At 42.1% G+C, this 71,702-nt stretch overlaps 3 protein-coding genes and 1 long non-coding RNA gene across 6 annotated transcripts in view; 2 read left to right on the top strand and 2 right to left on the bottom strand.

The window, feature by feature from the left end:
- LOC138351913 (autophagy-related protein 16-like) overlaps positions 1-9,982 on the bottom strand; it is a 22,920-nt gene extending 12,938 nt beyond the window's left edge. For both annotated transcript variants that reach the window (XM_069304039.1, XM_069304040.1), the window contains exons 1-6: positions 9,792-9,982; positions 7,810-7,967; positions 6,158-6,297; positions 5,715-5,877; positions 5,400-5,488; positions 3,503-3,641 (exon numbers count right to left, since the gene is read on the bottom strand). In XM_069304039.1, coding sequence (XP_069160140.1) covers positions 3,503-3,641; positions 5,400-5,488; positions 5,715-5,877; positions 6,158-6,297; positions 7,810-7,967; positions 9,792-9,900 — 798 coding nt within the window. In that variant the 5' untranslated portion in view covers positions 9,901-9,982. The remainder of the gene's footprint in view (positions 1-3,502; positions 3,642-5,399; positions 5,489-5,714; positions 5,878-6,157; positions 6,298-7,809; positions 7,968-9,791) is intronic.
- Positions 9,983-34,441: 24,459 nt separating this feature from the next.
- LOC123774473 (uncharacterized protein DDB_G0283697) lies at positions 34,442-49,326 on the top strand. 2 transcript variants are annotated; one of them, XM_069304038.1, is made up of 7 exons: positions 34,442-34,643; positions 37,616-37,740; positions 37,903-38,042; positions 40,408-40,592; positions 41,179-44,815; positions 45,818-45,904; positions 49,076-49,326. In XM_069304038.1, exons 1-7 carry the CDS (start codon positions 34,515-34,517, stop codon positions 49,210-49,212), a joined length of 4,440 nt encoding a protein of 1,479 aa, XP_069160139.1. In that variant the 5' UTR covers positions 34,442-34,514; the 3' UTR covers positions 49,213-49,326. The 2 variants fall into 2 exon arrangements, with proteins under 2 accessions (XP_069160139.1, XP_069160137.1); XM_069304036.1 differs by having other exon boundaries at positions 45,815-45,904.
- Positions 49,327-57,260: 7,934 nt separating this feature from the next.
- On the bottom strand, positions 57,261-65,933 carry LOC123774549 (phospholipid phosphatase 5). Its single transcript, XM_045768895.2, has 6 exons — positions 65,574-65,933; positions 62,831-62,936; positions 62,410-62,557; positions 62,121-62,267; positions 59,507-59,674; positions 57,261-58,879 (listed from the first exon to the last, which is right to left on the bottom strand). The coding sequence occupies exons 1-6, from the start codon at positions 65,648-65,650 to the stop codon at positions 58,668-58,670; spliced, it is 858 nt and encodes a 285-aa protein (XP_045624851.1). The 5' UTR covers positions 65,651-65,933; the 3' UTR covers positions 57,261-58,667.
- Positions 65,934-70,353: 4,420 nt separating this feature from the next.
- LOC138351912 (uncharacterized) overlaps positions 70,354-71,702 on the top strand; it is a 146,123-nt gene continuing 144,774 nt past the window's right edge. Inside the window, exon 1 of the long non-coding RNA XR_011222672.1 lies at positions 70,354-70,539. This is a non-coding gene — a long non-coding RNA (uncharacterized lncRNA). The remainder of the gene's footprint in view (positions 70,540-71,702) is intronic.

Here is a 71,702-nt window from a genome sequence, read left to right as displayed (position 1 = left end):
AAACCATAGCTACAATACAGATGAGGCTTCCTAAGTATTTACTAATCTATGTAGTCTTAATATTGTAGTGAATGTCTACCAATTGATAATTTTGATTAATAGACATACTGTATATATATATATTTTATACACACACACACACATATATATATATATATATATTTTGTCACTTGAATCCCCTGCATAGCAGTGGAACTGCCTTTTCCCTTCACCGGAAGTATACATCTACACCAGCCCAGATGACTCATCAGTCCTGCCACCTCTCCATACCCCCCAGGGCCTGGCACGGCCTGGTACGACTCGGAGGCAAGCCGGGCGCCTCTGCTAACCGATAGTTTGCCCCCACAATCAAGCAGTTAGCTGCCTTCAACTGGCAGTGATGCAGCTCAACACAAAGGCACCGCCAGCCACAAACGAGCAGTTTGCTAGTTGACCAGATGTCCACCTTGCGTAGACACCGGATGAGTCATCACCGCCGGACTATATAAAGGGCGCCGCCTCCCTGGAGAGTACGGGCTCATCATAGCCCGTGTTACCTAGAACTTTTTGTTCCAGGTAGCGAATCTTTAACAACAACAACAGCCCTGGAGAGAGTATACTACGGGCTCACCATAGCCCGTGCTACTTGGGACTTTTTGTTCCAGGTAGTGAATCTTAAACAACAACAACCCAGGAGAGCCAGTCTCTCTCTCAGTGCTCTAGGATCACCGTGGTCTCTCGCCCGTCGTCTCCCTTGAGGCAATGCAGTGTGACTGATGTCATGGTGGTATGGTAGCTGTCTTCATTACACCAGAATATCTTTATGCTTTGTATTAGAGTTAAACTTTCATTTACTTATTTGATTTGTTATATAATAATAGCCAAGTATTCTCGTGTGTGTCATTTTTGTTCATAAATATTTCAGTAAATTGTTTTAATTATTTATTGGATAATTTTCATTTGTTTCCACCTGCGACTTACACACTGCAAGGCCAATAGCAGCATTTTTTTTTTATTTGTGCGAGGGAGAGCCATACCATCTTGGTTCAGTATAGTTGCGTAACCATAACCTGTTACAATAAATATAAATAAATAAATAAAATATTATATACATATATATACATTTACAGTATATATATATATATACACATATATGGTTCCAAGGGGTTGTCATAGCCAGGGGGTGGTAATGGGAGACGAGCTCCCATGACCTATAAAATGCTCCTATACTGCATGCGTCTCCAATAGCTTCTGACAACCAAGTCCAACTCCTGGCCTACACCGGTGGCTTAGTCTTTAAGTCCGGCGGAACTGCTTTTACCGACAGGAGAAGGGGCGAGGGCGTGCCTCTGGCGCCTTAAAACCAGCTGCTCTGGGTAGATGGACTCGATAGCCTGGAAAGGCAGCTCATCTAGGGGAAGGAAAACCCCGATTTTAAACCTCCGCTGCCTTGCAGCCATAACCCTTTTTTGGGAAAGGCTTCAGGAGTCAACCTCGAGAAAAAATCCAGAGTTGGAGCCCCTAAGGCAGTTCGTTGTTGACGTCGACCTCGTTCTGGCAGCTCCTGCGACGTTGCTGGAACCATGTGTATTGGCATTTGCCTTTCTATTGGATAATTTCAGCAACGTGGAGAGGGGGGACCTGCTGCATGGGTAACAGCTTCTCCTCCATATCTACCTACCCAGGCTTTGCGCCCTGTCAGGGCGCAACTCCATAGTCTTCCGAGACTGAAGGATGCCTACTATATAATATATATAGCCCCATATATATATATATATATATATATATATATATATATATATATATATATATATATATATATATATATATATATATATATATATATATATATATATATATATATTATATATATATATATATATATAAATATATATATAATATATATATATTATATACACATACAAAATAACCCCATCCCCCAGCTTGTGTAGGAAACGATTTGTGGGAATAAACTCACACAGTCCACTTTAAACATCATACAGTCCGCTATCGAAATAAATAAACAAATAAATTACTACAAATTAATATAAATTAATAAATCTATATAAATAAAAATGGAAATGTTCGTTTGTGCATAACCGCTAATCTCCGAAAGTTCTTCATCGATTGCTTTAAAATTTTCACACAACATTCCATTCGCATCTGAGCAGGTTTTTATATACATACTATATAGATGTCACATCTGTGACGGTAAAAAACATGCTTTTCTGAAAAACTGTGTTTTTCATGTGAGGGGAAATCTTTGAAACTTCTTTACCGATTGCTTTGAAATTTTGACAACGTTGCATTCGATTAGGCACGTCTTTTTATATATCTACTACAGTATATACATGCCTCACCTGTGACAGGAAAAACATGCTTTTTTTGTAAAACAGAGCCATCTGTTGGACGTAATAGCAACACACACACTGTACTCTCCGAAAGTTCTTCACCGATTGCTTTGAAATTTTGACAACGTTGCATTCGAATAGGCACGTCTTTTTATATACCTACTATATAGATGCCACCCCTGTGACAGGTAAAAACATGCGTTTTTGAAAAACAGCGCCATCTGTTGCACATAATAGCAACATTCACGCTATACTAAATATGTCACAAATTCCATTTCAATGTTTCCGACTGAATTGATAAACTTTATTTTCATAGATTTCGATTTATTTTATTTTTTATTGAATTATTTTGTGTGACATTGTGTTGGAATTGAGCTGTGTTGTTTACCATACTGTTCATTTCATAAGTATAAGTATAGATGCCACACCTGTAACAGGTAAAACTATGCTTTTCTTGAAAAACAGTGCTATCTGTTGCATGTAAGAACAACACACATGCTATATTAAATATATTACAATTCCATTTCAATGTTTCTGATTGCATTGATAAATTGAATTTTCATAGTTTTTATTTATTTTCATTTTTATTTAATTATTTTGTATGAATTGTGTTGGAATTGAGCTGTGTTGTTTACCATACCGTTCATTTTATGTATAGTTTATTTTTTTTATTTTTTCATATTTTCATTTCATTTTTTAACTGTTTTTCTTATATTTCAGTGATGGGAACATCAGATCACTTGATGTTCCCAATTTTCTGATGGGAACATCAGACCATTTGGGAAGGCATCGAACGAGGGAGTGAGGAATTGTGGGGATGACGAGGGGACGGAAGTGAGAAATGGTGGGGAGGATGAGGGGACAAGGGAGAGGATAATGGTGGGGAAGGACGAGGGGATGGAGGAGTTTGGGATGGTGGGGACGAGGGGATGGGAGAATGGAGAATGGTGGGGAGGACTGGGGGACAGGGAAGGTTGCTGTGGCTCAGCAACGCACATGCGTTGCTGAGCCACAGCAACATGTGGCCAGGGTACTGCTAGTTGTAAATAAATCAATAAATCCCACAAGTCACTTTTCCCCACAATCCATGAGAAACTGCACATTTATTTTAATCTTTTATTAAATTCATTTACTTCCATATTGCACCAAATTTCCCCACACAGTTAGCTTACATATTTAAGGTAGGCCTTAGCTGGCAGGACAGCAGATAGACAAATGGGAGGACTACAGGCAAACTTATCATCCATGTTCACTTGCTTGGGCTCACGTGCCGCTTCTTTGAGTTGTTCCTCAAGCACCATCTGTCGCTTTCTAGAAGACACAAGACAATATAATAGTTATGCCATTATAATAACAAATTTAAAGTACTACCTGTAACAATGTAGCTGATTAAAATACAATGATTTAGTCTGTCTTCATCATATTAATACTGTACAATGAAGGATCCAAAATACGAAATCGTCAGGGTCAAGCCCAGTACAAATTTTAGATAGTATTTTTAGATTCTAGATATACATTAACAGTACATCATCTTATTTACAGTACTGTACATCATATTTTGTCCGTTGGGGATTTTGTTATTCGAGAGGACAGGTTAAATAAGAGCTGCCATGCATGGGACAATAGGGGTTCTGCCAATTCCCGCTATTCTTAGGTTCTTAATACGCTGTACAATGTCTAAAGGAACTAAATGTGTTTTATTTGTAGAAATTAAGAGAAGTATCTCCAGGCTATAACATCTCGGGAAACAAGAAATAGAACACTGGATGTGTTATACTGTACATCCCTTTCTGGGTGGTGCTTTGGTAGCTTCCCTGACCTGTGGTTCTGACCACTCCCAGGGTGCTATGATTACATTAGGCACTGGATAACTTTTGTTCCTACCAGAGACAAGGCCCTTGTTAAATTTTCTGTCTTATCTTCAGAATCTCATGGCAATCAGAGATCAGTCACAACCAAGGCAAACTGCAAATTATAATACTAAGAAACATCACAAAACATTCAAGATTCCTCTATACAAGGAATCTTGAGATAAATGCCAAAACCCACCCAGAGCAGGAGGCACAGAAGAAGGGGCTCACCAGAGAGCACTCAAGAGCAAGAATATGGACCCTCCTTGGCAACCAGGACTACCACACTAGAAAACAAAACAAAGATACACAATGAAGCCACAGTCCCATCCTCCTGAACAACAATGGAATATGATGAAGCCCAAAACCACTACCATGAAGGCAGAACTCAAACAGCTGCCGCCACAGGGCACAGTTCAAACTCAGCCCCCCACAAGGACAGAGGCTAGTAAGAGCCAACTGAAGCAGGAAGAGCGGGACCCTGCATCAACAGACAGCAGCAACTGCAAAAATTGGAATCAAATATGTAAATAAACAGGAAAGCCAGAATCTAATAAAGAATGTAAACTTAAAAAAAAACAGGGATGAGGAAAGTCAGCCACCTGCTCAGTCACATAGACAGGCATGCAAGGAACCAGGGCAGTATCTCAGCTAAGTAATCCCGAAGTGTGACTGTAAACACCTATCAGGGAAAGTAATAGGCAGCCACAGAAGAGACCAATATACCACAATGACTCCACTTTCATGCAACTGTATAACATTAATGAGTACCCAGATGGACATTCATTCTATTATGCATCAAAAATGAATAAAATCAATAACAAGGTCTGATGCACCGTGAGAATATAGACAAGCAAAATATTAAAGCAAGGATTGAGTGAAAGAGCACTCACTAAGAGAGATGTCTTAATGTAGGATGTCTAAAATAATATAGTGCCAGAATCATGGCAGATGAAGAGTAATGCAAATTAAAAGATGGCATCTAAGCAATTTATCCATCACTGTACCAATACAGTAGTGTAAAGATGTCATTACAGATAAAATATTGCAACTTAAACAGAAAAAAAGAATTTATTTCAGTGTCCCTTTTCGTATGCTCGTGAAATTCATGTATGCAGCAGCTCTTACCCTGCCACTTTGTCACATATACAGTACACAATTAATAGATTATTGTTTATATCTTCAAAACACTGAAATAGACACACAAACAAGCACTAACCTGAGTGCGGTGTCATTCTCCAGGTTTAGTTTTTCTGCATCTTTAGCCTTCTGTGCCATCCATCTGTCAATTAATTCTCGGTTTTCTTCCTGTTGATCATTAAAAACATAGGTATTACATTCATTTAAATAATTTAGAGAAACATCACCACAATTATATGGCAAAGGACTAGAGTAATTAAGTATCTCTGACCATGGTTTAACAACGAAAATGGTTTCCTTCACTACCCAAACAAGGAATATTAACTTATTACGGTATATGAATTTGTTTTTTCTTACTAATCGTACACAAGAGCTTCAATAAACATTAACACACCTGTGCTCTTCTATATTTTTCTTCCAATGCTGTAAAAGCTAGGTTAAGTGTCTGGTACTCATCTCGTAGCACTTGGTTAACTCCCTGGACATCTATAAGTGTTGCCTCTTTAGCTGCTAAATCCTCTCGTAAAATCAAAAGATCTGACTCATATTCTGCCAATCTGTGTAAAAATAAATATATGCACCTATGTTATTATATACGTACCATGGCATAACTCTCTTACAGCAGCAGAATAATCAAATTATATGTACAGTACAGTATTTTTGTTTTTAAAACCAAATAAATTTGTAAGTTGCTAACACTGAAAGTTGTCAATAACAAAATGTTTTGTGCTGAAAGATGGCTACAGTATCAACATCTTCAAACATAAGACAAAACAAAATAGACATTTATTAGTAAATACACAAAGATTCATTCAATATATAGGCTACTAGACTTACTTGTTGTCTTTTGTTGCCATGATTTTATCACGTTCCTGAAGGCACTGGTTCAATTCGACCAGCTGTTGAGCATTTTCACCTTTTCGTCTATGCAAATCTGTCAGCTCTTCTTGTAGCTTATATAGTTTCTGCTCCAAGGCCTGAAAGGAACAATATATTATGGCTAAAAGCAATATCATGATACAAGTGAGTGGAAAAGTCTAGTGTTGAATGTAATGAGGTACACCCTCTTTCTGATGGGACACTTGGTAGCTCCCTGATGCTGCAACCCGGAAGCAACCTAATCTTGGTGAGCACACCAGGACTCTTTAACACCCACTAACACCTACTGGATGCCAGGACCAGAATCTGGCAAAATTAAAGAAGCAAAGAAGCATAGCCTAGAGATCAGAGATTACCACAGAACCAAACAAAAGACCTACCAAAAAACCAAAAACACTAAAACCAGTTTATATAAAAATTTAACTAACAAAAATCATGGAAATAATTGTTACGAAGGTGTAATTATGTCCGAAATACACTCATCCAGCACCAGATAACAGCCCAGAGAGAAGCTGCTCAGTGTACAATACCGATGCCACCTCCTGGTGGCAGGTGACAACCAGGTGGTCAATTAGCTGTCAGTAATTTGGAGTAGTAGAGCAAGACTTGTGTCTAATATTTCTAGGCGAAGATTTCCGAGTGCAGAGGTATGTCCCTTTTATCAGTCATTCAGGGATGGATGAAGAATTCTCCAGTGTCTCCATTCCTACTGATATGGCTTGCGAGTGTGGTCGGAGGTCAGTTATTTAGGGGAGAACTCCCACTACATTGGAGACGAGACATATTGGCCCAGGCAGGTGTTCACAATATTTCTAATGCTATGTAACTGACTAGGTTGCAGCAGGAACAGACAATGTAGACACTGCTGGTATACTGTATACTGGCACCACCACCAGTGGCATAGTAGCACCACCATGGAAGCCACTAACACACTGTCCGTCTATACTACTTGTATCGGAAGCAGCATCATTGAACCCAGAAAATGATTCATCTATAGCAATCACTTTCTTTGAAAATTGGTAATGACAGAGCTGGTGATAATAATGTGTTATGGTCTGGGAGGCTACAGCATGCTTGGCGCTCACCCTCTATTGGATACGCTTGCTTTATCGTCCTCATTCGTGCTTTATCACTTGTATCCGACACTTGTGTTAGGCCCTTAGTGTGTCTTGCTTCATCAATATCACTACCCTTATCTTCTTCAAACAATAAGATCTGAATTTCCCCGTCAGAAAACAATCTTTCAACATCGCGTCCGACATGGGATTGGGAGCCAGAGGCACGCGTGACACCCATGGTTGCTCACTCAGAACTGAGCCAACCTGCAGCCCCTGGGCATGCTGGGACTTTTTTTTGAGATGGATGCCTCTCACTAGAGGCTTCCATCTCGTACCCAACCTACCGCTCGCACATTTTGAATCTTTCGATATCCTAACATCACTTAAGAGTCGGATGGCGCACCGCCATACCCTGTGTTTTGTTGGGTGGCGCAGTGCAGTGGTTAAAGGACACAACAACTTAAAAAAATATTATATTCACAACAGACATATAACCCAAACAATTTACCATTGTAATAAGCCCATTATAAATAAACTTAGCCACTAACTCACCTGTACAACCAATGATGAGGCACCTCCACCTTCACTGCCGCTGCCACCACCTCCATGACTTTGTAAATGCGTATTCTCTTGGCGAAGCTTCTCATTTTGTAATGTGAGCTGCAGGTTCTCATTTCTTAAGGATTCACTTTGTTCAAAGACACGGTTATCTGAAAAAAAAATCATAGAATGAAAACCAAAAATAAAGCACTGAGTGTAACAAATGCCCCTTTCTAGGAGGTTCCTCAGTAGCTTTTTTTTTAATTAGAATTTTAATTATTTTGTTTAATTAATTTTAATTAATATTAAAAGTAATTAAAATAGAATAACTTAATTGTTAACAATGCATTATTGTTCTGTACTATATTTACTGTATGAAAAATTTATCTTTTTTAATTAAAATTAATTTCCTGAAGAAAAAAACTCTTAGCAACAATGTGCCTGTATCCAATTACAGTAGTGCAATTTTGTGCTTCATTCATCTTCATCATATCCAGAATCCTTAAGTTAGGTAAGGGCTCAACAGTCAGCCAATTCTTCAATTATTCCCAACAGCACTGTGCCTTTTATGCTTTCTGACATACATTCAATTTTCCAGCAATGAACTGAACAAAATCATTTATTACAAGAAAACAACCATTGATTCACAGTTTAACACTTAATCTATTTATAATATTGTACACTGGAATAACCTAATAACATGATAGACATCCAATCACTTGCACAAGGTAAAATATTTATCAACAAAAGCTATCTCATCCTCATAGTTTCCTACATATATATCTTCACCAGTGTAATCACTTCTGTCAATTTATTTTGTAGTTATATGTTAATATAAAATTTTGCTATAATGTACCTTTTCATCTTACCTGATACATTAGACTGAGGATTTGCCCAAAACTCAATGCATGTTAGTTGCTTTGCAAGAATATAAAAATACTAATCTTATGTAATCTTGGGCTGGACGGAAGAGCGGCGATCTTGCTTCATGCAGGTCGATGTTCAATCCCCGACTGTCCAAATTGTTGGGCACCATTCCTTCTCCCCGTCCCACCCCAAATGCTTATCCTGACCCCTTCCAAGTGCTAAATAGTCATAATGGATTGGCACTGCCCCTGACAATTCCCTCCCCCCCTCACAAACTTATCATACCTTCTTGTAAATACAATTATTATTATTATTAGTAGTAGTACCTATTTACTGCCTGATGAATAGGTGCATCAAGTGAAAGAAACTCTGCCAATGTGTTTCTGCCTTGGCCAGGAAATGAACCGAGGCCCTAAGGATTACAACCCCCGAGTGCTGTCCACTTAGCAACGAAGTCCTGAGCTGACTGCACGATGAGGCGAGGCGAGGCATCAAGGAGAGGAGAGTAAAGACGACTTTCTGCTGATGTTGGTCCGAGGTCAAGATACCATTGATTGATTGAAGACTAACCCATCCAAGAGGTGACTCGGGCATGAATAACCCGTAAGTGATCGATTTTTGGAGTGAATGTGATCTTTGGTTGTGAAACATAACCATCAATTAAATCTGTGGCCTATTTATATGATCAGCTGTGTTTATATCCAGTTTGTTTACATTAGCTGTGGCTCAGCTAATGTAAACAAATCTAAGGATGCTTTGGGATTGGTAGGGCCTAGGCCAGTATGAAATGCTGCTTTGCTAGTCCAGCTTGGGTATCGTGGTAGATAAGTGGTGACTTCTAATTGTGATGGTGTGTGGACATTGTTACGTGTGGTAGGTCACATCACACTAAAATTACTCTTCACCCATGCTAAAACAACAACCTTAACCCTGTAAATATCATACATTTCTCGTACTAATCTACTCTATTTCTTCGAGACAAAGACAAAAAGCTGCAATAATTTGGCGTATTCCTTAAAACCAAAACAAGATACATAGAAACAAAAATTATTGCACCACCCACTTTCCATAGGGCAGTGACATTTACATTTCCCTTGCCACAAATTGACCTTAATCTCTATACTTACGTAGCTGAATAAGATCATTGATATTCTCGTACTCTTTCTTGTTTCTCTCCCGTAGCTTACAGTATATAGCATGTCGCCACTCGCCCTCCGAACTTTTACTCCAAGCCATCACCCCTGGAGTGTGTTGGTCGCTTAGTCTGCCATTGTGTCCCTCAGATACAAGCGTCCCGCGCGCCCCGTCACCCTTGGGGACACCTCCACCCCGCGCACTCACACACTTAATAATTATAATAATAATAATAATAATGATAATGATAATGATAACCATAATAATAATAATAAAAATAATAATAATAATAATGCAGGCGATGAGTCACAATAACGTGGCTTAAGTAAGTTGACCAGGGCCGACGACCGGGCCGCGGGGACGCTAAGCCCCGGAAGCACCTCAAGGTAACCTCAAGGTAAGGTCCTTTTATCCGACAATCTGCTGCAAGGTTGATGATGAATAATGAATTCTGTTAATTTGCTAGTTGTGACGTGGATTGTTATGCCCCACATGCAAAGGTCTTGCATTTATCGATATTAAAACGAATTTGCCGTTCTTATGACCATTTGTGGAGTTCATGTAGATCTCTTTGTAAAGTCTCAATCTCATTTTCACTTCCCACTTTACCATAAGTCTTAGTGTCATCTGCAAATTTGATTATGTGGTGAGTAATATTTTCTGTCATTGATGTATAATGACAAAAGTACCCCACTTACCACATTTCTCCAGTCAGATTTATTCTAATTTAGCACGACTCGGGTTTTCATTGTTTTAACCATTGTTTTATTCATTCCAGTATTCTCCCATTTATTGCAAGTGCCTGTAGTTTCTTAGCTTCCTAGTCTTTCATGTGGTACCTTGCCAAAAGTTTCAACAAAGTCCATGTGATTAGTCCATAATCATATACTAATCATTATATGATTACATGTTGTTATTATGATTTTATATTATGCAAAGATAGGGTACCTGGGTGCACCTAGGTTTTTCCTCTCTCTCAACTTTCAAATCCCCCTCTCCTTAACTCTCCACCCTCTTTTCTAATCTCCGTTCTCCACCTTTCTCCCCCTTCCCTCTATTCAAACATTTTTCGCCTCCCCCTCCCCCACTTTCTTTCTCGGAAAATGTAATATTTCGAACCACTGACACTGCTAAATATATCTACGGTAAACACAATCTCTATTTCAGATTTGACTTTATGAAAATTGCAGGGGGGGGGGGGTTAAGGGGCGCTATAGATGCCGATTTGTAGCACTGGGGCCGCCCCCGTCTGGCCTGGGGGGCGACCAGACGGAGGCGGCCCATAACCCCCCGAAAATTTTCTGGCCAGACGGAAAATGCAGCACATGTAAGGTGCTGCATTTTCCATATCAAAAATCATTTGCCAGTCTTCCGACTATTTGAGAAGTTCATGTTCATCTCTTTGTAAAGTCTGGGTATAATTTTCGCTTCTTACTTTATCAGAGATCTTTATCAGATTTCTGGAGATCTTAGTGTCTTGTGCAAATTTGATGGTGTGGATTGCAATATTTCCATATATGTCATTGATGTTTATGACAAAAATGGATTGGCCCCAAGATGGAAGCTTGCGGTACTCCACTCATCAAATTTCTCCAGTCAGATTCATTTCCATTTTGAACGACCATTTAACCTTTGCTTTGTCCATTCTAGTATTCTACCATTTCACAGGATGCAACTCACAACAGTTAACTAACTCCCAAGTACCTGTTTACTGTTAGGTATACAGAAGCATTAGATGAAAGGAAACATGCCGAGTCATTTCTACCCTGCACGAGATTCGAACCCAGGACTCCCGACTGAGTCGAGAAAGAACCCAACTGTACTACAGAGATCCTTTGATTACTGTTGCCCTTTTCTGATGTTGGCACAAGATCCTGAGTAATCTCATACAAGATCCCATACATGCAAGCTTCACTAAAATTGCAATTGCTTGTTGTATTAAAAGCTCCTTTGATGTACTTGTTTGTCATTAGCTAAATAATTATCTATACAGTTGTCAGTGCTATATATCCGTTAACAAATCTATTAAGGGTATTGACTAATAATAATTGATCGTATATTAAAAAAAACATACAAAACATAGTACAGTTGTGGACTTTTACTTTACTTTAACTTTAATTACGTGCAATGGCACGTTACCACGTCAAAGTGGTGACGTGCAATGTCACTACTTTGATGCTGATGGCTTAATAATTATCAGTTTGAGTTTAGCAATACAGGAACAATGTGTGCAAGCCCAGAGAGTACTTGGTCGAGTAAGGGTCCTTTTATTTATATTTATATACAAGAAGGTACATTGGGTTTTTGAGGATACATAGCATGGTAATTACATTCTTGTAAAGCCACTAGTACGCGCAGCATTTTGGGCAGGTCCTTAATCTAACAGATAATTTTAAGTAGGTAAATTCTAGAGGAATTAATAAAATGATAACAGATACACTGCAAGAAAAAAATGAGATGAGAGAGATTAGTAGGTATATTAAAGCACATCGGTAGCTCTGATTGATTGTATTGATAGCTTGATAGTAATTTAACAAAGATTAATAGGCACAAAACAGCATATTGATAGCACATATAAGAAGACAGCAATGATCATAATGGTAAAGTTGTTTGGATTAGGTACATAAAGTAGCACTAGATACAGTGCAATTTTAAGGCACAAGGTAGGAAACTATGAAGATGAAATTAGGTAATTTTTAGTTTTTTTTTTTTTGAATGAGGCAAAAGTTGGACAGCTTTTCAATTCATTAGGGAGTGAGTTCCATAGACCAGGTCCCTTTATTTTTGGGGATTGACTCTGGGGATATCAAAGAGATATTTATTTCTGGTGTGGTGATAAAGGGTCCTATTACATGTGTCCAGGGAGAGTTTCAGAGCAGGGTTTGCATTTAAGAACAGGGTTTTGTAAATATAAGTGACACAAGAGAATGTGTGGAGTGAGTTTGTTTAGCATGTTGAGGGATTTAAACAAGGGGACTGAGTGTTGTCTGAAAGCAGAGTTTGTTATTATTCTGACAGCAGATTTTTGCTGAGTGATGATGGATTTGAGGTGGTTTGCAGTGGTTGAACCCCATGCACAGATACCATAATTAAGATAGATATAGATTAGTGCATAATATAGTGAGATGAGAGCAGAGTTAGGTATATAATATCTGATTTTGGAGAGTATACCAACTGTTTTAGAGACTTTCTTAGTTATGTGTTGTATGTGGGTGCTGAAGTTGAGTCTCTTGTCTAGGAATAGGCCAAGAAACTGACCCTTCTGTTGGGTAATCCTTATTGACAGGCTTCACCTGATTCCAAATTACTTTGGTCGTGAGAATCACTCCAATGCAAGAAATGGGTCCTCACCAAAATTTGTATGGCTGAAGGTTTGAAGGCGTTTGGGCTTGGGGCTGTATGTGCCGAGGGCACTTTAGTTGGGTGGCATTATATAATAAGGTTTTACACAAACACCGTCATAAAACCTAATGTTTATTTACAGAACTTACTTACTAATATATAGGTTGCTTACATTATTCTATGATTGATGTTAGAAAAGCTAATATCACATTAGAGAGACATCGGGATGCCTTAATTGACCGATCACATGGTTCACTTGTGGCCAATCCTGTATTAACACTTTCTTAGACAGTAAATGACAAACGGCTTTCCTAACACTGCTGGTTTCAAGGGAAATACAAGAGTTCCTTCTGAATACTTAGAGAGTCAATATAATGGCATGCACAATCACCACAGTAATGACCTGTCAAGCTGACAGTTAACATAACATATACATATATCTAAATGTGTTGTGTGCATAACACACATTCACTGACAGGATGAACAATCATGAGTTTAGTTAATTTATTATATGCCCCATACCCATCCTGTGGGCAGTAGTGGAAAGGGTTACAGAGGCACATAATAATAATACAGTAATAATAATAATAATAATAATAATAATAATAATAATAATAATCTAAATGCAAGAAGGTACAATGTGTTGGTGAGATTACATAAGATTGGTATTTTTACATTCATGCAAAGCCACTAACACGCATAGTGTTTCGGGCAGATCCTTAATCAGTCCTTTTCGATCCAGGTCCTTATTAGGCAAGATGAAAAAAGGTACATTGTAGCATGGTTATATATATCAACAAATAAGTACAATATAAGTTGACAGCAATGATAACACTGGTAAGGATATGTGTATTAAGTACTAATATTGGGGAAGTGGGTACTGTAGTACAAGATGAAGTTTGAGTTTGAAGCACCCTGCGTGACGGGAGATGTCTCCCGGACCAAGTGGTGACCAAATGGTCTGGTTTGCTATTCTCAAATCGCTTGCTTATATACGGTGACTACACCTCACAATAAGATAGGAGGGCAGAAACCGTTACCTGTAAATAGGGATAGGATTATAGCTTGTGTAGTTAGTGCTAATTAGTTATGCCATTAAGATGATGAGATAATGGAGCAAGTATAAGGCTTACTCGCTACAGTGGTGAAGCCTCACTTTGATTATTGACTCCAAGCATTGAAACCTCATTATCATAAGATACCCCCTCGGTACCCCTACTCAAATCTCTGAATATGTTAGACATTAAGTCACTGCACATTCTCTCATGTGTATTATACATATATAAAACGCTAAACTATAATGCCAATCCTGATCTCAAAAGCTTCATAGAAGGATGTAACAGAACCCATGAGCACCACACCAGAAATAAATACAGTTTTGATATTCCTAGAGTACGACTTAATCAAACTAGAAATGCTCTACAAATCAAGGGGCCCAGAATGTGGAATGACCTTCCCAACCATGTTAAAGACTGTACCTCTCTCAACCAGTTTAAGTTAAAAACGAAGCTATACTTAATAAATTCCCTGTAACCCACCTTACCCTTCTATTGTCAACCAATGTCTGTTTTTTTTTAAAGAGCGCTGTTTGTCGACATAATTGTATTTGTGCGGCTTTTTCATCTATGTTTTCATTTCTTGTTTTCATTCTACTCATTATGCTCAATTAGTATTAAGCTTGTCATTTAAGTTTATCATGCCCGAAACGCTTTGCGTAATAGTGGCTTTAGGCATTGCATGTACTAGCTCTACCTATAAGTCAACCATTCTTTGTAAAAATTTATTGTATGTATGTACCTTACCTAAATAAACATTTTATTTTATTTTATTTTTTTATTTTTTATTTTAAGATATAGTTTCACCGAAGAAAGTTCAACACCGGCCGATATAAATATCCCAGAACTAAGTCAACTCTCATACCAAGAATGGTTAAGGGCCACAGAGCTAACCTTATTTACTTATTTATTTATATACAAGATGGTATAACCACACTGCAAACCACGCATGACAGAGCGGATTTCACCGAAACGTTTAAAACACTGAATAATTTGGAGGATGTTGAACCAGACAACTTCTTCAAGATGTCAGATGCAACACAAACAAGGAACAACGGTTTCAAGCTTAACAAACCTCAATGTAGGTCTGAAAACAGGAGCTGCTTTTTAACCCACAGGGTTATAAACCCATGGAACTACCTACCCGCCGAAGCCGTAAATGTCAAAACACTGTTGAATTTTAAGATCTAGCGTGAAAAAAATCATCAAAATAAATGGGGGGACCTTTGACAGGCCGCCGGCTTCTAACAAGAAACGGCTTCCTGTCTTCGTCGAGGCCACTAGTGTTAGTGAATCATAAGAACATAAGAACAAGGTAACTGCAGAAGACCTATTGGCCCATACGAGGCAGCTCCTATCTATAACCACCCAATCCCACTCATATACATGTCCAACCCGCGCTTGAAACAATCGAGGGACCCCACCTCCACCACGTTACGCGGTAATTGGTTCCACAAATCAACAACCCTGTTACCGAACCAGTATTTACCCAAGTCTTTCCTAAATCTAAACTTATCCAATTTATACCCATTGTTTCGTGTTCTGTCTTGTGTTGATACTTTTTTAGTTAGTTAGTTTAGTTCATTTATTATGCACCCCATACCCATCTTGTGGGTGGTAGTGGAAAGGGCATGTAATGGCTGTTATCCCCTTTGTTATGTCCATTCATCCGCTTGTAAACCTCTATCATGTCACCCCTAACTCTTCGCCTTTCCAGTGAATGCAACTTAAGCTTTGTTAATCTTTCTTCATATGAAAGATTTCTAATTTGGGGAATTAGTCATCCTACGCTGGACACGTTGAAGTGAATTTATATCCATTCTATAATACGGCGACCAAAACTGAACTGCATAATCTAAATGGGACCTAACCAGAGCAAGATATAACTGAAGAACAACACCAGGTGTCTTGTTACTAACGCTTCGATTAATAAATCCCAGTGTCCTATTTGCCTTATTACGAACATTCAGGCATTGATCATTTTGTTTTAAATTCTTACTAATCATATCTCCCAGATCCCTTTCGCAATCCGACTTCGCAATCTCAACACCATCAAGCTCGTATCTTGTAACTCTATCATCATTACCTAGCCTCAGAACTTTACATTTATCAGCATTAAACTGCAGACTCGGGTAAATTCAGGTAAAATAAAAAAGTATATCTAACTCGTTTTCTTTGAAACGGTCTGAATAATTTGATTTCTGCAAATGAAATTTATCTGAGGGGTCACTGACATATATTGGTCTCGACGAAAGAAAGGATTAGTAGAAATTCTAAGAGAATCAAATAGTTTCCGACTTTCATATTATTTCACCTGTCAGCTAATGATATTAGGTGAACATGCTTGTGCTTTAATTTTATTTAGTAGCCCCTCATATATAATATGGTATTAGTAGTAGAAGTAGTACATTGTACTACCTAAGCTTTTAATCAAAACAAAATGCATAAATTAATTCACTACACAATTGAGGTTCTTATTTGCGTCTTATTTCATTGTAAAAGGAGTTAATTTCCAAACAGGGTTGTATAAATAAATCTTATCTTATCTTTGCATTCAATTTTGTACGGTAATTTTTCAAACTTAAAATGTAAATAGCTATATATATATATATACCCCCTCTAAATGAAAAATGGCCTAATTTAACATATGTGCTAAAAATATTAACATAAATAATTCGTTTGTTAGATAACAAGATATTCATAGCAATAAGGTTTCTTGGAATGGCCTATAATGCACGCAAATACTAGTTTACGCACTTTTCGGGTAGTACGCCTGGAATTTCAAAATGGCGTTCAAACGGCGGTTGGTCGTTGAAGGTTCAGCTGCTCAGTATTGTCGATGCCGCCAACGCGACAACATGTACCGCTGATTTCCGACATCAACAACATTGCTCCAGGTAAGAGTGATAATTCTTTTTGACATATTTATATCTTATATATACACAGATATAGAATTATATAATATAATGGGGTTTTGCATATGGAGTTTGCTTCGAACAATGCCTATCAATGTTAGTTTAGTTCGTTTATTATGCACCCCATACCCATGGGGTATGGGCTACCTTAAGGTGCTTCCGGGGCTTAGTGTCCCCGCGGCCCGGTCGTCGACCAGGCCTCCTGGTTGCTGGACTGATCAACCAGGCTGTTGGACGCGGCTGCTCGCAGCCTGACGTATGCGTCACAGCCTGGTTGATCAGGTATCCTTTGGAGGTGGTTATCCAGTTCTCTCTTGAACACTGTGAGGGGTCGGCCAGTTATGCCCCTTATGTGTAGTGGAAGCGTGTTGAACAGTCTCGGGCCTCTGATGTTGATAGTTCTCTCTGAGTACCTGTTGTACCTCTGCTGGGCGGTAGTGGAAAGGGTTACAGAGGCACATAATGGGCTCAGGGACTGAACCCCACAATTCATTTAGCTAAGCAAGTTACAATCTTGATGAGCTAGTTACAAAATTCAATATAAGTCGTCACATCAACAATGGGTTCGAGATCGACCTCAAGTACAGGTTCTAAATTAAGCACCTGACATATGTGGAGAGCTAGTGTCACAATTTATGTTTGTCCTGCACACCGCCCCCCATCCAGTGGGCAGCGGTGGATAGGTTACAATCACTCGGTTACTACCTACAGTTAGCAGACTGGGGATATTTGGCTAAAATTTCTGGTAGCAGATCAGGTCCCCCATTTGTTCCGATTTTTTTCAAATTGGATTTTACAATTCAAGTGTTATGTTATTTACTGCTTTAGCAGATAGGCGGTTCCATGGGTTTATAACCCTGTGGGTGAAAATATAGCTTATGTTTTCAGTCCTACACTGCGGCTTGTTGGACTTGAAACCGTTGTTCCTTGTTTGTGTTCCATCTGACCTTTTGAAGTTGTTCTCTGGATCCATCTTCGAAACTGTTCAATATTTTAATAGGCAGGCGATGAGTCACAATAACGTGGCTGAAGTATGTTGACCAGACCACACACTAGAAGTTGAAGGGACGACGAGTTTCGGTCCGTCCTGGACCATTCTCAAGTCGATTAAGTCGATATTTTAATAGTTTCGGTGAGATCCATCCTGGCATGCCTAGTTTGCAGTGTTGTTAGCCCTGTGACCCTCAACCGTTCATGGTATGAAACTAGACCTCATTCTGCAATTATTTTTGTCGCCTGGTGTTCAATTTTCTCCATGAAAGGTTGGGCGCGGGGTTGGTTCTCTGTCGGGCTCCAAGTGGGTTCTCTGTCGGGCCCCAAGTGGGTTCTCTGTCGGGCCCCAAGTGGGTTCTCTGTCGGGCCCCAAGTGGGTTCTCTGTCGGGCCCCAAGTGGGTTCTCTGTCGGGCCCCAAGTGGGTTCTCTGTCGGGCCCCAAGTGGGTTCTCTGTCGGGCCCCAAGTGGGTTATCTGTCGGGCCCCAAGTGGGTTCTCTGTCGGGCCCCCGGGGTGGGTTGTCGGTCGGGCCCCCGGGGTGGGTTGTCGGTCGGGCCCCCGGGGTGGGTTGTCGGTCGGGCCCCCGGGGTGGGTTGTCGGTCGGGCCCCCGGGGTGGGTTGTCGGTCGGGCCCCCGGGGTGGGTTGTCGGTCGGGCCCCCGGGGTGGGTTGTCGGTCGGGCCCCCGGGGTGGGTTGTCGGTCGGGCCCCCGGGGTGGGTTGTCGGTCGGGCCCCCGGGGTGGGTTGTCGGTCGGGCCCCCGGGGTGGGTTGTCGGTCGGGCCCCCGGGGTGGGTTGTCGGTCGGGCCCCCGGGGTGGGTTGTCGGTCGGGCCCCCGGGGTGGGTTGTCGGTCGGGCCCCCGGGGTGGGTTGTCGGTCGGGCCCCCGGGGTGGGTTGTCGGTCGGGCCCCCGGGGTGGGTTGTCGGTCGGGCCCCCGGGGTGGGTTGTCGGTCGGGCCCCCGGGGTGGGTTGTCGGTCGGGCCCCCGGGGTGGGTTGTCGGTCGGGCCCCCGGGGTGGGTTGTCGGTCGGGCCCCCGGGGTGGGTTGTCGGTCGGGCCCCCGGGGTGGGTTGTCGGTCGGGCCCCCGGGGTGGGTTGTCGGTCGGGGCTCCGGGCAGGCTTTAGGTACTCAACTGGCGGGCTCTGGGTGGGTGACTGTTCGGGCTCCAGGTGGGTGTCTGTCCGGCTTCGGGTGGGTTCTTGGTAGGGCTTGGGGGGTGTGGGTTCTTGGTAGGGCTTGGGGGGGTGTGGGTACTTGGTAGGGCTTGGGGGGGTGTGGGTACTTGGTAGGGCTTGGGGGGGTGTGGGTACTTGGTAGGGCTTGGGGGGGTGTGGGTACTTGGTAGGGCTTGGGGGGGTGTGGGTTCTTGGTAGGGCTTGGAGGGGTGTGGGTTCTTGGTAGGACTTGGGGGGGGTGTGGGTTCTTGGTAGGGCTTGGGGGGGTGTGGGTTCTTGGTAGGGCTTGGGGGGGTGTGGGTTCTTGGCAGGGCTTGGGGGGGTGTGGGTTCTTGGTAGGGCTTGGGGGGGTACTTGGTAGGGCTTGGGGGGGTGTGGGTACTTGGTAGGGCTTGGGGGGGTGTGGGTACTTGGTAGGGTGTGGGTTCTTGGTAGGGCTTGGAGGGGTGTGGGTTCTTGGTAGGACTTGGGGGGGGGGTTCTTGGTAGGACTTGGGGGGGTGTGGGTTCTTGGTAGGGCTTGGGGGGGGGTTCTTGGTAGGGCTTGGGGGGGTGTGGGTTCTTGGCAGGGCTTGGGGGGGTGTGGGTTCTTGGTAGGGCTTGGGGGGGTGTGGGTATTTGGTAGGGCTTGGGGGGGTGTGGGTACTTGGTAGGGCTTGGGGGGGTGTGGGTACTTGGTAGGGCTTGGGGGGGGGTGTGGGTTCTTGGTAGGGCTTGGGGGGTGTGGGTTCTTGGTAGGGCTCGGGGGGGTGTGGGTTCTTGCTAGGGCTCGGGGGGGTGTGGGTTCTTGGTAGGGCTCGGGGGGTGTGGGTTCTTGGTAGGGCTCGGGGGGGGGGTGTGGGTTCTTGGTACGGCTCGGGGGGGTTGGGTTCTTGGTAGGGCTCGGGGTGGGTTCTTGGTAGGGCTCGGGGTGGGTTCTCGGTAGGGCTCGGGGCGGGCTCCAGGTACTCAACTGACGGGTTCCAGTTCACTCAACTGGCGGGCTCCGGTTCACTCAACTGGCGGGCTCCGGTTTATTAAACTGGCGGGCTCCGGATGTTTGACTGGTCGGGCTCCGGGTGGGTGACTGTTCGGGCTGCAGGTGGGTGTCTGTCCGGCTTCGGGTATGTTCTTGGTAGGGCTTCGGGGTGGGTTCTTGGTAGGACTTAGGGTAGGCTCCCGGTCAGGCTCAGGGTGGGCTCTTTTGGGTTCGAGATGGGCTCTCAGGCTTGGGGTACCTCTGTAGGGCTCGGGGTAGGTTCTTGGTCAGGGCCAGGGTGGGTTCTCTGTAGGGCTCAGGGTGTTTTCATGGTAGGACTAGGGGTGGGTTCTCTGTAGGGATCAGGGTGGATTCTCGGTAGGGCTCAGGGTGGGTTCTCGGTAGGGCTCGGGGCAGGCTCCAGGTACTCAACTGACGGGTTCCAGTTCACACAACTGGCGGGCTCCGGTTCACTCAACTGGCGGGCTCCGGTTTACTAAACTGGCGGGCTCCGGGTGTTTGACTGGTCGGGCTCCGGGTGGGTGACTGTTCGGGCTCCAGGTGGGTGTCTGTCCAGCTTCGGGTGGGTTCTTGGTAGGGCTTGGGGTGGGTTCTTGGTAGGTATTAAGGCAGGGTTCTTGGTAGGGCTTGAGGGTGGGTTCTTGGTAGGGCTTGGGGGTGGGTTCTTGGTAGGGCTTGGGGTTGGGTTCTTGGTAGGGCTTGGGGGTGGGTTCTTGGTAGGGCTTGCGGGTAGGTTCTTGGTAGGGTTTGGGGTTGGCTCCCGGTCAGGCTCGGGGTGGGCTCTTTCGGGATCGGGATAGGCTCTGGGGGTTGGGGAACCACTGTAGGGCTCGGGGTAGGTTCTTGGTCGGGCTCAGGGTGGGTTCTCGGTAGGGCTCGGGGCAGGCTCCAGGTACTCAACTGACGGGTTCCAGTTCACTCAACTGGCGGGCTCCGGTTCACTCAACTGGCGGGCTCCGGTTTACTAAACTGGCGGGCTCCGGGTGTTTGACTGGTCGGGCTCCGGGTGGGTGACTGTTCGGGCTCCAGGTGGGTGTCTGTCCGGCTTCGGGTGGGTCCTTGGTAGGGCTTGGGGTGGGTTCTTGGTAGGTATTGGGGCTGGGTTCTCGGTAGGGCTTTGGGCTGGGTTCTCGGTAGGGCTTTGGGCTGGGTTCTCGGTAGGGTTTGGGGGGGTGGGTTCTCGGTAGGGCTTGGGGGAGTGGGTTCTCGGTAGGGCTTGGGGGGGTGGGTTCTCGGTAGGGCTTGGGGGGGTGGGTTCTCGGTAGGGCTTGGGGGGGTGGGTTCTCGGTAGGGCTTGGGGGGGTGGGTTCTCGGTAGGGCTTGGGGTCGGTGGGTTCTCGGTAGGGCTTGGGGGGGGGTTCTCGGTAGGGCTCGGGGGGGGTGTGGGTTCTCGGTAGGGCTCGGGGGGGGTGTGGGTTCTTGGTAGGGCTCGGGGGGGGTGTGGGTTCTTGGTAGGGCTCGGGGGGGGTTGGGCTCTCTGTAGGGCTCGGGGTGGGTTCTTGGTAGGGCTCGGGGTGGGTTCTCGGTAGGGCTCGGGGCGGGCTCCAGGTACTCAACTGACGGGTTCCAGTTCACTCAACTGGCGGGCTCCGGTTCACTCAACTGGCGGGCTCCGGTTTATTAAACTGGCGGGCTCCGGGTGTTTGACTGGTCGGGCTCCGGGTGGGTGACTGTTCGGGCTCCAGGTGGGTGTCTGTCCGGCTTCGGGTATGTTCATGGTAGGGCTTCGGGGTGGGTTCTTGGTAGGACTTAGGGTTGGCTCCCGGTCAGGCTCAGGGTGGGCTCTTTCGGGTTCGGGATGGGCTCTCGGGCTTGGGGTACCTCTGTAGGGCTCGGGGTAGGTTCTTGGTCGGGCCCAGGGTGGGTTCTCTGTAGGGCTCAGGGTGTTTTCATGGTAGGACTAGGGGTGGGTTCTCTGTAGGGATCAGGGTGGATTCTCGGTAGGGCTCAGAGTAAGTTCTCAGTAGGGCTCGGGGCAGGCTCCAGGTACTCAACTGACGGGTTCCAGTTCACACAACTGGCGGGCTCCGGTTCACTCAACTGGCGGGCTCCGGTTTACTAAACTGGCGGGCTCCGGGTGTTTGACTGGTCGGGCTCCGGGTGGGTGACTGTTCGGGCTCCAGGTGGGTGTCTGTCCGGCTTCGGGTGGGTTCTCGGTAGGGCTTGGGGGTGGGTTCTCGGTAGGGCTTGGGGGTGGGTTCTCGGTAGGGCTTGGGGGTGGGTTCTCGGTAGGGCTTGGGGGTGGGTTCTCGGTAGGGCTTGGGGCTGAGTTCTCGGTAGGGCTTGGGGCTGAGTTCTCGGTAGGGCTTGGGGCTGGGTTCTCGGTAGGGCTTGGGGCTGGGTTCTCGGTAGGGCTTGGGGCTGGGTTCTAGGTAGGGCTTGGGGGGTGGGTTCTCGGTAGGGCTTGGGGGGTGGGTTCTCGGTAGGGCTTGGGGGGTGGGTTCTCGGTAGGGCTTGGGGGGTGGGTTCTCGGTAGGGCTTAGGGGGTGGGTTCTCGGTAGGGCTCGGGGTGGGCTCTTTCGGGATCGGGATAGGCTCTCGGGCTTGGGGAACCTCTGTAGGGCTCAGAGTGGGTTCTCGGTAGGGCTCGGGGCGGGCTCCAGGTACTCAACTGACGGGCTCCGGTTCACTCAACTGGCGGGCTCCGGTTCACTCAACTGGCGGGCTCCGGTTTACTAAACTGGCGGGCTCCGGGTGTTTGACTGGTCGGGCTCCGGGTGGGTGACTGTTCGGGCTCCAGGTGGGTGTCTGTCCAGCTTCGGGTGGGTTCTTGGTAGGGCTTGGGGTGGGTTCTTGGTAGGTATTGGGGCTGGGTTCTCGGTAGGGCTTTGGGCTGGGTTCTCGGTAGGGCTTTGGGCTGGGTTCTCGGTAGGGTTTGGGGGGGTGGGTTCTCGGTAGGGCTTGGGGGAGTGGGTTCTCGGTAGGGCTTGGGGGGGTGGGTTCTCGGTAGGGCTTGGGGGGGGTGGGTTCTCGGTAGGGCTTGGGGGGGTGGGTTCTCGGTAGGGCTTGGGGGGTGGATTCTCGGTAGGGCTTGGGGGGGTGTGTTCTCGGTAGGGCTTGGGGGGGTGGGTTCTCGGTAGGGCTTGGGGGGGGTTCTCGGTAGGGCTTGGGGGGGTGGGTTCTCGGTAGGGCTTGGGGAAGTGGGTTCTCGGTAGGGCTTGGGGGGTGGGGGTTCTCGGTAGGGCTCGGGGGGTGTGGGTTCTCGGTAGGGCTCGGGGGGGGGGTGTGGGTTCTTGGTAGGGCTCGGGGGGGGGGGGGTGTGGGTTCTTGGTAGGGCTCGGGGGGGTTGGGCTCTCTGTAGGGCTCGGGGTGGGTTCTTGGCAGGGCTCGGGGTGGGTTCTCGGTAGGGCTTGGGGGGTGGGTTCTCGGTAGGGTTTGGGGGGGTGGGTTCTCGATAGGGCTTGGGGGGGTGGGTTCTCGGTAGGGCTTGGGGGGGTGGGTTCTCGGTAGGGCTTGGGGGGTGGATTCTCGGTAGGGCTTGGGGGGGTGTGTTCTCGGTAGGGCTTGGGGGGGTGGGTTCTCGGTAGGGCTTGGGGGGGGTTCTCGGTAGGGCTTGGGGGGGTGGGTTCTCGGTAGGGCTTGGGGAAGTGGGTTCTCGGTAGGGCTTGGGGGGTGGGTTCTCGGTAGGGCTTGGGGGGTGGTTTCTCGGTAGGGCTTGGGGGGGTGGGTTCTCGGTAGGGCTTGGGGGGTGGGTTCTCGGTAGGGGTCGGGGTGGGCTCTTTCGAGATCGGGATAGGCTCTCGGGCTTGGGGAACCTCGGTAGGGCTCGGGGTAGGTTCTTGGTCGGGCTCAGGGTGGGTTCTCGGTAGGGCTCGGGGCGGGCTCCAGGTACTCAACTGACGGGTTCCAGTTCACACAACTGGCGGGCTCCGGTTCACTCAACTGGCGGGCTCCGGTTTACTAAACTGGCGGGCTCCGGGTGTTTGACTGGTCGGGCTCCGGGTGGGTGACTGTTCGGGCTCCAGGTGGGTGTCTGTCCGGCTTCGGGTGGGTTCTCGGTAGGGCTTGGGGGTGGGTTCACGGTAGGGCTTGGGGTGGGTTCTCGGTAGGGCTTGGGGGTGGGTTCTCGGTAGGGCTTGGGGGTGGGTTCTCGGTAGGGCTTGGGGCTGAGTTCTCGGTAGGGCTTGGGGCTGAGTTCTCGGTAGGGCTTGGGGCTGGGTTCTCGGTAGGGTTTGGGGCTGGGTTCTCGGTAGGGCTTGGGGCTGGGTTCTCGGTAGGGCTTGGGGCTGGGTTCTCGGTAGGGCTTAGGGGGTGGGTTCTCGGTAGGGCTCGGGGTGGGCTCTTTCGGGATCGGAATAGGCTCTCGGGCTTGGGGAACCTCTGTAGGGCTCGGGGTAGGTTCTTGGTCGGGCTCAGGGTGGGTTCTCGGTAGGGCTCGGGGTAGGTTCTTGGTCGGGCTCAGGGTGGGTTCTCGGTAGGGCTCGGGGCGGGCTCCAGGTACTCAACTGACGGGTTCCAGTTCACTCAACTGGCGGGCTCCGGTTCACTCAACTGGCGGGCTCCGGTTTACTAAACTGGCGGGCTCCGGGTGTTTGACTGGTCGGGCTCCGGGTGGGTGACTGTTCGGGCTCCAGGTGGGTGTCTGTCCGGCTTCGGGTGGGTTCTCGGTAGGGCTTGGGGGTGGGTTCACGGTAGGGCTTGGGGTGGGTTCTCGGTAGGGCTTGGGGGTGGGTTCTCGGTAGGGCTTGGGGGTGGGTTCTCGGTAGGGCTTGGGGCTGAGTTCTCGGTAGGGCTTGGGGCTGGGTTCTCGGTAGGGTTTGGGGCTGGGTTCTCGGTAGGGCTTGGGGCTGGGTTCTCGGTAGGGCTTGGGGCTGGGTTCTCGGTAGGGCTTAGGGGGTGGGTTCTCGGTAGGGCTCGGGGTGGGCTCTTTCGGGATCGGAATAGGCTCTCGGGCTTGGGGAACCTCTGTAGGGCTCGGGGTAGGTTCTTGGTCGGGCTCAGGGTGGGTTCTCGGTAGGGCTCGGGGCGGGCTCCAGGTACTCAACTGACGGGTTCCAGTTCACACAACTGGCGGGCTCCGGTTCACTCAACTGGCGGGCTCCGGTTTACTAAACTGGCGGGCTCCGGGTGTTTGACTGGTCGGGCTCCGGGTGGGTGACTGTTCGGGCTCCAGGTGGGTGTCTGTCCGGCTTCGGGTGGGTTCTCGGTAGGGCTTGGGGGTGGGTTCTCGGTAGGGCTTGGGGGTGGGTTCTCGGTAGGGCTTGGGGGTGGGTTCTCGGTAGGGCTTGGGGCTGAGTTCTCGGTAGGGCTTGGGGCCGAGTTCTCGGTAGGGCTTGGGGCTGGGTTCTCGGTAGGGCTTGGGGCTGGGTTCTCGGTAGGGCTTGGGGCTGGGTTCTCGGTAGGGCTTGGGGGGGTGGGTTCTCGGTAGGGCTTGGGGGGTGGGTTCTCGGTAGGGCTTTGGGGGTGGGTTCTCGGTAGGGCTCGGGGTGGGCTCTTTCGGGATCGGGATAGGCTCTCGGGCTTGGGGAACCTCTGTAGGGCTCGGGGTAGGTTCTTGGTCGGGCTCAGGGTGGGTTCTCGGTAGGGCTCGGGGCGGGCTCCAGGTACTCAACTGACGGGTTCCAGTTCACTCAACTGGCGGGCTCCGGTTCACTCAACTGGCGGGCTCCGGTTTACTAAACTGGCGGGCTCCGGGTGTTTGACTGGTCGGGCTCCGGGTGGGTGACTGTTCGGGCTCCAGGTGGGTGTCTGTCCGGCTTCGGGTGGGTCCTTGGTAGGGCTTGGGGTGGGTTCTTGGTAGGTATTGGGGCTGGGTTCTCGGTAGGGCTTTGGGCTGGGTTCTCAGTAGGGCTTTGGGCTGGGTTCTCGGTAGGGTTTGGGGGGGTGGGTTCTCGGTAGGGCTTGGGGGGGGTGGGTTCTCGGTAGGGCTTGGGGGGTGGGTTCTCGGTAGGGCTTGGGGGGGTGGGTTCTCGGTAGGGCTTGGGGGGTGGGTTCTCGGTAGGGCTTGGGGGTGTGTTCTCGGTAGGGCTTGGGGGGGTGGGTTCTCGGTAGGGCTTGGGGGGGGGGGTTCTCGGTAGGGCTTGGGGGGGTGGGTTCTCGGTAGGGCTTGGGGGGGTGGGTTCTCGGTAGGGCTTGGAGGGGTGGGTTCTCGGTAGGGCTTGGGGGGTGGGTTCTCGGTAGGGCTTGGGGGGTGGTTTCTCGGTAGGGCTTGGGGGGGTGGGTTCTCGGTAGGGCTTGGGGGTGGGTTCTCGGTAGGGGTCGGGGTGGGCTCTTTCGAGATCGGGATAGGCTCTCGGGCTTGGGGAACCTCTGTAGGGCTCGGGGTAGGTTCTTGGTCGGGCTCAGGGTGGGTTCTCGGTAGGGCTCGGGGCGGGCTCCAGGTACTCAACTGACGGGTTCCAGTTCACTCAACTGGCGGGCTCCGGTTCACTCAACTGGCGGGCTCCGGTTTACTAAACTGGCGGGCTCCGGGTGTTTGACTGGTCGGGCTCCGGGTGGGTGACTGTTCGGGCTCCAGGTGGGTGTCTGTCAAGCTTCGGGTGGGTTCTTGGTAGGGCTTGGGGTGGGTTCTTGGTAGGTATTAGGGCTGGGTTCTTGGTAGGGCTTGGGGGTGGGTTTTGGTAGGGCTTGGGGTGTGGGTTCTCGGTAGGGCTTGGGGGGTGGGTTCTCGGTAGGGCTTGGGGGTGGGTTCTCGGTAGGGCTTGGGGGGTGGGTTCTCGGTAGGGCTCGGGGTGGGCTCTTTCGGGATAGGCTCTCGGGCTTGGGGAACCTCTGTAGGGCTCGGGGTAGGTTCTTGGTCGGGCTCAGGGTGGGTTCTCGGTAGGGCTCGGGGTAGGTTCTTGGTCGGGCTCAGGGTGGGTTCTCGGTAGGGCTCGGGGCGGGCTCCAGGTACTCAACTGACGGGTTCCAGTTCACACAACTGGCGGGCTCCGGTTTACTAAACTGGCGGGCTCCGGGTGTTTGACTGGTCGGGCTCCGGGTGGGTGACTGTTCGGGCTCCAGGTGGGTGTCTGTCCGGCTTCGGGTGGGTTCTCGGTAGGGCTTGGGGGTGGGTTCACGGTAGGGCTTGGGGTGGGTTCTCGGTAGGGCTTGGGGGTGGGTTCTCGGTAGGGCTTGGGGGTGGGTTCTCGGTATAGGGCTTGGGGCTGAGTTCTCGGTAGGGCTTGGGGCTGAGTTCTCGGTAGGGCATGGGGCTGGGTTCTCGGTAGGGCTTGGGGCTGGGTTCTCGGTAGGGCTTGGGGCTGGGTTCTCGGTAGGGCTTGGGGCTGGGTTCTCGGTAGGGCTTAGGGGGTGGGTTCTCGGTAGGACTCGGGGTGGGCTCTTTCGGGATCGGAATAGGCTCTCGGGCTTGGGGAACCTCTGTAGGGCTCGGGGTAGGTTCTTGGTCGGGCTCAGGGTGGGTTCTCGGTAGGGCTCGGGGCGGGCTCCAGGTACTCAACTGACGGGTTCCAGTTCACACAACTGGCGGGCTCCGGTTCACTCAACTGGCGGGCTCCGGTTTACTAAACTGGCGGGCTCCGGGTGTTTGACTGGTCGGGCTCCGGGTGGGTGACTGTTCGGGCTCCAGTTGGGTGTCTGTCCAGCTTCGGGTGGGTTCTTGGTAGGTATTAAGGCAGGGTTCTTGGTAGGGCTTGGGGGTGGGTTCTTGGTAGGGCTTGGGGAGGTGGGTTCTCGGTAGGGCTTGGGGAGGTGCGTTCTCGGTAGGGCTTGGGGGGGCTGGGTTCTTGGTAGGGCTTGGGGGGGGTAGGTTCTCGGTAGGACTTGGGGGGGTGGGTTCTCGGTAGGACTTGGGGGGGTGGGTTCTCGGTAGGGCTTGGGGGGGGTGGGTTCTCGGTAGGGCTTGGGGGGGTGGGTTCTCGGTAGGGCTTGGGGGGTGGGCTCTTTCGGGATCGGGATAGGCTCTCGGGCTTGGGGAACCTCTGTAGGGCTCGGGGTAGGTTCTTGGTCGGGCTCAGGGTGGGTTCTCGGTAGGGCTCGGGGCGGGCTCCAGGTATTCAACTGACGGGTTCCAGTTCACTCAACTGGCGGGCTCCGGTTCACTCAACTGGCGGGCTCCGGTTTACTAAACTGGCGGGCTCCGGGTGTTTGACTGGTCGGGCTCCGGGTGGGTGACTGTTCGGGCTCCAGGTGGGTGTCTGTCCAGCTTCGGGTGGGTTCTTGGTAGGGCTTGGGGTGGGTTCTTGGTAGGTATTAGGGCTGGGTTCTTGGTAGGGCTTGGGGGTGGGTTTTGGTAGGGCTTGGGGGGTGGGTTCTCGGTAGGGCTTGGGGGGTGGGTTCTCGGTAGGGCTCCGGGTGGGCTCTTTCGGGATCGGGATAGGCTCTCGGGCTTGGGGAACCTCTGTAGAGCTCGGGGTAGGTTCTTGGTCGGGCTCAGGGTGGGTTCTCGGTAGGGCTCGGGGCGGGCTCCAGGTACTCAACTGACGGGTTCCAGTTCACTCAACTGGCGGGCTCCGGTTCACTCAACTGGCGGGCTCCGGTTTACTAAACTGGCGGGCTCCGGGTGTTTGACTGGTCGGGCTCCAGGTGGGTGTCTGTCCGGCTTCGGGTGGGTTCTTGGTAAGGCTTGGGGTGGGTTCTTGGTAGGTATTGGGGCTGGGTTCTAGGTAGGGCTTTGGGCTGGGTTCTCGGTAGGGCTTGGGGCTGGGTTCTCGGTAAGGGCTTGGGGCTGGGTTCTCGGTAGGGCTTGGGGGGTGGGTTCTCGGTAGGGCTTGGGGGGTGGGTTCTCGGTAGAGCTTGGGGGGTGGGTTCTCGGTAGGGCTTGGGGGGTGGGTTCTCGGTAGGGCTTGGGGGGTGGGTTCTCGGTAGGGCTTGGGGGGGTGGGTTCTCGGTAGGGCTTGGGGGGGGTGGGTTCTCGGTAGGGCTTGGGGGGGGGGGGTTCTCGGTAGGGCTTGGGGGGGTGGGTTCTCGGTAGGGCTTGGGGGGGGGGGTTCTCGGTAGGGCTTGGGGGGAGGGGTTCTCGGTAGGGCTTGGGGGGAGGGGTTCCCGGTAGGGCTTGGGGGGGGGGGGGGGGTTCTCGGTAGGGCTTGTGGGGGGTGGGTTCTCGGTAGGGCTTGGGGGGGGGTGGGTTCTCGGTAGGGCTTGGGGGGGGTGGGTTCTCGGTAGGGCTTGGGGGGGTGGGTTCTCGGTAGGGCTTGGGGGGGGGTTCTCGGTAGGGCTTGGGGGGTGGGTTCTCGGTAGGGGTCGGGGTGGGCTCTTTCGGGATCGGGATAGGCTCTCGGGCTTAAGAAACCTCTGTAGGGCTCGGGGTAGGTTCTTGGTCGGGCTCAGGGTGGGTTCTCGGTAGGGTTCGGGGCGGGCTCCAGGTACTCAACTGACGGGTTCCAGTTCACTCAATTGGCGGGCTCCAGTTCACTCAACTGGCGGGCTCCGGTTTACTAAACTGGTGGGCTCCGGGTGTTTGACTGTTCGGGCTCCAGGTGGGTGTCTGTCCGGCTTCGAGTGGGTTCTTGGTAGGGCTTGGGGGTGGGTTCTTGGTAGGTCTTGGGGCTGGGTTCTTGGTAGGTCTTGGGGCTGGGTTCTTGGTAGGGTTTGGGGGTGGGTTCTTGGTAGGGCATAGGGTTGGCTCTCGGTTGTCAAGCTCGGGGTGGGCTCTCGGGCTTGGGGTACCTCTGTAGGGCTCGGGGTAGGTTCTTGGTCGGGCTCAGGGTGGGTTCTCTGTAGGGCTTGGGGTGGGTTCTCTGTAGGGATCGGGGTGGGTTCTCGGTAGGGCTCTGGGTGGGTTCTTGGTCGGGCTCGGGGCAGGCTCCAGGTACTCAACTGATGGGTTCCAGTTCATTCAACTGGCGGGCCCCGGTTCACTCAGCTGGCGGGCTCCGGGTGGGTGACTGTTCGGGCTCCAGGTGGGTGTCTGTCCGGCTTTGGGTGGGTTCTTGGTAGGGCATAGGGTTGGCTGCCAAGACAAGTACAAGGAGAATGTTGTCTACGCTTATGTCGACCGTGCTCTAAGCCACAGCTCAGGATGGAAGCAAGTCGATGAAGAACTCTGTAGGGTAAGGCAGGTCCTAGTCAACAACGGCTTCTCCAATGGTTTCGTTGAAGACATCATAAAAAGGAAGGTGAAACACCATGCATCCTCTGAAGAGTCAACTAACACAACACCTGTACCCCCTATTAGACTATTTTACAGGAACTTCTTTTCCACAGCTCATAAAACGGAGGAAAGGGTCCTGAAAGATATTGTTAATAAGAACGTTATCCCTACAGACAAAAATCAGAAGATACAATTGACAATTTACTATAAAACCAAAAAAACAGCCAACCTACTCATGAAAAACTCTCCTGACACAAAGCAGAACGCCTTAAAGGAGACTAACGTCGTCTATACCTTCGAATGCCCACTTGGGGACTGTAAGCCTCAAAGAACTCAGTATATAGGCAAGACAACAACATCTCTTTCCAGGCGATTAACAATGCATAAGCAACAGGGCTCCATTAAGAAACATATCTCTTCCCACAACCAGGCCATCACCAGAGAAGTCTTAACAAACAACACAGAAATCATCGATAGATACAGCGATAGCAGGCAGCTTGACATCTGTGAGGCACTACACATCAAGAAGTCAACACCAGCAATCAACAGCCAATTGATGCACAACTATATTCTACCCACTTCAAGACTCCGTACCAATATAGAAGCATCAAGAGGAAGTATGGGTCAATAGGCCCTTTGCAGTTACATCCATTCTTCCCTCTCATTTATCCATTTTATACCCATTGTTCTGTGTTCTGCGTTGGTCAAAAGTTTGTTCACCTCTTCCAAAACTGTTGCAACACATCACCTCACCCAAATGCGAGTATATAAGACAAGCTGTTTAATGTTAGCATAAGTAAAACTCTGTTTAGTGTTCTCAGGTTACAGTTGTGTGTGTATAAACTAAAGTCTCTGAAAATGTAACAAGTTATTACGAAACGCGTTCAAGCCTCGCGTCAGACTAGAAATAAAAATGAATTTTGGAGAATTGATTTTTCAATTACCATCCACAGTAAAAAAGAAACATAAGAAATATTGAGAAAATTCGTGGTAGAATTATTAATCTTACCTTTTCGGTTACATTTGTTGTTTACCTACGTAATTCTAAGAGATACTCTGTAGCTGTCCTTGTTGCTCGGAAGATGCGCTGACAATTATTGTATATATTTACTGAATTTACCCTAGGGCCACTAACTATCTAGTGACCTTGAAGAGGACAGAAAGCCGGCGGCTTGTTAAAGGGCCCGCCAATTGTCTTAATGATATTTTTTAGCTGGAATTTGGCATTTACGGCTTCAGCGGGTAGGCGGTTCCATGGGTTTATAGTCCTCTTGGTGGAAAAAAAACATCTGTTTTCAGTCCTACTTGAGAGAACATACTCTCCAACACTATATCTGTGATTGTCCTGTTATCAGTGACTTCATACCAAATGGTATGAGGTATTTTGAGCTCTGTAATTACTTCATACACTCAGGAATATTGGAAGATATTCTTGTGCTGCACCCAGATTTTGCCAGTGGAGGCTAATAGATCAGCATTAAGTATTTTGTTCTCTCCTAATTCCATGTATGACTGGCCATCCTGTGAGATGAGGATGTTGGGTGAGCTTGTAGCTGGTTTTTGATCTACACTGTGTGGTCCTTTAGACAGAATAGCGAAGCAGCACATTGCTGTGTATACCTAAACATGTTTAAAAATACATTGTTGGAGAGGAGTTTTGTAGAAACTGGTAAGAGTAATTATAATATAATGTTTCCATGATTCAGTGCTTACCTCTTGTGAAAATTGCTTAGAGTTGTTTAGTCAGAGTTGATTTGTTTTTTGTATTGAGGCTGGTATTTTCTAAATTGATTCCATGTACAGTATGTCTAACCATCTTGTGAGATGGGAGTATTAGATAAACTTATAGCTAGTTTTTTATCTACACTGTGTAATATTCCATATAGAATAGGGTAGCAGCACATTGCTGTGTATACCTAGTCTTCTTAATAAAAAAAATCAGTAATAAAGATTTTAAATTATAGTTTGTATTATTACAAATACAGTACTGTATTATCCTTATTAAATCATGTTGACCATGGATCATTAAGATCTCATGTTGATATGTAATAGAAGTCATATTTCTTTTCAACTGCTAATCCATGCTAATCATTCATTAAATTGTGCATTATATCTCAATTTTTCACTTCCTTGGATATACTGTACAGTACAAAAAGATAGGATAAAAATAAACCAGTAATATTTCTTTCATTATATTTTTCATTTAAATAACTGCATCAATATTTTTACAGCTGACAGGATTTGTTTTCCCATACAGGTGCATTATTTGTTAACAAAATTTGGTTTATTGTTACACACAATGGTGCTACATAGCCTTCCCAGCTTGGTGCCTTCTTTTAATACTTACTGATTAAAAAATAAATAATAAATACATTTTATTCAGGAAAAGTACATACAGTTGATTTACAAACATAATGTTGGATTTATAGGCAGAGCTAGTACATACAATACCTAAAGCCACTAATACTCATAGCATTTCGGGCAAGGTGTGGGGGGAAAAAACACAGACTAAAACTTAATAGTAATCGGGATTAGGTATAAATTGTGTTAAAAGAAGGAATAAAAAATACAAAAAGGGGGTTAACATAGCATAAATCAGCAACTGCACATGTTGGTGAACAGCGTTGTTTAAAAAATAGCAAGACATGGGTTGACATTTAGGAGGTAAGTTGGGTTACATGGAGTTAATTAGGCAGTACTTGGTTTAACTCTTAAACTGGTTGAGAGAGGTACAGCCTTTGACATGATTCGGGAGGTTATTCCACATTCTGGGTCCCTTGATTTGTAGAGCACTTCTAGTTTGGTTACACACAGCCAAATTGAGTAACAGGAAGAGGTCTTGGACACAAATTTGTTCCATGCTAAATGTAGAGGAATCAGCCGAGTATTCCTCAAATAAAATAAGTTGCCTCAGCTTATAAGGTAAATAAAATAAGCATTTCTCAAATAAGTAGCTGCCTCACCTCACTGCCTTACTGCTACATAGCCTTCCCGGCATGGTGCCTTCTTTTGATAATTACTTGTTCCACACCCAAATTGTATAACAGGAAGAGGTCTTGGACCCCTACTTCCCTCACTTTTTTATTAATCTATATAGTCATAATTATAGCTTTAAGTATTCAATGAATAAAGTTTTTGACATTTTTACCCTTTTCCTTACCTAACATCATTTGTGCAGCATATTTTTATTTTGTCTCACCCAGATTTAATTTCAAAATAAAACCAAACTAAATAAATTAGAAATGGGTATGTATAGCTAAGGTACACCTTTACTACTAGGTGAACAGGGGCATTTGGTGATAGTAAATGATCCCATCAGGCAGGGCTCATCACCTTCTCTCATATTTCATGTTCACCAGTGTTTATTTACTTAATAACTACTGGTATAATATCCTTGCTATTATAAAACTAATTCTACTATCATCAAACACATATTTACTTCAAGTTTCAAGCAGAGAATGCATATATAACTAACACGAAGGATTCCTCTTCACTAGATTCACCAGCTGTAATATTTTGGTCATGTTCCAATATCATAAATCGATCCCAGTGTTATGTAGTAGAGAAAAAATTACTTATATCCAGTTTACGTAAAGCTACGAGTGGTCGAAACCACACTTAAATCCCGGAATGAACTTACTTAGGGTTTTTCCACTTAGGGTTGTTAATTGAATACGGACGTAGCCGCCACGAAGGCGCTAAGACGGAAAACGCTCTTAGCTAAGAGGAAAAACCTTCGTAAGTACCTTCCTGAATCCGGCCCCTTGTGTGTTCAATAGGGAAATAAAGGTTACAATCCTTTTACCATGTCGTAGGCTAGTGGACTTAGGGCGTATGTATGGGAACACCCACCGTATAGGTTCGAGCCCTCTCACGGCTCTTAGGGATTTTCTCATTATTATTATTATTATTATTATTATTTGTATTATTATTATTATTATTATTATTATTATTATTATTATTATTATTATTATTATTATTTGTATTATTATTATTATTTTGTAACTATTAATGTTATTGTTCATAATTTGATTACAGAGATAATTGGGGTTTAACATTATTGTGCTCTGTTAATGTACAGAAAAGTTACACATTATAATTTTAAGATGTGCTTAAATAAATTAGTCGATTATAACTGTACAATGTCTATATTTATATACAAGAATATTAAGCATGGGAAATGCAAGGAGCGTAATAATATTTTGTACCAGCAGGAGGAGATTGTTTGTGTTTTGTTTCGGCATCCCCAGGAGGGAGAGTGGAGTGGATGCCAGTGTGAGCCAGCAATTATGGAGATTCCCGTGACACAGCTGCCTCCTGGAGACCCCAGGCTGGTAGAGGCAATTGTCGGCCACTTGAAGTCCAAAGGAATATTTGATCAGTTCCGTAAAGAGTGTCTGGCGGACGTTGATACCAAGGTAGGTTGGTTGCAGCTGTAATGGCCACGACGCTTGGACACATCGTCCATATGTAAAAAAATAAATATATAGTTTTTTGGTGTAACCGTTGGATTTGGTACTGTTTTGTCACGTATTTTCAGGTATTTGCAAGTATCCTATATTGGGGTAAAGGGCATGGTTGAATAGTGGTGGAGGGAAGAGGCAAGGCTTTAACTTTTTGTGGCAGGTGGTAACGTGTAGCTGGTATGATAGTTCCAAGATAAAACGCCCCTTTTTCCACAGTATACAGGCCACTTTAGCACACAAAATGTGTCGCTAACTAATTTTAAAACCTACCTAATCCATCCCAACCTAACCCAGTCAAATTAACCTAACCTATCTAATGTTATATGGTATAGTGACAAAGATAGTCATACTGGCCTAATGCTTTCTCATGGTAACTCCCTTACCTTGTTTACAGGCATGGTATTTGTATACATTTTTATTTTTTGTGAGTTGAAAGGAAATGTGCATTGCTAGAATATTATTAGACTAAAAGGTTTATTTTTTAACCTAATAAATGTATCCAAACCTTACCTATTAGGGCACATTAGCTTTTAATCAAAACAAAAATTCAGTATGCAAAAAAAAGTCCTGTTCAGAAGAGTAGGTTAATGTATGCTTAGTTCCTGAATGTGGGTTGACTGCCAGATTGGATCTCTGTTGTAATCTAGTTGACAAGTCTCAAACTGGTGTGACTATTGAAACAAACCTGTCTTTGTATTACAGTGTCTCTTTAACTCTGAGACAGTGATTATCGTCAGTCGTTGATTCATAGGGTAATGCAGTTATCATCATATGAAGAATAATAAAATTATTATCTGGATTTTACATGTATGATGCAAATGAATATAATAGGCCTATGTGGATGTAATTGAGTTTTCTGTGACCCCATGAAAAAATCCAGCAACTGTTTCACGGTACAATTGGGTTATCATAGTGAATGTTACTAGGGAAATGTGGTCATCATCATATGATGATTTGAACAATTATTGTCTGGGTTTTACATGTACTGTATAATGCAAATATGGATATAAAAGCTCTCAATGGATGTAAATAAAAAAAAAATTGATAAAAGTCAATGAAACATTGGTGGATAAAACAGGAAGTGTCAGCATAGTTGAGCATCAGAAGTTGACAAGTGCCAGATGCAGCCTTGTAGAGCGCCTCCACCCAGTGAAACAATAAATATTCACTTATTTTCATGTTTTTCTTACATTCTGCATAAAAACTAATAATTTTATAATGAAAAATTATTTGTTGGAATTTTTGTATTTTGTTTTTGCATAGGATGGTATGACCATTTCTCCATAGCCGCTGTCTAAGGGTCAAAAAGAAATTTGTTGAACCCTTCACAATTATGGACCAAAACACAGGCATAAACCTGACAAGTTTAGTGGCACATACAATAAAAAAAGAGAAGTCAGAAGATGCTTAGTACTGCATACATTGGGGACAGGAAGCCTGTTGGGCTTATTAAGGTCCCTCTGGGCAAATTATTGACCTGTTCCGTTACTTAACTTGCAGCAGTTACCTAATTCCTGGGTACATATATATTTCCTGACTTTATGACTGGTGAGGTTATCTTGAGATGATTTCAGGGCTTTCTATGTCCCCGCGGCCCGGTCCTCGACCAGGCCTCCACCCCCAGGAAGCAGCCCGTGACAGCTGACTAACACCCAGGTACCTATTTTACTGCTAGGTAACAGGGGCATAGGGTGAAAGAAACTCTGTCCATTGTTTCTCGCCGGCGCCTGAGATCAAACCCACGACCACAGGATCACAAGTCCAGCGTGCTGTCCGCTAGGCCGACCGGCTCCCTAAATTAAATTAAATTAAATGGAATAAGTTCATCATATAGTAAGTAATTACAAAAAAGTAGCATAATTTTTTCTTGAGTCTTGGTTAACTCCATTTCATCCATATAGATGAATTATAACCATATGTACATTGATATAAAAACCAGGCAATAATGGTGAAAATTAACAAATAATGATGACTGCAGTGGCCTAGGTGATTAACAAATGATGATGACTGCATGTTGAGGGTTAACTGCTTGTGAGTAGAAGAAATGTCTACCAGGAAGAGTAGTCAGTCTGGTTAAACTGATAGGAGGTATGTGACGATGGCTGGGGAATGAAGAGGCAGTCTGAGAAATATGTGGTGCTGGAGCAAACTGTTTCTGAAATATAAGAAATGAAAATTAAGGTGTTAGAGAACAGACGTTACCAGGAGGTATAGAAAATGCTTACTGGCTCAAATGTTGATAAGTTGAATCAGGCAATTTACAAGAAAAAGGCATGGTCTACAAAAAGTTTTTCTAACATTTTATACTGTTTATTTTACACCAGAAAAATCTTGGTTGATATATTATTTGAGTATACAGTACTGTATAAGCATGCAATAATATGTATTCATGTAAATTTTAGCAAGAAACCCTTCACCAACGGATGAAAAAATTGCAATGCATATTTTGTAAAATCAAGAATTTTTGGAAAATCTGGAAGATGTCCTGAAAGATGTAGTCCAAAATTGTTCATAGTGTATAAAAGATACTGCTAGCAACACAATTGACATATAATAAAGAACTGAACTTTTTTGAGAAGGTGCCTGATCCGCTAGATTGTGATAGGCATGTTAGCAAGTTGTTACAGAAAGTAGATGCAGGGTAAATGAAACATTGAGTGCTGACAATGATGTAGATATAGAATGGCAAGGTTGAGAGTTGACTATTGAAGATGAAGCCTCAACTGTAAGAGCTTTAGTAATCTAAGTACAGTACTGTACTGTAATAGCAGCTTAGCTAGTCAATTACTCCCTAGATACAAGTCAGGCAATATGCACAAAAGTGTATATTACTTTATGTGGAATTAAAATTTGTTCATTCTTTGATGTGTATCTATACATTCTGTCTGATCTATAATTACTATGGTACATAATGTGTGTTTCAGCCAGCTTTCCAGAACCTCCGGCAGCGGGTGGAAGGTCATGTTAATAAATTCCTGGAGAAGAGGACATGGAAAAATGATATTAATAAAAACCAGCTGCGAGATGGTGTACGCAAACATGTCAACAAGTAAGATATTCATTTAATATACATAATTTGATAATCAAAGACATAATCAGAATTGCAATTTCTTAGTTTACAAAATTTCTTTGTTATATATAGTAGTACAGTACTGTTAAATATTTTGTTTATTTTGTATTTTATAACTTAACAAAACTGGTTTTGTTCCAGCTTGGGTATCCTGGACACGGGCATTGATGCAATCATTACTCAAGTCGTTAATCCCAAAATCAAGCCGCTGATTCTTCCTTATGTTGAGGACACTGTCTATACGTTTCTACAAATTGACAAACCAAAGAGAGAGAGACAAGGTAAACACTTATTTTTATTTTGTCAGTTAATAATTTGTTTGAAAGCATTACATATTATTATCCTTATGTTCTGTTGGCATTACTTTGATTTGCAAGTTTTAATGATTTGGATATACAGTAGTAGCTTTATTTTGTAATTTTTAGCAGTATTATTTTTGTGATATCCAGATAAATTGTGATATTTAGGTTTTTATCTGGACCATGTCACAGTTGGGAAGGGGAGGGGAGACAGTACTGATTCTGCAAAAGTATGTGTATGTACAACTAAATCATATAGCACCCTACAAGACTGTACAAAAGGGGCTAGGAATCATTGCAGAGTAAGCCACTTGGCCAGAAAAAGATGTTCAGAGATGTCTGTTCTCAAGCCTAGAGGAAAGTACATTTTCAAAAGGAGCCCAGCTGGCTTGACTAGTAATCAGTACACACTGCCAGCTGGCCCTGACTCATGACACATGGTAGCTCTGCTTCAAGGTAGGCCCTACCTAAGTGACCATACTTGCACTCTTCCTGACAGCACTGGAAGCAGGTTAGTAGAATGGGACCCATTCTTAAGCCAAGTGTGACATTAGGCATTGCCCAGGTCAGTACACAAACATTGTTAAAGTTTATTGTTGGCCTTTTGAGTGTCCCTTGTTCATACACAATTTACCAAGTGTCTGCACAGAGCTCTCCTTGATGGAACATTTACCAGTTGGCCGCCAATGGCTCATGCCGTAGTTAGAGGCTGGCACTTTTCATCACTTAGGCTGCCTGCAAGGATTCGAGGTTGTGTTGAGTTTGACGACTAGGTATCATCATTTGCTCTCTACTAGTTGAGGTTGGAGCTCTCAGTCTATGTATAATGTGATGCATTATACATATTATCTATGTATAATGAATCACATTAAAAGGATGCATTTAAGATCTCGCGGGATCACTAAGGATGTATTAGATTTTTGGTATCTAATGTCAGCCATCCTCATTCCTTGTTTGGTTGATTAGTGGAGGTATACACTATTTATTCTTTTCAACAGGGAATAGTTAAGGAACTCGGCAAGCAAGATTCATGTTGGTGTACCAGACTGTGATTCCGAATGGTTGTTTTGTTTGCTAGTTGGGTGCTTTCAGCCACAGGCATATGAAATATGTAATATGTGAGTATCCACATTCTTGGCTCGCATTATAGGTGGGCGATGTACGACTGCTTGAAAGTTGAAAGGTATTAGACTTGTTCAAAGTGGTGAGTATAGCTTCCCAGAGGTTTGGGGACCATACAGGAATGTGTGCTTTAGGATGTCCAACTAGGGGATTTGTGAGAGAATTTTGCACAATTGCTTCACACCAAAAATAGGGCACTCCACTACAGTTACCAACATGGCTAGCTGGTAATGCTCTTCCACTTGGTTTATCCTTGGTTTTGCCCCATAAGAGAACAAGTAATGTAAAAGGTGGTGGAAAGAATGTTTGTAAGAAGGTAAGTCTGAGAAAAATGATGCAAGGCATTGTGGCTTGTCTTCCTTTTCCTAACTGTCCACTAGTTCTGTTGGAGGACCAGGGCATTGGGTGATGCAATAGCAAGAAGCACAGATTCTGCCTGCCAAAGCATCTACTTTTGACCTACAATAATAGATCCAACAACAGAGCAACAGATGAATCTTGTATCTGAATGAAGTTAAAGGAAGTACCTATGACCAGGCTATTCCAACATCACATTCTGTAGTTAGCTTGTCTTCTGTTCATGGAGTAAAATAACAAATTTAAGGGTTACGTACACATTTGAAAACAACAAAAATTTTAATCCTAATTGGGTGCTAATGTGCAGACTGGAAGGTAGGAATGGGGAACATAGTTACCCCATTGAACAATTAAAGATGAATATGTCAAGTTTACCATACCTCTAGGCTTCACACAGCAAATATCAGACTGAACTTAAAAAAAAAAAAAATAATCACCACCTTCATATGGTGATGGGATTCACATGTACTGTGCATACATTTGCCCTCTTAAAATTGGCAATGTTTGTATCCTTCTCACAAACTTGAAGCATAATTTTTTCAGCATATTAGTTTTCATTAATTTGTACAATTGATGCTTTAGTGTTCGTATTTTTAGAATGATTCAATATTGTTTTGCTTAACATATTATTGTTTCTGCTACTGTAGTATGATTTTAGAAACAAATTTTAAATTTTTTCCTTGTTGTAAATAGTATTTATTTTAAGGGCAGGAAGGAAATTAATAGCCAATATGAACAATATCAATATTCTAAACATACTGTCTTAATGCATACAACGAACTAAAAACTTCCACCGTACCATTTTATATTTACAGTATTTAGCCTTTGTAGTAATTAAAATCTCTTAATGTACCTATCTTAATTTCAGGTTGCAACAGAGAAGAACAAGAAGAATGCGTTCAATTACATTTCAGTAGTTCTGCAGAGATCAAGCCTAGCCTTCTGCCCATGGAAACTGATGTCATCTCATCAGAAGAGGATGACATCCTAGCTCGGGAGACCCCAGAGAGTGATCACAGATCCACTCCAAGTCCCGACGAGGATCTCTTAAAGGTTACATTTTTCTTTGTGTTTTTGTCCTTTTTGAATTAGAGAAATATTTTTAGGACCATCAGGGTGTGAGAGCAAGAGGGAAATGGTATAACACAAAGTGACCTAACATTATTTGTGACTACTGTATATTGATGTGAATAATATCATGATGGGCAAATGGTAAGCATGAGTGGAATACAATGTTTTGTTGAGGCTCTCAACATCTTCAGAGGCAGAAGGGAAGTATGCAGGAAATTTGTGCTATGGTTTCAGTGTATGGAAGTACAAGCATATTTTTGAAAGGCTGAGTCCTATTGAAAATATGTTTGTACTTGTATACTCAGGGATTTTAGCATCAGTTTGGATTTTAAACATGTGAGTACAGTAAAAAATAATTTGATTAAGAATTTGCCTAAATACACTAGTGGATGCATTTATCAGAGTCTACCTTGCGACTTTGCAATGATTTCACGGCTCATTGTCTTCGCGGCCTGGTCCTCGATCAGGCCTCCTATCCAGAGATTTTTTTTAACTAGTCATAAGTCAATATGAAACAGTAGAAGCATATACATAGTACAGAATATTTATATAATTTTCTTTATTTCAGCTTGAAGATGAAGATGCCCAGGATGGTTTTGAGAGTTTTGTACCTTATGATGATTCTGAAAATGCTCAAGACTCTGTTGTTGCACATGTGGAGAGGCTCCGTATAACAGAGGATGTGGACGAAAACAAAACGGTGCCGTGTGCTAAGCCTCCCCTGGCCCTGTTTGATGATCAGTCACTGGATAGCATATCATCAAATTCATCTGGCCTTACATTTTCAACACTTTCAGGAAAAGGCTCTCCAGGCAGTAGGAAGTCACTAGATAATGATGAGAAGTTAGATGATAGCCCTAAGATGCTTCAGGATGTGAGATCCACAACATCAACTCCTCTTGTTGATGAAAAGCCTGTTGATGAAGCATCTCAATCTCCAATGGATTCTGAACCAGTTAAAGAGTTTGAAACCTCAGAGACCAAATTTTTGGATTCCCAGCCACAAAGTCTTGCAGCTTCAACAACTCAAACGCCATCACAATCCAGTAGTGGGGTTGACAAGGATGATCAGACTGTTGTGTCTGGTGCAAGCTTGGTAAGTCCAGATGATGACTCACAGGAGAGTAAAGGCTCTGTTTCAAAAGTCAGCATAATCTCAGAGAAATCTGAAGTAGAAGAGAAGGTTAAGTCTGAAAAGTCTGAAGGCGAGATATCATCATCTAGTTCTGATTTAAGTGATAATGATAAAGGGAGACAAGAAGAGCGTGTGCGCAGTGAAGAAAAACACTATTCTGATACTTTACACAAATCTAGCAGATCAAAAAGTGATCACAAAAGTAAACGAGACTCACACAGTCGTGAACGAGATAGGGAAAGAGACAAGGATAAAGATTCAAAACATAGTAAAGATAAAGAAAGGAAGCACTCAAAATCAAGAGATGACCACCATTCTCATCGTGACAAAGATAAGAAGCACCACCGAAGGGACAAAGATCATGATGGGGACAGAGACCGCTCACGTAGCCATCATCAGTCGTCCTCAAGTTCCAATAAAGAAAGTTCAGGCTCAAGCAAGAGTTCAGGTGACAGAGACAGAGACCGTTCAGGCCACCAGTCAGGCGATAAATCAGCAGAAGGAAAAAGCAGGCGTGATAGCATAATTGAGAAAGGTGAGAACAAGCCTATTGATCAGTTGGAGAGCAAGGAAGACAAGGCTTCTGGTGAAAATGAGAACACGGAGGGTAAACCTAATGATGTGTTAGACGGCAAATCTGAAGACAATACAAGTGAGAAAATGGAGGTAGAATCTGATATCAAATTAGAGAGTCCAGGTGAGAAACCTGATGACAAGTCTAGTTGCAAATTAGAGATCAAACCTGAAAAAACTGTGAATAAATCCAGTAGTAAATCGGAAAATAGTAACGAAAAGTCTGAAATTAAACCAAGCAACAAATCTGAAAGTAAGTCTACCAGTAAATTAGACAACAAATCGGATGGCAATAAAAATGAAAAATTAGAAAACAAATCGAGTAGCAAGTCGGAAAGTAAAACTAACAACTCTAAACTTGACAGTAAATCTGGTAATAAATCAGACAGTAAATCCGATGGGAAAACAGAGAAAAAGCACGGAGGGCATTCAAGCAAGCATTCATCTAAGAGTAGGAAACATGAGGGAGAGAAGAGTCACTCTGAGAAACACAAAAGCAGCAGCAAAGAGGATAGAAAGAGAAAAGAAGAACGGGAAAGCAAGAGAGAGAAGGAAGGGTCAGAGGGTAAACACGTGAAGGAGGAAAAAGACAGCAAGCGTGACAAGCAAGACAAGGATGGTAAACGGGAAAGGGAAGACAGAATTAGTAAGCTTGATAAAGAGGAGAAAGATAAGCTTGAGAAGGAAGAGAAGGATAGTATACAAGACAATGGAGAGAGCAAACATGAAAAGGAGAAAGATAGCAAGCCCAGCAATGGGGAAAAAGATAGCAAGTCTGTCAAAGATGTTAAAGAAGAGAAGGATAGCAAGGAAGAGAGAGAGAGCAAGCATGATAAGGAAGAGAAAGATAGTAAGTGTATTAAAGAAGAGAAAGATGGTAAGCAGGACAAGGAAGAGAGAGATAGCAAGCATGATAAAGATAAAGAAAGCAAGCATGATAGAGAGAAAGATAACAAGCATGATAAGGAAGAGAAAGATACCAAGTGCATTAGGGAAGAAAAGGACAACAAGCAAGAAAAGGAAGAGAGAGACAGCAAGCGCGATAAAGAGAAAGAAAGCAAGCGTGAGAAGGAGAAAGACAGCAAGCGTGATAAGGAAGAAAAGGATAGAAAGTCTATTAAAGAAGAGAAGGATAGCAAGCAAGACAAGGAAGAGAGAGAAAGCAAGCGTGATAAAGAAAAAGAAGGCAAGCGTGATAAAGAGAAAGAAAGCAAGCGAGATAAAGAGAAAGATAGCAAGCATGATAAAGAGGACAAAGATGGCAAGTGTATTAAAGAAGAAAAGGATGGTAAGCATGACAAGGATGAGAGAGACAGCAAGCGTGATAAAGGAAAAGATAGCAAGCGTGACAAGGAAGAGAAAGATGCCAAACATGACAAGGACCTGAAGGATAACAAACATAATAAGCGTGGCTTGGAGGCCAAAGAAAATAAACACATTAAAGAAGACAAAAATAGTAAACATAAGCGAGATAATAAAAATGGTAAATCTCCTAAAGTGGAAAAAGTCGGTAAACTTGAAAAGGAAGAAAAATACTTGAAGGAACAAAAAGATGTTTCAAGACAGGATGCCAAAGTTGCCAAGAATAAAAGCTTTGTGAAAGATAAATCTCCAGACGAAAAGTTAAAAAATGCCAAAGAAATTAAACATTCAAAAAAGGAAAAAGCACTTGAGAATAAGAAAGAAAAAACTAAGAAAAGAAAGTTTGGAGAGAGTGAGAAGAATGATGATTTAACTGGCGCAACACTTAACAATGATTCCCTGATGCTGGTGAATGATGATGGGAATATTGTGCTCTTCAGTTATGAAGATGATGATAGCGATGAACCTAAAATTTCTCCCTCAAGTCCTCGTAAAGATAAGAAAGTTGGCTTTTCTGTTAAACGACGTAAAAAATCTGCCATGGATAGTGATGAGTCGATGAAGAAATCTATGAAAGCGTTTAGGAACAATAACAATAAAAACACAGTTGTAAATGATTTTGAAGGGTTTGATGAATGGAAACTGGATACAAGGCTTACAGATTACCTTCAAAGTGCAAAGAGAGTTCCAGATGAAATGGACATGGAATACAGCGAGTGGTTTGATGATGATGATTTGCATATGGTGATATATAAAGGCGATTATGATGACACCGTAGACATAAACATGTTTCTATCATGCATGAAAAAACTTGGAGCCATTGTGAAAAATGTTGCTGAGGATATTAAAGAGCAAGAGTGTGTAAAAATTGAAGAAGAGTTAATTAAAACTCCAGATGTTTTACATAAGAAAGTTGAAGCGCCAGCGCAAGGAAAACGTCGCAGAATATCTACCTCCAGTTCTACCTCCTCGAGCAACAGCTCTTCTGGTTCTCCTCAACACAAACGTACCAAGACACACAATCTAGCTAGCGGTGATAGTACGCAGTTGGTTGAGCAGGACCCTGTCATTGTCAGTGGGTTTGCTCTTCTTACTCCAGAAGATGATGGCAACAGAACGTCAAGTAGAGATTATGGTAAGCTAACTTCATGTGAAAAGAGAATTAAAATAGTATGACTAAAAATAGAATGTACAGTTTAATGCTTAGAGCCTTATAATAGTGAATTAGGCAATAAAATAGTGAAAAATAAAATAGGCAATAATAGTGAATTAGAAGTACAGTTGGGTTCAGTCTCAATTCACAATTGGGAATCTTGGGTTTGAATCCCAAGCAGGACTGAATTGGTTGGGTATGTTTCCTTTAACCTAGTGTGTCTGTTCACCTAGCAGTAAATAGGTCCCAGGAGTTAGTCAACTGTTGTGGAGTGGCATCCTGGGAAGGGTCAGTAGTTTGACCTCGAGGGTTGGAGGGTGACCGTGATACATACCTATACATACACAGGCTACCTGCTATGATCTCTTATTCTTGAAGTTGTAGTTTTCAAAAATTCTTTTTTTGACAATTTTTGTTATTCTATTTACTATTTTGTACATAGTGATCATATCTCTCTTCCTCCTATCTTCTAGCTTTGGTATATTTAACACCTGTAGTCTCTCCTCGTAGCTCTTGTTTCTCAGTTCCGGGCGCCATTTGGTTGCATGTCTGCACCTTTTCCAGTTTATTGATGTACAGTACTTCGTGAGATATAGGCACATACAACTGCTTCCTATTCCAACTTTGGTCTCACAAAGGTCATAAACAGTGTTTTTAATATTTCACCATTCATGTACAGTACTTAAAAGTGATTCTAAAATTGGAAAGCGAGTGTGAGAGAATGTATGTGTGAAAATGAGGGTGTATAAGTGCTTAGGCTTTTTATAAATCTTTGCCTACTTATCAGAGTGTATAAGTAGTAAGACCCACCATATATTTTCTGCCGTTTGATGCACATTCTTTCTAATCACAGAAACTGATTGAACACTCAGTATTTCTGTAACCCATTGAACTAATTTTCTAAACATGAATGAGTTTTAGATATTTTCAAGACCCTTGTAACAGTCAGCTTCCTTTGTATTAATTGCCACATGTTTTCAGAAGTGGACTACAGTCAAAGAATTAGCACCTACAGTCCACTTTCTCCAGCGAGTGACTCCTCAGCAGATGATGGGAAGGCCAAAAATGGAGGTAAATATTCACTTCATTTATTTACCAGCGATATTTTAGAATATTAATTACCAGTGATATTTTATAATGTGGCAAACTCTCAAGCATCATTTGGTGACTTAAGTAATCACATTAAAATATCCAATGTTTTGTGATTATTTCTCTTTTGTAAGGTTCCTGTGATGTCTTTAGAAAGCCTTATTATGTTGACTTAAAAGTTAACACTTATTCTGAGGAGAGCCTCTCCGGCTCCCCGGAGCTTACTGGGCTGATATGTATGTATTAGACCGTGGTATCAGTCAATTCGATTGGAGTTCTTGCCTACCGGGGACGATGAGCCAGAACCTGGCCCCCTCAGAGAGATACGAGGAGTAGTGGCCTATAGAAACTTCCATGTGGTTGGAAGCATTCCATGTCTGCCATCGACTGAGTTAGACACCCAGAAGGTAGGCGTACCAAAACAAACTCCATCTGGTTCAAAATTGTTACCGAAAGCCAAATTATCAAGCAGAACTCCCAATCCCAAAACAAGCAAACAAGCATGACATCACAACCACCGCTGTGCCGCTGTCTACACAACTTCTCCCCTCCCCTCCCTTGGAGGGGGAAGGGGGAGCCCCAGACCACCGTGCCGGCCATCCAACCCCAGTTCTGAGGCTAATGTGTTGAGTGGCAGTTAATCGACTCTGGCTCCTGTCTCTGTGCAGTGCTGTGCCTTTGCGGTGTTGTTCTGTTGTATGGCGGTGTGCGAGCCAGGAGTAATTCACGGAGTACTGGGGGCTGCATGTGCCTAGGGCCATCTTCCCTAGGTGCCCTGTAAATACAGTACTGCCCTTGCGACTTGGGGTTATCTTCCACAAGTCGTTCGGGGACTACCTCCATAGGGATCTTTTGCTGCTCGGTAATTGCCCGCCCTTGGGGTCAGCTAGGGTTTTCATACCAACGTAGACTTGTCCGGCTGAAAGTATAATGTTAAGTTCCTCTAGTAAATACAGATATAAAATACCTGTATTTATTAATAATACTACTCATCTCTTGGTCATTATCAGTTATCTGACCTGTCTCAGTTTTTAATGGATCAATCCTTTCCCTAATCTTTGTTCGATGTAACTAAGAAACCCTTTTTGGGTCTTTGCTTGCCCTGCTATGCGAATCATAGTTTCTTTTTTCCCTCATCTCTTTTTTTTTTTTTAACATTTCTAACCAGTTGGACGAATTCTTGTTCTAAACTGACTTTCCCATTCTTAATCCTTTTGTACCAAGCTCTCTTTCTACCTATAAGATTCTTCAGATTCTTTGTTATCCATTTTGGGTCATTATTATTCAATTATTCAATCTATTCAATTTGTATGGTAAACTACATTCCTGTGCTTTGCTTAAAATATTTTTAAATAAGTTATATATTGAATCCACATCAAAATCTTTTTTTTTTTTTTTTTTTTTTTATCCCTTTTTTTACGTCTCGCTCCATGACCGGCCCACCCCCCTCCATCCCCAGGATTCTCCAATCTATTTCACCCCAAAAATTTCTTGGGCCATTAACATCAGTTTTTTGGAAATCTGGCACTTTTAACAGAATTTTCTCCTACAAATTATTCCATTGTATGCTAAATCTGATTTCTTTATGATCACTGTTCTCTAGCTCACTCCCTATTTCTATGTCACTAATTTGTGTCTCCTTGTTAGTTAACGCTGTCTAAAATATTATTTTCCCCATTGGTTCCTTAATGTGTTGCTTAAGGAAGCGACCATCAATTAATTCTAGAAAATCTTCTGCTTTATTTCCCGTTCTGTTAAGCCAGTTTATTCTACTAAAATTGAAGTCACTCATGACACAAATACTGTAGTTATTTCATCCCATAGGTGCTATGCTTCCATTCTGTCTATTTTGCTATTTAAATGCTATTTTGTTATATATTATATAAATACACTGCCCAATGTTATTATCAGTTACTTTCAACAATGTCCAAAAAATATTTTTTTATGGGAATTTTTTTTTTTTTATTATTATTTTTTCTCCTTTGTTTATTATTTAAATTTATTGTAACCTTTACATCCTGGAGAGTGCATACCCGTCCCTAACTATGTGAAGACAGAATTAAATTGGTCAACAAATAAATCAGTCAACTCTGAGTCAGAACTTGGGACTTTGAATTTTTTTGGGCCGATTTTTCCACAGATTTCAAACTCTATTTTCCTTGTTTCTTTAGGTTGTTTTGATGATTAGGGACCAGATTAGGGCTTTTTTACTTATATAAAGTATACCCTAAATATATCCCCCTAAATCATTATAATTATTTTAATTATCTGTATATTTTATTTATTTTTTTCTTCTTGACTTCATTTCAACACATATTGATCTACAACTTTCACATATTCGAGTGTGAATGCCAAATAATGTTTGTTAAAACATACAAGTAAATTCATGAATTAGAACTGCCTTATTCATTGTCGATAACTTCAACTTCAATTATATCTATAAGTAGAATTTCAACTTACTTCAGTATCCAAAAATCTAGTTTCTGTCCGATTCTCATCATTTTTACATATAGTGTGCATGGCTGGCTGTTCTACAATCCCTATAGAATATTTACTTGGAGCTATAAATTTTTGTTGTTTAAATTTGTGTATATTTCAAATGCCATATTGACAAATTTTTAATAGAGTAAACTATACTGAAAACCTATATTCTAAATATATGAAAATAAAGATCATATGCTATTCTGAGAGCATAATAACACCAAATGAACAAATGGTGATACAGTATTTTATATTTTTTGCAGCTGGTTTCAAAATCTAAAGTCTTCAATACTGTATTCAGTTTTATAATTATTTTTTATTTTCTTAGTTTTTCAAGTTATGCTGGTATCATTTAGACAAAGTTGGAGCATTTGCCTAGTAGATTATGCACAAAACATTTGAAAGAGTTTCAGAAAATTTAAAAAATTGAGCTCTAATGTCACTCTTCATATGACGTTTTGCGCAGTTTAGGGATTAATGCCGAGACTTAAAAAAAAAATATCTCAGGTAATTGAATGTTTATTGTAAAGGTTATATATATATTAAGAAAAGAGAATTAAAAACATTCTCAGTATTTGACATGTATATACAAGTTGTTTATCCATTAGTGGTATACTGTACTATTAATTTTAATGTTAATATATAACTAATATCAATATGTTTCTGCTGTAGAAGCACCAATTGACACCGGTGATGCGGTTGACAAGTCAGAGGCTGTACCTTCTGATGACAAGGAAATTAAAGACTCCGCTGAGATGTTCAAACCCACTTCAACATGGACCAGTGAAGAAAGGAATTTATCAGTGTAGGTTATAAGTAGGCCACATGGTAGTCATGCATTTGTCTATGTACAAGACTCTTTAAGGGCCACCTTTTGTAAATATATAGTAAATGCCATATTTGGTGAAAAATATGAACCATAATGGAAATTTATTTTATTTCACCACATATACAAACACATTTGTGGTTGTTTGGCATTGTAAAGTTTGCCAATTTGCAGTGATTTGGTGCTTTTTAAAGACCTTCAAACATTTTCCCTTTTTTGGATCTGAATCATTGCTGTCACATTTTATTGGTAATAGCAAAAAAACATGGAGGAAATTGGCCTGGAACAAATAAGGCTGTCAATGGTTTGCAGTGTTTGCTGTGAACAAATAAGTGATGATAATTCATTAATTTTTTTTTAAGTAGGCTGAAATTTGTTGTACTGTATATATATACATTATATATTTATTTATTTATATATATATATATATATATATATATATATATATATATATATATATATATATACTGTATATTTTTTATAACAAAATAATGAATTAGTTTCATTTCTACTTCCCTTAATGTAGTAGAGCTGCAAGATCCAGTCCTTGTTGCAAATTATACATGCTGACACAAGTTGCAGGAACAATGCTTATGCATTAGTTTCATAGTGACTCAAGAGCTGCCTACCCAGACATAATAATTTAACTAGTCTTGGCATTATATAAATGTCACATGTCGTATTGTATGTTTAACATTCTAAATCCCTCCATTGACTAAGTTCAAGTATATTGTGGCATGCTAACAGGGGCTCTTGTCTTCAAGAGTATGTTGGATCTGTCTTTTTGTTGTATATACTGACTGTACATTTTCCCTATCTGTTGTCATGGTGATTTGGAGTAATGTCATCTGACATTTGTCATGTCAGCTTCCATTTGGAGAGGCGTGTAGCCTTAACTGACGGTAATGTTTCATCCCTTTAGCCAAAAAAGCCAATTTTAAGAAAGATACTTTTTAATATCAATCTAAATGAGGCTGAATCTATCTGTGAAGTATAAAATATTTTGTATTATGTTAATATGGAAGTGATGAAATTAATACAGTATTTGTAGTTCTGCACCCTTTTTTTTTTTTAATGTCACGTAGTAATTGTCAGTACAGTATAATTATTTTTTTTTACATATTATTTTAATGTTATATTTTATATTTAGTTACTTTTACTTAAAATTAGTGCATTATGATTTAATTAGCTCGGTAACTACAAACTTACTTTGTAATAACAAGGATGTCTCATTTTTAAATTTCATCCTTAAAATTCTTAGTGGTATTTCTATTTTATGCCTTAGACGTAGTTGATTTAATCAGACTTGGTTTGTGAATAAGGTACAGATAACTTTGAACTGGAAATATAGTTATCATATTCCAAGAGACATGGTGTGCCAAAGTTTGAGTTTAAAATGAACTTTCCACCAGTAAAGATGTTGACCTCACAAACCAAAACAGAATTATGTCAAAACTATGACTTTTATGTATTTTTTTTGTCAGATTATTTTTTTTTTTTGTAAATAATACCTAACAAAATACAGTGCAACCTTGATGAGATCAATCCCAGTTCGTTGGAGTAAGGGATTCATTGCAATTGGAGCCATTTGATAGATACAATATTTTGTTAAGAAGTACATTATTTCACCAGTTTCTTTCTTCTAATGTTGTGTCCATCTTCAAAAATCATTGAAAATGTGATTAGAGTCACAATAAAAGCATTACCATTCATACTCTAATATTTCCAATGCTCTGTAGACTAATTTCATTAAGCAAAATTTAAATTTCAACTTGTCATATGATAGAGAAGTACAACAAAAATCTGCTTATAACCACTGCACTGCAACGCGCCTCAGGGATCTTATAAGTATAGCGTATGATTCAAAACTCCCACGGCTACATGGGGTTCACATCGGCTTCCTCAGGGCTCTTATAAACAGACGCCATTTTTTTTTTAAATCGCGGACAATATTCCCGGGTGTGAGAGCCTCAGTACTGAATGAGCAACCAAGGCCGGTGCACGCAGCATGAGTTCACAGCACTGCTGTTCAGCTTGTGACCACAGCATTGCCTAATAATGTCAAAATATATATGTAACTGGTATTATTTAGCCATGATGGTATTACAGAAGAGCCTGAGTGTAATAATGACTGTACAATGTTCAAATACCAGTGAATCAATGCTGTTTAAGATGTTCACAGCGCTGGCCACAGCACCACAGCATTATTTCGTCCATCTAGGAATCTTCAAATGACTCCTTATGTTTCTTTACAAAATAAACTTGTGGTCAATTATTCATTTACAGGATTTAGTGGTCAGGATTGCGATAATAGCAGGATTATGGTGATAATTAGTGCTGTGCTTTGTATTGTTGGAGGAAGAATTTTGGTGAGGAGGGAGGGAATCGAGATAGCGTCACTGTGTGGCAGCCACTCTTGTTTGAGTTCACCATACTGGCTTAGTGGTTCACTGTGGTGAACACAAATGTAGAAACTTATATGTAACGTGTGTAGTGTAATAACAGCAACAGGAGTATGTTGGGAGAAGTCATTTTGTGATTGAGGTGGCGTCATCGTCTGCTGTGTGACGTCATGCAGTGTATGGTGGCCACTGTTCTGTTTGGACACAATACCAGCTTAGTTGTATAGTTATGGTGAATAAAACATGTAGATACTTATACATAACATGTGTAAATAGTATAATAAAAACAATAACAGTATGGTGGGAGGAGGAATGTTGGGGAGTAAGATGTTGGAGGAGTGAGGGAGGGCTGGCTGGGTGTGGTAGCTCACTCATGTTTTTTGGGCTCACCATACCAACTTAGTGGTTCATTGTGGTGAACACATATGTAGATGGGTATATACAATGTGTGTGTATATAATGTAATAACAGCAAAAACACTGTTTGATTGATCGTAGAATATAATATGACCCCCATAATTTTGAGTATAATGATGTTCTACACTTTAACCCTTAAACTGGACAACACGCCTGAGTCGCCCAAAATTGCACATCACGTCATATGACATGTTGGAGTACTACGCAAGATTTAAACGGCCCGCGGATACACGGGGTTCACCTCACCTTCATCGGGGCTCTTGTAAACAGACACCATTTAAAAAAATAATCGTGGGCAACATTCCCGGGTGTTAGGGCCTCAGTACTGAGTGAGCCACCAAGGCTGGTGCACGCAGCATGAGCTCACAGCACTGCTGTTCACCTTGTGACCACATCATCACCTAGAAATGTCAAAATATATACTGTATGTACATGCTATTATTTAGTGATGATAGTATTACAGAAGACCCCTGCTTGTGATAAAAAATGTCCAGGATTTTTATAATAGCAGGATTGTTGTGATAATTAGAGCTGTAGTGAGAGGAGTAATCTTGGTGGGGACGGAGGTAGCATTATCTCCTGATTGTGTGTGACCACCTTTTACTGTCTGGACTCACTATATCAGCTTAGTGGTTCGCTATGGTGAACAAAACATGCAGATAGTATATTATAATATCTGTATATGGTGAATAAAAGCAAAAAACAGTACAGTATGGTGGGAAGAGAATGCTGGTGATTCAGGTGAGGTGAGGGAGGAATGGAGTGGCAGCCAGTGACTCCTTGCTGCTGTTTGACTCGGCATACCAACTTAGTGGTTCCTTATGGTGAACACAAATGTAGATACTTATATATAACATGTATATATAGTGTAATGACAGCAAAAATAAGTATTGGGAGAATTTTGGTGAGGCAGGTGGCAACATCTGTGTGACTTGTCATGCTGGGTAAGGGTGGCCACTATGCTCTTTGTGCACTATACCATCTTAGATGAACAGTTATGGTGAACAGAACATGTAGATACTTATATATAACGTCTGTATATAGTGAATAAAAGCAAAAACAGTATGGTGGTAGGAGGAACTTGGCAAGTGAGGAGTTTTTGAGGGAGTGAGTGGTGGCGAGTGGCTGGCTGCCATATGTGGCCACTCCTCGTTGTTTTTTGACTCTCATTATCTGCTTAGTGGTTCATTATGGTGAACAAAACATACAGATACTTATATATAACCTGTGTATATAGTGTAATAACCGACAAAGTATTTGTTCACTGTTTTATGAACTTAATACTGTAATTGAATCAGTAATATGCGCACTATAATTTTGAGTACAGCAATGATCTATTGAATAATATTACGCCAAAAAAACAAAGAAAAAAATCACAGAAATAATTAGGTAATTATATCTTTGTGGCAACCCCCTGCCTGACAGCTTCGGTGAAGCAGAACTTCCCTGACGCTTGCTGAATCAGCGCCTCTTTTTTTTTTTTCTTCTCCAGACTTCCCCGACCTATTGTGGCCAGTATATGCCACTTACGATTTTTTTTATTATTTTTCCTGTGATCAGGGAATTAACGGGTTAAGAAGAGTTTTTTTTTGTGTGTGCTTGTGGGTGACACAGGCCAAATAGCCTTTAGCAACACAAGGATTAAACTATATAAATTTCACAAATTACACACTTGAATAATATTACAGCAAAATACCAGATAAGAAACGAATGAGAAACATCAAAATAATTGTGAAATATATTTGTGACAACTGCCGCCCCATGAGGTGACGGAGCTGACTGACCTCGAGTACTCCCATCGCTCGGTGCCCATAATTTGCTCAACTTCCCAGCTCCACGGTTAAAGTATGTCACATACAATTTTTTTTTTTAAGTTTCCTGTGATCAGAGACTGTATTTTAACAATATTAGAAGAGAAAAAAAACATTCCCAATAATTTATATCCTACGCACAGGGGGGTGGGGGAGGTGCCATATTTGGAGCCCGAGCAGCACAGTGGTTAAGGAGATTTCATTACATCTAGCATATTTTCCTTTCATGCAGCTTTGAAACCTCATTTTCAAAGGAAGGAGGACCCATATTGAGGCTGATAAAATCCTTCAAAACTCATAAAAATGCCCAAAAGGATTTTGCTTTAAATAAGCTCAATGGTTTTCCCAAGACCCCAACACTCTTCGAATATTGCATTTATCTACGAAAATCACTAAAAATGTGATTGGAGCTATATTAAGAATTACCATTCATGCCCTAATATTTCCCATTCTCTAAGGCTAGTTTTACAGAGTGAAATTTTAATTTCAATGATGGACAACTTTCCCACAGGTCTGTGAACTCTAGCCCTGCTTCTTAAGCAAATTCAAACATCCCCTACTCTGCCAAATCTACAAACACTTATTAAACAAAGCCGGTGAGTAAATCTGGCCAGGGAAGTGTGCATGTTGAAATCGGAATTTGCCAAAATGCGGTTCTTTGACTTGAGGTTGCACTGTACAATGTAATTTGCAATCTTGTATATTTTGGTGTAATACAGTATCTTTGTCTTTTCAACCATCTCTTGCTATACAGTGTGGTGGCTCAAACAGAACTTCCACCATAATCCATGATCTCATTGAATTTCTGTTTTCCCATTTAGACCTCTTTCTCCCACACTGCCCTGCCTCATCCTTGGCAAAAGATCATACAATACTTACTCCCTCGACTTGGACACATTAGATTTATGTGCTTTTTCATATATCACCTTATAATTTGGTAATGGTATTTGTAAAAAGTATTTGGTACAGGTATTTGTAAAATCAAACCTGTCAAATTTTGTATTGCCCATTCAAATTAAACCTAGATTATTTTGTATTGCCTGTTAATTATGGAGCCAGGTGATATATATAACAGCACTCTTGGGAGTTTTAGTTTAAATCACGTTTTGGACATTTCGGTGTATGATAGTGCAAGGTACTCGATGAGATATGTAAACCCACTAAGCCTGAATTACATTTAATTTTGTTTTCATTAACTGTTGTTAAATTATGCTCTATTATTTTTTTTCTCTCTCTCCAATGTATCAGTGCACATTTACCTTGGAAAAACTCTAGAAGCCATTTAACTAATAGTTTATATTAGTAACAAATATTTCAGGAATTTAAAGATTACACTGTACATGCTTCTTGTATTTTTCTTGTTACACATATCAAACATCTTAATTATAAATTCATGTTGCCTTCCTCTTTCAAATGTTATTATTTTTTGGTGGGTTCTTATGAAATATATTTTTATCCCTGTATGATGTAGTCGGTGAGCACGTAGTGTGTTGCACAGACTACTTTTGTAGTATCAAATATCTCAGAATGTTCAGTAGATTGTATAGATTCACCAAATACAGTAGAAAGTGTAATAGTCTTAGACTTTGAGTACATTTTATATATTAGAGATTTATATTTGCTGCATCATTGAAAAAAAAACAATCTTTGTCAGGACACTTAATATTTATACATTATAAATATATGTAGATATTAAGAAAGACATATTGATAAGGACGTTATACCAAATAAAGCTATAACAATTAGTTAAGTTGGCCTATTTTTTATTTTATGCACCTTGCATATTAAGTTACAGGCAGCCCCTTATATGTGCAGGGGTTCCATCCTCCGCTGTCACTCGACGTGTTTACAGACACATCGGCTCTGGGCTGGGCTTTCATAGCCAGCACTCAAAACCACTCTTTGTCGCCTCATTGTTCGGCGCTGGCTGAGCCGCTGTTACTTGTGTTTGCCGTCAATACAGTACTACTTCAGCACTGAACTCTTCTTTCATTTTTCCTCTTGGTTTACGGGTTCCCTTTAAGTGTGATGTAATTTTTCAAAGTAGCTTTTCTGTTGGCTCTCGCCTCCAAGTGTAGAATTGGGAAGCTTCGTGCTCTTCTCTTCTAGTATTTTTTATTTTTTTTGACCTGATAGGCATTATGTTCATTTGCAGCCGGCTCCTTTTTATTTTCAAAAAATGAGTCGGCAGGCTACTGGAAGGGTCCTTTGGTTATTGATGCTTGGTTAATTTGGCCAGGGGGGTATATCATGTGCTGTGCCCAGTAGCAGCTCTGTGCCACAGATTCTGCCTCTGAATACTTTGTAGGCTGATACTTTCTTTCTGTTGCAAGGTTCATGTTTCTAAAATCATCCACATTGCTACTAAGTCCAGTAAACCTGTGGTTTACCCTAGTGCCCATGATGATAGTAAGTGTGCTGCTCTTGTGGTGGTCTGCTAACGTCATAGGCTGATATTCGAGTGGGGGGATTTGGCAATCTAAATGGTTTTGAGGACCTGGTATTTAGTTAATATCCTTGGGTCTCGTCTTGCCAGTATTACCTTGGTAGTCTCCCTGTTTCCAGTTCTCTCTTCATCTTGAATACCTGCCCTCTCTCCTCCATGGCAAGTTCCTAGTGTTTCTTCTCCACGAGTAGTTAGCTTCAGGAAGGTACAAGGAGCTCTCCCAAAAAATGTGTTGAATGACATGAAATGTCTCTTTTTGGATTAGCCAGTGGCTTCCCAATTCCCTCCCTTTCAGGTTTGTCAGTGTTTGTACTTGTCACATCTGCTCCAGAATTGACTTGGAACCCTGGGAAAGACCTGGAGCTCCACCCCTCGAGGGGTTAGTGCTAATGAGCTCGCACTTGTTTCAAGAGATTTTTAAATCTGTTTATAATATTTGGGATCCCATTTAACAGTTTCAAGACATGTTCTTTTTTACCTAGCAATGGTCTGTGTTGATTCACTGACTTTCTGGCTGTTTTTCTGGTGGGGTGATGGAGCGTCGCCCGCTCTCTGTACTTATTTGAAGGTGTCCAAGATTTGGCTTATGGTCCATGGTAGGACAAACAGAACTCTGTGGCTAATGTGACCTACTAATTCAGTCATCTCAACTACTGTATATAGTAGTGATATAAATTCTCAAGCTCTGAATTGTTATATACATGTACAATATGACAAAAACAAACATTAATTACATGTTACAGGAAGTGCCTGCTGTTATTATTACTATAAATATATCAAGAAAGTCGTACACTTAATGATAAGTCAAAAAATTTGGTGTAAAGGAAATATTGCATTACTCTATACAAAACTATTCGAGGTAACAATCGAGTATGAACCTCACCTGAATTTCATGAATACAGTACTGCTACATATCCATATTACAGAACTCAATTATGGGAAAATGAAACTCATCAAATTTTTTTAGTCTCAAATTGATACCAGATAATTAACACCATTAAACTTTTCATATACAGTATGTTAAAAAATAATACTAAACAAAACTGGTGAAGTGACATGCATATGGCACACACTGAATGGCAACAAATCACATGTTTTGTTTTCAGTATATGGAATGGTCAAAATACTTTATAGTGGAATTTACTGAATACATAAGAAATCGTAGAAAACAAAACTAATGCATTTTCATTATTGGAATGAGACTGTGTACATTATGTGAGATGTGACAGGGTAGTGAGGTGAGGGAGCTGGGGTGATGATGGGAGATGGGAGGAGGCAGTAAGATGAGGGAGCTGGGATGGGGGTGGTGTGGGGACAGGGACCTGGGGTGATATGACAGATATCATCCTGGGTACAGAAAATATGGCATGATTCCCATATATTCACAACAGTTAAAACTTAAATTTCAGTCTTATCGCATCTTTCAATTCCTCAGTAGGTTCTCTACATAGATTTAAAATATCACCACAAACAAAATATTTTGTTTTTTTGCTTTGTACAATTTAAAGATGTGAAAGGTCACTTTATAGGCCTACATTTACATAGGTATTTTGTGTGGGAACATTTGAAATACTGTATTTTGTCCATGTAGTCAGTGTTACACTGAAACCCATTAAGGAACTGAAAAAAAAACTGGAATTTCAGTATATTTCTGTTGCATTTGATGAGCTACTAATGTTCCCCTATATCTGCAGATTTCTGAAGGTATACAACCAAATCAATGATAAATTTAACATAGTATCCATTAAATACAGGATGCCATTATATATGCATATATTATGCAGTATTTGGTAATATACATCACAGTTTTTCTGATAAGTCTCCCACAAACAATGCCTCTATTTAATATTTAGAAATGCTAATGTTATCTAGCAATACCATTTAAAAATGCTAATATTTAATGAACACACAATTTTGGCATGGTACTAACCTTTAAATAAAACAAAATAAATTATTGTATACCAATAATTAAAAATATCATGTGCTGACAATTTTAAAATATATCTTTCTTCGTCGTTTCATTTGCAACAACAGACTTGCATGGTCCTCCAGTTCTTTATCTTTTTGTACTTTTTCTTTACAAGAGCAAGAACTTGCATGTAATTTTCCAGTAATAAAAATTACATGTTAACAACTGAAAGAATTAGACTAATATCCAACCCTAGACTTAAAGAGTTCAACAATTCAAAGTTCCATTTTTTTCATTAACAGTAAAAATATAGAATCTTGTTAAGTCAAAATTTCAGTGGAATGTGTCCAGTAACCTGAGTTATATAACTATATTCTTGCACATTCTTAAAATTATGTCCACTGCCTAGCCTTGAAGTAGAGAAGACCCCATTGATGGCAAAAGGTGAAGGAAACTACATCCACTTAATCTGCTCCTCCATAGGAGTTTCGGGATCAATGAAGTTTGGTACCTCCACACTAGGAGTGCCATTGACATACTTAGGCGGAAGGACAGTAGGTAGCATAAGGTAAGGAAGATGGCAGTGTGGGGAGGTGAGCCGAGGGTAGTACTGACGGTAGCACAGGTAAGACATGAAGAGCCCCAGCAGTGATCCTACCACTACATCTGTGGGAGAATAGTTTGCACAATTTTTTTTTAATGTACATAAATGCCTTGAAATATACCTAAATTTTTATCATGTACTATTTCAATGGCAATGCCCATGTTCCTTACTGTACTAATGATTCTGCAAACCCATTATACCATGTATATATGTATTTATGACCCAATAGTCATAACTGCACTATTTAGCCTGATATGCAAGGCCCAATTTGCTTACCAGGCATCAAATCACAATGTAATGGAAAGCTTACTCAATTCTTAAGAAAAAATAGTGAAAATATAAAATTTCAGGAAAAATTGGACTAGGTCAACCACGCTGTTCGACACGGCTGCTCGCAGCATTGTCGAACAGCCTAGTTGACCATACCACTAACCAAGAAGCCTGGTATGAGACTGGGTCACAGGGATGGTGATCCTCAGAATCATCAACAGGTACATAGGTAGTATATATTTGCCCACAAAACAGTATAACATGCACACAAATACAGTACAGTACAATATACTGTAATTTTTAATATATTATGAGGACAGGTTGCAGTTCTTAAATGTAATCAGCTACAAAAGGTTCAAATAAAAAACATTAAATGATATGGTAGGTTGCTACAATATAAGAAAAATTCCCTTTCTTACCTTGCCAATGGTGGTGATAATCACTGGTGCGTGAAAGTGCGATCATCAATGCCAAAATAAGAGGCGTCATGCCGATTACAAGCCTCCAACCCTGGCCACGTTTCTTACTGAAAACACTCAGTTTTCCAAAGATCCACAGGCTTAGAAACCCCAGGCTGCAAAATGAAACTGTCGACCCATGTTACAAAGTTATGAAAACAAATGGCAATGGGAAGGTTTGGTAAATGTATTGACCAAACCACACACTTGAAAATGAAGGGACGACGACATTTCGGTCCATCCTGGACCATTCTCAAGTTGATTGTGATGAGGGGAGGAGGCAAAGGCAATAAATAGGCAAGAGAGAGGTAAGGAGAAGGAAATCTTAGAGGAAGATAAAGACAAGGCAACAGGTGAATGTACTTGGAGAGTGGTTGGCTTCTCTCAAATATTTTATTTAATCATAGGGGGCTAAAATGGAGTGAAAATTGTATTGTGTGTGTTGATAAAAGATTTATAAATAGCCTGAAGGATGTATGCTGTGTGTGGAGTAAGTGGGAGGTGAGAGTCTCTATCACAGGAAAAATGTAGCTAAATGTCTAACTGTAAGGAAGATGGAGACTACAATTTAAAGAAAGATTAGGTTAAATGTTAAACAATGTGAATTAAGATAACTGAAAATGTGAATACATAATGTGTATATAATAGGGATGATACGATGAAAACTATAGATGTGTGTGATTATAAGTTGGCGAAAAAGGAAAGAAGGGAGAGGTGTTTTATGTATTAGTGAGGCTGCTGAGAAGATACAATACATGGAAGATATTGCCAGAGAAAGATGTGCTCAATAATACATACAAAAGAAATCCAGTGTTGAATGTGAAGAAATGCTTCTTTCTAGTAAGTTCCTTCAGTGGCTTCCCTAACTACCCGCCTGTTAACTCCAAGCTAAAGCACATCACCCATGAGTCACGAGCACCTACCAGGAAGCAGGAAAATAATCTGGTTCCCTCAATAGAGGCAGGGAAGTCCGGGGATACAAAATCAAGCCAGGTCAAAAGGTACAAAAAAAAAAAAAAAAAAAAAAAAAAGAGGTTGAGTGCCTCAAAACCTGCAACTGGGAAACATTGGCAACCTTGACATAAAACACACACACACATTGTCCAGACCTAACTGCTAATTAGCCAATGTGCAACAGGTGTAAAGGTTTATCTTCCCATAGCATTATCTTGTCCTTTATTCCTCTCCATTTAGTCTCATGTTCCCATCTCTCCTTTATCCATTCCCAGCCATTTTACACATCCAAGATTGTGTCACACAGCTGTGCTTGTCAAAGATTAAACTCTGGTCAATTGGTCTCAACATATGACACCACCACTTCCACTGATATTCCCAGTGTCCTACTTATTTTGAATTTAAAGAAGTTCCTTTGTCCACTTTATTTATTCCCCTCAAAGTCTTGTATATAGTTATCATATCCCCTCTGTTTCTTCTCTCTTCTGAGATTGTGAGGGCGAGATCTTAACCTGTCCTCACAGCTGAGGCCTCTCAATTCTGGTACTAATCTTGTTGCAAATCTTCTGAACGTTCTCAAGTTTCAAAGAAGGATACCAGGCACAAGGGCTGCTTGCTGAGAGCAGAACAGAAACCTAATGCAGACTAGAGAGATAAAAGAAACTGAGAAAGGCATCAGTGCACCATATAAAAGCACATACACCCTCTCTGCATTCTAGGAGATAACCTTGACCATTCCTAACCTTAGAACCTAACAGAGGAGTCACCAACTTGTACACTACCTAAAATGAGGTACCCTCCCTCAGGAGACTGGCCTCTCAGAGATGGACACTCGAACCCATCAAGAAAAGCAACCCTGTCAGAGGGTTGCAAGACCAGCAAGTGACTAGAGACTGTAACGAAACATACAGTTCAAAATGAACTGTGAAACCAAAGTCTACACAACAAATGAGGCTTGTAAACATGCTTGTGAAGCAAATAAGAAAAAGGGCCTGTGCGGGACAAAGTCCCGCACAAAGCATGGCCAGCACTCCTAAAAAAAATTATGGTACTCAAAGGGTTATTGCCAACTGGGAGAAGCTGTAATAATCAAAGTAACATTAGACGATTGCCTGATGTGGCTCGCTGACTGATCTGTCAGCTCCTGGTGCTGTCACATGGTGGTTAGCAGTTGGAACTAACTACTGTGCAAACCATTTGCCAATTTATTTATTTACCATGATGATGTCTGTTTTGTTTTGCCCTACGTTTCAGGTGGCTGCCATCATGGCGAGAGTGATCACAGATCCCCCTGCTCTCTGTGACTATGTGAAGGAGTCAGGTTTTGGCCTCTGGTCCGTTGTAGGCTTTTATTGACTCGTCTGGTGTGACTGGAGAAGTAAGGAAGCTAACTAGTGAATAGCAACAGGAAGCCACCTTAATAGCCCTCCCAGAAAAATCTGGTTTAACTAATATTTTTGATGCATGAGAAAGGATTCAGTTCCTATTAATCGAGAATAGTATGACCTTTCTGAGTATTGAATATTGTATTCGGTATATCAAAATTAGTGTTGCTTCTGTACAGATTTTGCTACATAAATTACTGAAATATGAAGTTGAAAACATTAGAGGTAATACATACAAGACGAATGTCCACTGGGAAAGCTCTTGCGTCCCTCCTGTATTATTAAAGTTTCCCCCGTACATGCTGTGCCTATGTCGATGATGTCTTCAAGATCCTCACGTCCATCCGGAAAGCAGCGATAAAAGAAATCTGGCCGTGGTCGACCTAAATGTGTACATTTTATGGCATTTTAGAAAAATGCAGTGATGAAATTTTAAAATTATAGCTCATTTTCAAAGAACAACACATGTAAAATAATGTACATTTTTAATAAAATTGACAGTTAACGTGTGCCTAATTTTCATACCAACAACAAGTTTGATGATATTTGTGATGACCCCATTCAAGCCAAGAGCAAGTGACAGGGCAAGAAGACCTTGACACAGTTCTGTTCTATCACGCTTTATTATGAAGTAGAGAAGCATTACTGATGTGGGAACTATAAACACAAGTGGCTGTAAAGGAAGGAAACAAATGATAGATCACGATGAAATACTATGCAGTCAAACAATTCTGAACAGAACTAAACAAAAAATTTAATTTTATTAAATATTAAATTCTCTACTATGATGGAATAACAGCTTTTATAATACAATATTGTACAGTATTATCATGAAGCGTCACAAATTTACAAAATTAGGAAACTGCTACTCTGTTCTAGTTTTAAATATTGCTAAGTGGCAATGATTTTCAATAAATGTGTATGGAGTTCATCTTACAATACTCACCCACAAGATGGTACTTGGTACATACGAGGGTGTACGAGGGTTTTTGTATAGCCATAGCTCATCTATGTGAATTTTCCGGACAAATGGTGAAGTTTGCTCCAACTCTCTGTATACAAAATTAAAATTAGAAGTAATTAGTTTGGTAATGAATAAGGAAATTTAGAATGACATATTTATGTAATTGGTCAAAACATGTGCAAGTTTTTAATGCTTCCACTAAATGGTAATCTTGCAGTTGGCCTCTTGATCAACAGTAGTGACTGTTCGCAACATTCATAAGACCAAAATTAGGACATGCAGCAGTTGTGTTATGTCCATATCTCAAGTAACACACCAATAATCTAGAATGGGTGCAAAGATATGAGCTATGAGGATAAATTAGAGGTGTTAAATATAACAAAGCTGGTAGGAGGAAAAGAGGTGATATGATCACTACATATAAAATAGCAACAGGAATCTAGGAGGAATTTTAAACCTGTATCTTTAAAAACACAGGCCAAAGATTCAAGCTAAGGAAACAGGTGCCTAAAATTCAGATAAATTCAGGCAAAAATTATACAAATGTTCTCTTTTGCAAACAGAGCTGTAGATGGTTCGAACAACTTAAGTGAAAAGGTGATGGATGCCAAAAAAGTCAATAGATTCAAAGTATCATGTGAGAAATATTATAAGGCAGACAGGCCACCACAATCATAGCTTTCAACCTGTAACTACACTTAAGAATTAAACACTCACTGTATTTCACCAACCTAACTTCATGACCACTACTACCTGCTATTGTATTTCACTCACCTTGCACTCCTGATTATGAAATATACAAAGGGCATTAAATTCAGCTACCCAGAAAATCACATCAGTCAAAGAACATATGAAGGAAAATTTGTTCAAAACATCAAGATCTTAAATCCTTTATGTTTTTATAAGGACTATAACCAGGACAAAAGGTTCAGAAGTACTGTACCTTTCAAAAACGAGACTAACCAAGTTATAATTGACAATAAAAAGGCAGTCATCACTCTGAATGAATACTTTACATCAAAATTCACAATAGAATATTAGACATCCCAACACCATGATACATGATTGAAGCAAAGGAGAATGAGTTACAAGCAAAACATTCAGGAAGATCACTGACAAGTTAAAAGAATCTGAAGCTTTAGGTGTGAACAGATATTGAAGTAAAATTGTAAAGAAACTAGCTGATGACCTTCATCACTGAAACTCGTTACCCCCATCTTTAAGAAAAGCAGAAAACATTAAGGGGAAAAACTACCAACCAATCAAATAACTGCAAGCCCATAGAGAATCCTTAGGGAGGAAATTATTCACCATCTTTCAGTGCATAATTTTGTAAAATCAAAACAACAGTTTTGTATAAAAAAAAAAGGCCTAACCTCATCATATTTTGAGAAACAGTAACTGCTTACTCAGACAAAAAGATTTCTAGTAGATGTAATGTATATGGAATAAATCCACAAGGGCCGTGACAAGGATTCGAACCTGCATCCGGGAGCATCCCAGACACTGCCTTAATCGACTGAGCTACGACAGGGAAAAGGGTTGAAACCGAAGTTCTACTGAACTTACTGGATCCCGTAGCCTCTCCGAGGCACAAACCAGGCTTTTACACAACCCCCCTGCACCCAAGCTATGTCAACAGGCTGTTCTCCCTCTTCGCCCTTACATCATCACACACAGAGATCACACTAACGTGATGCATCAAATGAATAAATCCACAAGGGCCGTGATGAGGATTTGCCCTTGGGATGCTCCCGGACGCAGGTTCGAATCCTCGTCACGGCCCTTGTGGATTTATTCATTTGATGCATCACGTTAGTGTGATCTCTGTGTGTGATAATGTATATGGATTTGTCTGAAGTTTTTTATAAGGTGTCATATGGAAGATTGTCACAAATTGCAAACAAATGGAATAAACAACAAAATACTAGAATGGATAAAACAATGGTTGTTAGTGGGGTACTGCAAGGTTCCATCATGAGCTAAAACCCTCCTTTTTTTTCACAATATATTGTACTGTACATCAATGACAAAGGTCAAGGGGCCTGTTCAGGGACTAGAGCTTGAACATTGATCCTTGGAACCACCACACGGTACAGGAACCTCAAAGTAAGCTACCCTGTATGAGTTGTCTGCATGTGGAATGTATTAAAAGATGCCTTGGAAGCTACTTTAGTTCACAACTTTAAGGCCAGAGTCAACAAAGAATTTGTACATCAGAATAGTTAAAATATAATGCAACAAATACAAGGCTTGTAGGTTGAGCATTAAGAGCTATATAGTACAGTATTTCAATTTTTCGTAGCTACCGATGGGTAAGCACAACTGTATAAGAACATATTTCACCTACCTACCTTAACCTACCTTAATCCAGTGACCACCACTACCTACTGCTGCACAATATTCCATAACCTATTCAACGTTTGTGAACACCACTCCCTGCCCCATTATTCTATTACCTAACACAACCTGGTGAACACTACTACTTGCTCCAAGTATCATTAGGTTAGGATTGACCGTATTAGCTTACATGAAGCCATTAGGCTTGGTTGGGTTAGGTTAGGTTAGATTGATTTCGGTAAAATGTGACTTATATTTTCGTATTTCATAGCCTATCTTAACCTAGTGAACACCCATACCCTAACCTAACCTAGTGAACACTAGTGTGTACACCAGTACAGTACATTAGTACTAACCCAGGGCGGACATATAGGGACATACTTACAGGAATACAACAGAAAGAAAGGCTCGAGTGAGGATTTCCAGCCAAAATGTGGCTTGAGTTTCTATCCATTTCAACATGGTGTTGAGAGGAGCAGGATGGTAAACAAACCGCCACACGGATGGTAAACAAACTGCCACGTGGACAGGGAAACAAACTGCCACTTGGATGGTAAACAAAGAGCCAGGTGGTTTGTATACAAAGTCAGAAGGCTGGTAGGCAAACTGCCAGGTAAACTGACAAGTTTACACCTGCCCCATCTAGCTGGCGTGAAGGGGTAGCAGGTAGTCACACCAGCTGGCACCGGTAGGGAAGGCTGGAGGCTCCCGGCACCAGGATCATATCGTACACTTCTAACTTTTCAATATACTTTGTTTTCGAATTGATAAGATTGTTTTGTCGGGGACAGGAAGCTTGTGTGTATGTATGTATGTATGTATGTATGTATGTATGTATGTATGTATGTATGTATGTATGTATGTATATATATATTATATATATATATATATATATATATATATATATATATATATATATATGTCGTACCTAGTAGCCAGAACGCACTTCTCAGCCTACTATGCAAGGCCCGATTTGCCTAATAAGCCAAGTTTTCATGAATTAATGTTTTTTCGACTACCTAACCTACCTAACCTAACCTAACCTAACTTTTTCGGCTACCTAACCGAACCTAACCTATAAAGATAGGTTAGGTTAGGTTAGGTAGGGTTGGTTAGGTTCGGTCATATATCTACGTTAATTTTAACTCCAATAAAAAAAATTGACCTCATGCATAATGAAATGGGTAGCTTTATCATTTCATAAGAAAAAAATTAGAGAAAATATATTAATTCAAGAAAACTTGGCTTATTAGGCAAATCGGGCCTTGCATAGTAGGCTCAAAAGTGCGTTCTGGCTACTAGGTACGACATATATATATATATATATATATATATATATATGTCGTACCTAGTAGCCAGAACTCACTTCTCAGCCTACTATTCAAGGCCCGATTTGCCTAATAAGCCAAGTTTTCATGAATTAATGTTTTTTCGTCTACCTAACCTACCTAACCTAACCTAACCTAGCTTTTTTTGGCTACCTAACCTAACCTTACCTATAAATATAGGTTAGGTTAGGTTAGGTAGGGTTGGTTAGGTTCGGTCATATATCTACGTTAATTTTAACTCCAATAACATAAAATTGACCTCATACATAGAGAAAAGGGTTGCTTTATCATTTCATAAGAAAAAAAATATAGTAAATATATTAATTCAGGAAAACTTGGCTTATTAGGCAAATCGGGCCTTGAATAGTAGGCTGAGAAGTGAGTTCTGGCTACTAGGTACGACATATATATATATATATATATATATATATATATATATATATATATATATATATATGTCGTACCTAGTAGCCAGAACGCACTTCTCAGCCTACTATGCAACGCCCAATTTGCCTAATAAGCCAAGTTTTCATGAATTAATTGTTTTTCGACAACCTAACCTAACCTAACCTAACTTTTTCGGCTACCTAACATAACCTAACTTATAAAGATGGGTTAGGTAGGGTTGGTTAGGTTCGGCCATATTTCTACGTTAATTTTAACTCCAATAAAAAAAAATTGACTTCATACATAATGAAATGGGTTGCTTTATCATTTCATAAGAAAAAAATTAGAGAACATATATTAATTCAGGAAAACTTGGCTTATTAGGCAAATTGGGCGTTGCATAGTAGGCTGAGAAGTGCATTCTGGCTACTAGGTACGACATATATATATATATATATATATATATATATATATGTCGTACCTAGTAGCCAGAACTCACTTCTCAGCCTACTATTCAATGCCCGATTTGCCTAATAAGCCAAGTTTTCCTGAATTAATATATTTACTATAATTTTTTTCTTATGAAATGATAAAGCAACCCTTTTCTCTATGTATGAGGTGAATTTTTTTTTATTAGAGTTAAAATTAACGTAGATATATGACCGAACCTAACCAACCCTACCTAACCTAACCTAACCTATATTTATAGGTAAGGTTAGGTTAGGTAGCCAAAAAAAGCTAGGTTAGGTTAGGTTAGGTAGGTTAGGTAGACGAAAAAACATTAATTCATGAAAACTTGGCTTATTAGGCAAATCGGGCCTTGAATAGTAGGCTGAGAAGTGCGTTCTGGCTATTAGGTACGACATATATATATATATATATATATATATATATATATATATATATATATGTCGTACCTAGTAGCCAGAACTCACTTCTCAGCCTACTATTCAAGGCCCGATTTGCCTAATAAGCCTAGTTTTCCTGAATTAATATATTTACTATAATTTTTTTCTTATGAAATGATAAAGCAACCCTTTTCTCTATGTATGAGGTCAATTTTTTTTTATTGGAGTTAAAATTAACGTAGATATATGACCGAACCTAACCAACCCTACCTAACCTAACCTAACCTATATTTATAGGTAAGGTTAGGTTAGGTAGCCAAAAAAAGCTAGGTTAGGTTAGGTTAGGTAGGTTAGGTAGACGAAAAAACATTAATTCATGAAAACTTGGCTTATTAGGCAAATCGGGCCTTGAATAGTAGGCTGAGAAGTGCGTTCTGGCTATTAGGTACGACATATATATATATATATATATATATATATATATATATATATATATATATATATATATATATATATATATATATATGTCGTACCTAGTAGCCAGAACTCACTTCTCAGCCTACTATGCAAGGCCCGATTTGCCTAATAAGCCAAGTTTTCCTGAATTAATATATTTTCTCTAATTTTTTTCTTATGAAATGATAGAGCTACCCATTTCATTATGTATGAGGTCAATTTTTTTTTATTGGAGTTAAAATTAACGTAGATATATGACCGAACCTAACCAACCCTACCTAACCTATATATATATATATACTATATATATGTTCAGCTACTCGGAACAAAAAGTTGCAAGTAGCTCGGGCTATGGTGAGCCCTTAGTGGACTTACCTAGCACAGGAGCGGGGCTGTAACTGTGTTATTCAGCTGTACAGATCTCTGATGCATCGTCATCTGGACTACTGTATCCATGCATAGAGACTTTATCTTCAAAAGGACATGTCTGCTCTGGAAAAATAAGTGGAATACAGTACGACAAAAGATATCCCAGAACTAAGCTAACTCTCGTATCAGGATCGCACAGACCATATACACTGACGGATCACTCAATACAGCTACAGGGAGGGCAGGAAGTGCTGGTATTGCTCATCAGCCCGATGGCAGCACAATTCAAAGGAATATAAGAATTAGTAACTGGGTATCTACAATGCAAGCTGAGTTGGTAGCACTCGAAATTATTGTCAACACTGAAGTAGACAGCTTAATTATTTCAGACTCCCTTTCCTCACTACTAACAATAAACAGTTTGTAATCAAGTATTAACGTGCTTGTCTCAGAAGCCAGACATAGATATATAAGCATACTTAGCAAGAGGGTAAATAGAATAATATTGTGGAATCTTTCTCACATTGGCCTGCAGGAACATGATAAAGTTGACGCCCTTGCTAAGGTTGCAGTAAATAAAGACGGAATTGAACGGAATCTTGAGTTATCAAACAGGCTCCTTAAAAGTGTCATTAGACGAGAACTCCTGGATGAATTTGAAGAAAGTAGAACAACGCAAACTGGAACTAGCAGGTCCATTGTTTATCACAATGAAATGTGTGAAGTAAAATATGTGTATGGAGCAAGTAACAAAGTCAGTAGACTAACAGACGTTGTCACAGCTCGTATAAGACTTGGCTACAAGTATTTTTTGCACTACCGCTCACAGGATGGGTATAGGGTGCACAATAAACTAGCCGCCGGAGTCAATCACGTACCAGGAACAGTTAGGGCCTCAGGACTAACAACACCATAAACCAGACATGACAGCCGGGTTGATCTCATCCAGACCTTTCAAATGCTGAACAAGGTTGGAGATATATATCCAGACCACTTCTTTAAAAGGTTCAATATAACTCACACAAGGGGTAATAGCTACAAGTTCATCAGGCAACATTGTAGGACAGAAAATCTGAGATGCTGTTTCAATCATTGAGTAATAAACTTATGGACTCACTTAGGCTATAAATGGCAAATTCAGCTGGAACAAAATCCTCAGGAATAACGAGGGGGGCCTTTTAACAAGCCGCTAGCTTCCTGTTCCCGTCTAGGAAACTAGAGATGGTGGTCCTCAGGTAAATTCAGAAGCTAATCACAGTTACTCTATGAATTATTAACACCACAAAACGACAAACTAAGTATTTCTGAACGTCATCTGTAATCATCGAGGTCCCGCCAAGGCAAACAACTGACCTTCCCCAAGATGCAGCTCACAAGAGTTGCTTGACGGGAGGGGTACCTATTTGCTGCAAGGTGATCAGAGGCATCAGGTGATATGTGAGGTACCCAAACGTCTCTATCCTATCGCGAAAATTGAACCCGAGAGCCTTTGGTTGAAAACGGCTTCGCTGATGCCTCGCTACAAGACTGGCAGATACTAATATCCTCACTACAACGCTTCTAGTTCATAATAGATCCATGTAACTCTTTAACAACAGTCCACATGATAGAAAGAGGATGGCGCGCATAATCCCTACATAGTTACTAAATTGTCAACCTTTTTCTATAATTATTTAATATCCTGGTTGTCCTTCCCTGACCGCAGTACAACATGTTTTCCAAATTTGCCGGGAGTCCTGCGGTGCAGCCTACCAGCCAGTCAAGAGCGTGTCAGTCCGTCGTCAGCAGCGAGGGAGAGTACGTGTATCTGGTAAATGTGTAGTGTTCTCTCAGAGACTTCCATGATGCTGGATTTTGGTGTTTTATGCAAACTGTGATTGACAAGAGTGCCCCAGGGGTGTCCTTGATTGGTAATAAACTTTGATATTTATATGACAGTGGAGAGAATCTTAAAAAATTAGAGGTAAGTAAAGTTTTGCTTGGTATATTTGCACTATAGTTATATTTTAAGCTTGGGACCTTTAATTTTTGGTCTATGCGTGGGTTTGCTACTAGCCTATCGTATTTTGTTTGCTTCTATTATTGTTTTCCTGGTAATAATGTACACCGCTATATTATGGCTGGCTAAATATACTGTTTTCCAGCAGTCGCACTCCAGTAATCAGGTTGAGAATACTTGATTAAACATTTGGTGGAAACAAAAGGGGCAGCATGTATTTAAAAGGGTCACGTCGTGCCTGACAAACTTCACATAATTCTATGACAAGGTATTAAGATAAGACACGCAAAAGAAGTTATATTTTAGATTTTCCTAGAGTGTCAAAAAGCTTTTGATATTGTTCCTCATGGAAGGGGGGTATTCAAGATGGGGAAGCAAGCAGGGGTAAGTGGGAAGCCTCTGGGTAAGGGGGACTACATGAAGGATAGAAAACAAAGTCACAGAGGTGAGATTTGGAGCTGGAGGAAGGTAACAAGTGGAGTTCCCCAAGGGTTGATCCCGGTACCCCTACTGTTCCTAATTTATGTGAATGCTTGCAGACGACGCAAAACTAATGAGGCATGTTAAAAAACCGAGGACTGTTGATGGTCATAGGATGACCTTGAACTCTAGGAGTGGGCAAACAAATGGGTGCTAGAATTCATTCCCAAAAGGTATAAGGTAATTAAAATAGTAAAAGCAAAAAGAAGACCAGAAGGTATATAAACCATAAAGGCAAGGCAACTACAGAAGCCCGAGGGAGGAAAGGATATGGGAGGGGATATAATTGCAAATACTATATCTCCACAAGGCACACAGACGGGGTATCATCAGCAGCATATGAGATGCGGACAGATTAGAACGTCTCTTAGAAACCTAGACCAGGGCTTTTTCAAGGCAGTTTAGAGCTTTTGTTAGACCAAGTACTGAAATATGGAGTACCAGCCTGAATTCTGCACCTTGAGAAGCATTACACCAAAATTGAAAACGAACAGATTTGTAACAAGATTACTGTTAGAGGACCTTGAACCTCTATTGATGTGAGAGTTGACAAAGATAAAGTATAAGTTAAGGGAACTAGACCTCACCACCCTGGAGAGAAGAAACAGATGGGGCATGGTCGCAACATAAAAGATACTGAAAGCAAA

The sequence above is a fragment of the Procambarus clarkii genome, chromosome 51 (assembly GCF_040958095.1).
Source record: "Procambarus clarkii isolate CNS0578487 chromosome 51, FALCON_Pclarkii_2.0, whole genome shotgun sequence".
Lineage (NCBI taxonomy): Eukaryota > Metazoa > Arthropoda > Malacostraca > Decapoda > Cambaridae > Procambarus > Procambarus clarkii.
The sequence above is the reverse complement of the archived record's forward strand: the minus strand, read 5'-3'. Positions and strand labels throughout refer to the sequence as shown.

Excerpts from the sequence above, each read along its gene's own strand:
- LOC123774473 (XM_069304036.1), top strand. The coding sequence starts at position 34,515 with ATGGAGATTCCCGTGACACAGCTGCCTCCTGGAGACCCCAGGCTGGTA. Across the intron at positions 37,741-37,902 it reads GTACGCAAACATGTCAACAA|CTTGGGTATCCTGGACACGG; the intron begins GTAAGATATTCA and ends GTTTTGTTCCAG. Across the intron at positions 44,816-45,814 it reads AACGTCAAGTAGAGATTATG|AAGTGGACTACAGTCAAAGA; the intron begins GTAAGCTAACTT and ends ACATGTTTTCAG.
- LOC123774549 (XM_045768895.2), bottom strand. The coding sequence starts at position 65,650 with ATGTTGAAATGGATAGAAACTCAAGCCACATTTTGGCTGGAAATCCTC. Across the intron at positions 62,558-62,830 it reads TACCAAGTACCATCTTGTGG|CCACTTGTGTTTATAGTTCC; the intron begins GTGAGTATTGTA and ends CTTCCTTTACAG. Across the intron at positions 59,675-62,120 it reads TCCCAGTGGACATTCGTCTT|TTTCATTTTGCAGCCTGGGG; the intron begins GTATGTATTACC and ends ATGGGTCGACAG.